Source organism: Epinephelus lanceolatus, chromosome 4, assembly GCF_041903045.1.
Source record: "Epinephelus lanceolatus isolate andai-2023 chromosome 4, ASM4190304v1, whole genome shotgun sequence".
Lineage (NCBI taxonomy): Eukaryota > Metazoa > Chordata > Actinopteri > Perciformes > Serranidae > Epinephelus > Epinephelus lanceolatus.
The window spans coordinates 20,808,782-20,861,517 of record NC_135737.1 but is presented as its reverse complement, the minus strand read 5'-3'; the positions used below and the strand labels follow the sequence as shown (position 1 = coordinate 20,861,517).

The following is a 52,736-nucleotide window of genomic DNA, read 5'->3' as shown; positions in this document are numbered from 1 at the left end:
TAATTGTCAGGTTATACTTAATCATATTGTATAGTATTCATAGTTAGAGACCTTGTGAGTCTGTTGAAGGTTACATAAGAGTAAAGTTCATAGCCAGTCCAATTTTTTCCCCATCTGGCTTTCTTGAGAGCATGGACATGATAAGTAGCATATTTCGTGATATTCTGCCAATTGAATTGTTTCATATTATCGTCACTGTATTGGCTATTTATTTCCTATGTACAAGTGGACATTTTTGGCTGGATGGTGGCACGAGTGAAGGGGTCATGAAAAACATGGCCTAACAGGCTATTTCATTCTCATTCAATAGCAAATTGTCTTTAAGCAATGTCCGTACATTTTGGTTTATAAATATATTTTTTAATTTTCTTTTTTTTTTTTTTTTTTACCTTGTATTGGCAAAAAAGAGGGACAGGCGATTTAGCAATTGGGACTAAGCATAGAATATATAGCCTATGCCAAATTTCAAAACACACCAAATTAGTAGGCCTACTGATCAATAATCAGCAGCATCTTAGGCCCAGAAACATATGAAAAAGCATCGACTGAAACTCCATGATAATTTGGGCACTTTGGTATAGGCTCCTTTTGTATAGCATATACGTTGTCTTTTGCTGTAGTTTAACTTCTTCCAGTGTGAGCATGAGCTTGCAAAGCCATGCTTTCAAATTAGCTTCCTCAACACTGCTGTCATGCATGTTGTATGCTCTAACTGTGCTTGTGTAAGTATATGCTATTTTAAGCTTTTGTGATTGAACCAATATTGGAAAAAAAGGAGCAAATATTCACTGGCAGTTAAGATACCAGTTTATTCACACTATCTCAGCATATGGCCCATAACAACACGATTCGAAACAAACACACACACACATTCAGAGGATGATACTTTCATGGTCCACACCAAGGAGTTAACCTCTACAAATGCATGTATTCTACTTTTAGCTACTAAGCAGCTTCTGTGGGGATCCTCAGCAGCAGGCTTGTTGTTGGAAGGTCAAAGTGCGTGTCAAGGACATCTATTGTGCTTTTCCTGAAGATTTAAACCAGATTCATCACCGACATCCCAAACTCCATAAGCATAGCTGATCATCTTAAGACAGGGATATATTAAAATTATTACTGAATTGTTTTTAATTTCTGTAACGTTTATGATAATTGAAAACATAAATCCTGGCTTCCTCAAAACTGGATTTCCGAGTGTGACTGTGTGCACAGATGGTACTTACATCATACTTATGGAGTCCTTCATCAGCAAACTGGGAGTTTGCATTTTTTCCTCTTCAGGCAGTGCATGATAGTCAGCTTTTGTTTACTAATTTATTCTCTGAATTTGGTGTGCATGATGTAACGGTGTAAAGAAGAAACCCCTGCAGCCTCTTCCTCTAGTTCACCCCCCCCCCCCTTTAACCGTCACTATCTGCATGGTAACTCAGCTTGTACAATAACCTGCCTGTTCCAAAGCCAACAAATGGCAAAGTTCTACTAAAGTTGGCTCTTAAAGGGCTTTCGGATTTGCTTAGATGTGAGTGGAGGAGGGTGAAATACTTTGACATGCTTCCTCTTCAGAGGGTGCCACATGTGTGTTGCACAACTTGGAGCTTCTACATGAGAAGAGGAGATCCTTGAGGTGACAGTAGGCTTAAGTGCCCATTTTGAGCTCATAATAGCCCTGATCAACTGAAACAGAAAGCAAATAGGGATGGCCATATAAGGCATATACTGCAAACCACTGAGTTGACACTTTATCCTACAAATCTGTATACTATAACATGCAGCCAATCTAATTTTAATGTTAAATAAAGTTATCTAATAACAATAATTATGATGTTGATGGTGACCTTTAAATAAACTGCATGTAAAAGAAGATTTTTTTGTCTGTCATAGGACACATTACTAATCTACCAGCAATGTAATTACATCATCTTCTCTCCTTTCTCTTTTCACCTGTTCTTATTTCCAAAGCCCTCCTCAAGGCCACAGTGTTTTCTGAATATAAAAACCTCTGCATTTTCACTGAAATCGCTGATGGTTTTTTGTTGTTGTTGAATTATGTTTTTGTGTTCTGCAGTAGCACAGGGTACAGAGGATACACAGAGCCATGCTGGTAAAGTTACTGAACGAGATAAAGCCAATGATCGATCATTCGTTACACTTTATATTTGGAGTTGAGGACAGTAGCCATGGCAATGTTTGTGAATGTTGTGATGTTAAAGAAGGCATTTAAGCTCAGTTCCACTGCATGAGTGTTAAACAAAGGGACCCACTAACTTACAGATGATGCTCTGTCAGGAACCTGTTCGCTGAATGAGCAGATGTACAAGCTGCATGCTCAGTTTTGACTGAGGTCCTTGAGGAGGCTCTTCATTTTTCTTCTCTTGCCTCCATCTCTGTACCTTCTGGATAATTTGAACTGGGTAATTGGAAAAGAAGCTGAATCATTGTAGTGATGAGAAAGAGAAGGATGAACTTCAGGATGGATGGATGATGAAAGAGAAATGCAGCTTTTCAGAGGTGGATTTGAGCTCACACATCACATACTTTATTATTTGTTATCACGTTAATTCATATTTGCATATACTGTAGAAAGAAAACTTTTTTTTTTCCTTTCTGTAGGATACTGTAATCTACAGGTAGTGCATATAAAGAATATGTTAGGGTCTTGTTTTCCTTGGCTTGTGCTTAAATCTTAAGCAGTAACACACAGTAATATAATTTCCAGTATTAACCTCCTGAGACCCTGTGTCTTCACATGAGGACATCTCATTTTGGGTTTACCTAACCTTTTACATCATTCACCTTAACTTAGACCTGTGGCATAGTTCGTGGACACTTTCTTTGTGCCATCTAGTGGCCCTTACGGAGTGCTGAGAAGGTTTCCGTAGGTGAACATGCGAAAAGACAATTTGCACCATACACTAATCCATGTAAAAACAAGATGGCAGCCATCTCTGAAAAGTCAGTCTGCAGCTGATCCCAATACAAAAGTGGACAAAACTCTATCATATTCTATGGTTGAAACTTGTTTATTTATGATTACTAATGTTTGTAGTTTGATATGGAATGTAAATGTGTCTAATTTTAGTAACAGTAACAAGATAAGACACTGTCAATTAGGAAGCCTACTCAGTCAATTATCATTGACAATGATTAGTTTTTTAATAGTTATGGGGTCCTACTGATCCCAAATAGCTAGGAGAAATTAAAAATGCAGACCCCAAAAAAGTTCGGGTCTCGGGAGGTTCATTCATGCAAATTAATGTAGAAAATAATGTATCCCACAAATACAATGTTCACATGATCATGGCTAAGCTTTTATTTTGAAGAGAAACCTCTCCGGAAACCCTGAAGACACGCCCCTGTCATGACGCCAGCGCGAATACGGAAGTAAACTGCCTGCCTTTCCCACATGGTGAAAATGGCTGCGTTAGGGGAAAAACAACAGGGCCACAGACCCGGCGTTTATAAACAGAAAAATAAAGGACACAAACATGGCAAGCACCGGACGAAAGGTGAAATTGAGAGAGAAAACAAAGGTAAGCTGTGTTCGGTCTGAAAGTGTTGACGTAACAGCTGCTGTTAGCTCGTGGCTGCGGTCACGGCTCTGCAAACACACGTGTTGAGATTTCTAGGGAATTTGGGGGTAGCATCAATTCAGGAGAAAATATGGTACATATAAATGAACTCTATACATTTCATTGTAAGAAACTGCTTGAAATCGCTCGCGTCTCGCTTTGGGTTTGTAACTAACCTGATGGTCTGGACTACATCTTTATCCAGTTGACCTATGACCATTTAAAGCATGGTGGAGCCAATCAGAGCTCCCAGATATCCCAGGAGTAGAGGAGTTGTCATACAACCTGGGCGACTTTGTTGTCTTTCTTTTTGTTATTCTCAATGTTTGAGTTTTTAATACATCACAACATTACATGCATTAATTTTATCACCACATAATTAAATAAAAATTGCACTACAGCTTAGACTATAAATACAATGCCATTCAGTAAATGAACTACCATTAAAGTGTACAGGAGCCCATCATACAACAACACACAGATATTAAATTGAGAAGCTAATGCAAAATTAGGAATAGTCAACTGTTTTTGGCATGGAGGGGTTTGTTATTTACATGCATCTATTCTTTCCACATACTTGTGTACATAATAGTCCTGTCTGTTCTTAACCTTGTTTGTCTACCTTGTTGTCATGGTTCCTAGCTGTTATGTCTATTTCTGTATAGGTACATGGCAGCAATGCAAAATAGCAGAGTAAACTTCCTTGTATGTGTTAGAGCTGCAGCTATTTAGCTAGTTTAATTGATAAGTTGTCAGCTATTAAATTAATCAACATCTAATTCTGAAATTGATTCATTGCTTTGAGTAATTTTTTGAAGAAAAAAGTAAAAAAAAAATCTGATTCCAGTTTCTTAATTTGAATGTCCCCTGGTTTCTTTACTCTGCTGTGAGAGTAAACTAAATTTAATTGGATTGTGGACAAAACAAGACATTTGAGGACATCATCTTGGGCTTTGGGAAACACTGATCCACATTTTTCATCATTTTCTGACATTTTATTAACCAATCAAACGATTAATTGAGAAAATAATCAACAGATTAATCAACACTAACAAAAATTTTAGCTGCAGCCCCAGTATGCGTACACTCAAGGTGATTCTGATTGAGTTACACACTGGACATAGAAACATTTTAAATTGTCAGACAAACTGCTGGTTCAACTTCATATCCCATCCACAGAATCTGATCCAATGTTCATGTGTCTAAATCTCCAGTATTTATAATAGACTTGTTTGTCACCTAAATATGAACTATCCCTTCGCAGGCTCAGTTAAGTTGAGAGAGGTGTTTGTCAAACTTTGTGCTAATTTTTGAGACAGTAAATTGTGGTGTAGTTGCGTTAATGTCAATGTTATAGTTGCAAAGATGAAACAAAGCATGGCAAAATGTTCCATCAGATCAACACTTAAGTAAGAATTTAAGAAAAAAAAATAACACGATAAGCCTCACAAAGTCAAGGCAGTCCCTGCTGCGCGGCTGCTGTGTTGGATTGTGCTGAACTTGATAGGTGTTTTAAATATATTGTTCTCTGGCAGCACAGATATTGTAGACATCAATCATAACCTCAATAGCCTTCAGAAAGCTATGTGAATATCCTGTTCACACAACGACTACATATTAACTGCAGATTTATTGACAGCTAATAGTTATAGCCCATGTTTTACCTAAAGGACGAGTTTATAATAAACGTTTACTGTTTGTAATAGTGAGTGATTGACACAAGCAGAATGCATGCAACCCAAAACCTCTGTTTACTTGCATGCAGTAACAAGTTACTGCAGGGTGGTGCATGATGCAGGATAACAAGAGGCAGGAAGTTCTTTTTAAGTAGCAAGGTTGTGTTTTGTTTTTACTGTGAAAAGCTGAGACATCCTTTGGGGCTTTGTTTTTCATAAAGTGCAAATACGATGAGATATGCACACAAAAGCATCCAAATCAGCCTTTGAAAGTTTGCACCTACATATATATTGCATGATCTTGTGTTGACGTGTTCCTCAGGGAGAGTGTCAGTGACAGCCCTCACCAAAAAACAGAGGAAAGAGCAGAAGAGGATGGACAGACGGCACAAAGCCAGCCAGCTACGCAGGAATAAGAAAGACATGGTAACTTTAAAAAAAAAAAAAAAAAATCACACATGGATTAGTATTCTTTGTATTTGTGCAGAGTTGAAATGTTTCTTCTCTTCAGGTCCTGACAGAAAAGCGACGTCTCGGCACGAGGGACGGTCCTCCTCATTTGGTTGCCGTGGTGTCCCTCCATGCTGGAGTGGACGCTGGTGCCATTACCAAACTGCTGCGTGGGGAGGATGCTGGGGGTGTTGTACATCAGGAGCGGTGCATCAGTGGCATCAGTGACAGTTTTGGGCTGATTCTGCCTCGTTTTAAACAAAGGTTCACCTTTCTAAGTCACAGTACGGGTAAGCAATGAGTGATATGGAATGGTTGCTGCAAAAAACTCAACTGTAGTGAAGTTAATTTGCAGTTAATTGTTGCATTGTACTATTTTGTCTGTATTTGGGCATTGTGTTGCCCCATTCTGAAGCATCTCTGATGGTTTCTTTGGACAGCTGACATGCACTCCCTGCTGGATGTGGCAAAGATTGCAGATAGCCTTGTGTTTGTGCTGGACTCCACTGAGGGTTGGGACAGCTATGGAGACTACTGTCTGTCCTGCCTCTTTGCCCAGGGCCTCCCCAGCCATGGTGGGTATAAACCTGAACACAGTGCTAGAGCTTTTAGACTCCTCCCTTGACACTGGGATGGACTTGTTGCAAAAAACTGTATGCTTAATTTCAGATGTTTATGGTGTACATTTTCTAAGCGCTTATCTCTCTGTCCCTAACTTCACCCCACGCAGCGCTGGTGTGTCAGGGTGTGTCCGATCTTCCTGTGAAGAAGAGGGTCGAGTCCCGGAGAGCTCTGTCAAAGATCACAGAGATCCGTTTCCCCGACACCCGTCTCTTCCCTCTGGATTCAGAGCAGGATGCCACTCTTCTTCTCAGACACCTGGGCACTCAGAGACAGAGAAAGCTCGGCTTCCGCTCCAGACGTTCCCATCTTTTGGCTCAGCATGTCACTTTTACACCTAACAGCCCTGCTGAGGGGACAGGTGGTGGACCAACTGGTCTGGGCACCCTGTGTGTCTCCGGATACGTGCGTGGCCGTCCTCTGCAAGTTGACAGACTGGTGCACATCAGTGGACATGGAGACTTTCAGATCAGTCAGATTGATGCTCCATCAGACCCTCTTCCCCTCAACTTAACAACAGCCAGACCAGCAAAGCCTGGCAAGGGTGATGTTGACATGCAGGTAGGTGAAGAGACTTGAAACATCTCAGGAAATAATGTCAGCCAGTATTTTTGGCAATGTCATGCTTCTGTTTCATAATAGAGTGCACTATTTACAATGCGGCATTAACTACGACAACATTTAAAGCTGTCGTGATATTTATTGTAATAAATAACCCAAGCAAGCAAGGTACTTGAGCAAATTCAATTGTCAGATTTTCATATTGTTGTTTAATGAATGAACAGAGAGGCTGACGGGAGGCAGCAAAACATATTCTAGCTTTTTAAAAAAAGGACCACCTGAAAAAGTAGTGTATGCTATGTTTAGATTATTTTACTGCTTACCCTTGGCATCAGGCAGCTCTTTTGGATAGGGAACTGAAGCTGTTATCTATGCTTCAAAGACACCAGAATCCATTGACAGAAACTGTAATGTTACCTCACAGCACATGGTTTATTCGCTACCTCAGTTGTTTAGTCAGTTTGTTATTGTGTGACTTTCAGTACCAAACTCATTTAGCGTCTACAGCAGTATGTGGGTTTGTATGTAGCAACAACATAGTGCAGAAATCTGCATCACGTCACATGGGAATTTTTCTTTTTAGAAGAGCTTGGGGAAATATCATTTTGAGGCTAAAACAGACGTACTTCAACCAAAGTTTGAATTTTCAGGTTGGAAAACATCAGGGGGGTATTCCAGAAAGAGAGGCAACTGAAACTCTGAGTCAATCACCATGGTAACAGACTCTGTGAACATAACCTGCTCGCTGGCAGGTTTTCTTCAATAAACCCTGAGTTTTTCTCTGTCTCCTCCCTCTTACACGCTGTTTCATTTCCTCATTCATTCAGTCTTTGTCAAAGCTTGTATCGAAGCGCATTAATCAGTGGAGATTTACCGTCTGTCACAGTCTAAATCCTGCTGGATATTAGTTTGTTACTCAGGACTGTCTTAAGTTACTGAATTTATGCACATCAATCATTTCTTTGGACATCGGTTTTTGTCTTAACATTCAAATATTACACAGCGAGAATTCATCCTCAGCTCAGAATCAAACCTCTGTCCTTTCTATATTTATTATTTTTTGTAACACTGTGCACAAGGATCAGACTGTCAGTCTGTTAGAGCAGCTCCCAAATGTTTATTGCACATAATGTGTAGGTCTAATTATTTAAATTTTAAAAATCGGTATGAAGCTTTAGACACGTAGTATCAATGACTAATGATCTCTATCACTGATGTCATTGGTCGCACTGATGGAACATAATTCCTATAGCCTAATATTGGGGATTATATGTTAATATTTCTGAGTGAGCAATGGTGCAGCATTTCAGTGTCTTTAAATTTACTACATTTGTAGCTGAAATAAAGTCACTGAATGCTGTTGAGTCAAGATACAAATAGATGTGCAACATTTTAAAATCCTATTGTATTTTAACCTCAACGTCTTTAAGTGCAAACCACCAAACACATTTTTACTGGGTCACACTGTGAGTTTACAGTCATGTCTTTATGTCTTTGATCTATAGCCTAGCTTATATGTTTTAAATCTTCCTATTTTTCAGTTGCTGTCTCCTGTGTTTTTCCCCATCAGATTAAATCTGAACAAATATATAATTGTATATAATTAATATAATGTAATGTAGGCCTATCTACAGCCTGATACACAGTCAGATTCCACCACTTTATCATCATTGAGGACATGTAAGTCTGATAAATGATGAATAAACGGACAACACTGAATAAAACTTTTTTATTAACTTTATGATTAACTTATTTACTCTTCTTTTAAAGATAAACGTGCACCGTCTGCTACACATGCATTAATATTTCTACATCCACTGGATTAAAATGGAGGCGCTGTCTTTTATTTACCTGTTGCCATGGTGAATCGTGGAGTCGGAGCTCCATTGATGATGGCTTTTTATTGTCGGTTTAACTCAGAGTGAACATACTCAGAGTTGACTGAACTAACTCAGATCAGCTGTTCTGGAACCGGATACTCAGAGTTTCCCATCTCAGAGTAATTCAACTCAGAGTTCAGGGATAGACTCAGAGTTTGTTGAACCTCCTACCTGGAATACCCCTCAGGGACGCTACTGGAAAGCTGCAGAGTGAAGTGTAACCGGTGGCCCCTAGTGTTGTCTGTGTTACGTTGATATGAAGAGGCCCAGACCACAGATATCTTTGGAGGCGATCTCTATTTAGTCCTGACAGCTGACAGCAAGAAACAAATCCTCCATCAATTACAACCATATAACTTGAGCCCCTACACAAATGAAGTGATACAGGAATATGTTAGTATATTATAAAATATGTGTAGACTGAAAAATGAACTAATAAACATAGCTTAACTGCGCTAAAACAAGGAAGTTACTACAAGAGCAATGTCTCTTACTCTTCCATGGAGTACAACAGCAAAAGGGGTGAGGAAAGGCAGGAGCCATCCCTTTATGGGCGGGGTACCCCCAAAGGTGAACATATGGGTACAGACGGAGTATAAAACGTTCCACATATTGACTAAGGAGGCCAAGCATGTCGGGTAGTTACAACTGAACCAAATTTTGTGTAATTATAATACTTAATATTACAAATGTACATTTGACTTCGTTGCATTTATTACTGCTGTATAATTGGCCCTGATCCTGATATAAAAACCTACAAAATAAATAAACAATGGAGCCGCCCTTTACCCTTAACATTTCCCATGTACCTCGGTCATCTGTGTTTCCTGCAGGATGGAGGTGAAGAGGAGGCTCCAGTGCGGGTCCTCATGAAAGCAGACCCGTCCCGCAGGGAGAGCCTGCAGGCAGAGGCCGAGGTGGACCCCATGGATGGAGAGCAGACATGGCCAACAGAAAGCGAGCTGCAGGAAGCTGAAGGTGCAGAAATAGAATGTACACATAATAATATTTAGTAAGATGATGATAAGATATCGTTCAGTGTAGGGGTTGAGGCTTCATTTCTGTCAGAGCATGAGATGCTTTTCTTGATTAAAATCTAGATCTATTTTAAAATTGTCTGTAAACATTAAACCTGCCACAGTAAGACAGGACTCTAAATGTTCCTGTGACATTTCTCTCTGTTGTTTAGAGGCCAGGAAGAACAAACGTGTGATGAAAGTCCCCAAAGGAACATCCGACTACCAGGCCTCGTGGATCGTTGATGAATACGAGGAGGAGAACGGAGAGATGGATGAAGAAAGCAGCGATGAGGATGACGATGACGACGACATGTTGGACGAGGCCATGGATGGAGAGGATGAGGACAATAACTCTCAGGTACATGTTCAAAGTGCTTTTGATCATTTGAAGGCTTTATAACCAGAGTGGAGAGAGACGAGTGGATATGAAAGGCAGAGATGTGACAAAGGTTCATGGTCACACTTGAACTGTGGATGTGAAGTCAATGCTCGGTATCTTAACCTCTAAGCCACGGGGCCCTTCACAGGTACACTCATGACAAAAGGAAGCTTAATGCTTGTCATCGTCATATATCTCAATAGGTAGAATAATTCAAGAGGCAGCATGTTTGCATAGAGGGTCAAGGGAAAGACTCCTGAGCTCACATACGCTTGAACAAAGCAAGATGAAATTTTTGTGTTCAATTCAGGGCATCAGCTACCTTAAAATTTATGTTTATTGCTTTGTCAATACATTTAAAGTCAAAAATAAGTAAATTCACAAATGCATCGATTCACAAATAATGTGAATAATCGCTTATGTAAATGTTTGTTTATAACATGTCAGTGTAGCACGGACAAACTAAAGTTAACGCGTGCTTATTCATCTTCACAAAAGACAGCAGTTGCAAGCTTGTTTTAATTTATTGTCTAAATAATCACATTTGCGAGGTGAACATGAAGTATATTGTGAATACTTACCAACACCATCACCCAGAGAGGAACACTAAAACAAGAGGAGCAGCGATCAGCCTGTAAACCGGCTGACCATCACACGCTGCAGCATTAACCAAATAAAACACTCTCTGCTCAGTCTGTTTTGCCTTAAAAAACCCTGTGCCTGGCCTGCCCAGTGTCTTGGCTTTCACCGGCGCTAACGGAGAGAGAGGCTGCTGCTCTGCTGGCATAACGTAAATAACAACACAGCGGCTGCAATGGAGCACTATCCCATATATATCCCATATATTTGTATATCCCACAGTGGACAAGTGTGAGCATCTGCAGATGGATACAATCCTGCTAGCACCCCAAGGTTTAAAAGTGAGGGTATGGGGGTAGGTTGAAGGGGAAAGGGGTCTCGACGAGCCACACTGTATGCAAGTAAAATAATCTGTTCATTTAATTATGGATCACCAAAAATACAGTATGCTATATTTAAAAAGAAAGAGAAAAATGTGTGTGTGTTCAAATCCAACATTTTGATGCATTGTGATGCATCGATAAACATTTTATTATTGAATTGTAATCAAAAAATCGAATCATGAGGTGCTTGGAGATTCCCACCCCTAGTTAGCTGCGCTATTTTAATAGGATGAGGTACGGGGAATGAAAAGCGAACTATTTCGAAAATTACGATTTCTCACTTAAATAAGTTCTAGTTGGTGGATCAGATACACGCAGAGAGCTCACACCACTACTCCACCAGTTTCTCCTCTTTTTCCACAATGCAAGGGAACTCGGAGTCCCTTCCATGTTCACTGTTTCCCCAGTTTGCTGCTTCGTATTTGGTGCTGGAGAGAGCACAGCTTTTCTTCTGTATTTGCATGAGCCAAGACTATAACCGTACAAAAATATTAAACATGTAATTTCGTCTGAACGTCAAGATGAGACAACAACTGACTTAAGACAGCTCGAACTGAGTTTTATGACCACCTTACACCAAACGATTGAGATCACAGTATTGCACACAAACTGAGGTAAACCTCTCATGATTTCATTCCGACACTGGAAATTTGTCTGCAACACTGAAATCGCTTGAAAAGTAATTTGGTACAAGGTCTGCATTGGTTTGTTCAGCTGTTTCTTGTTGCCATAGCAACAGTGTGGCTGCAGTCAGACAGTCAGTGTTACGGAGGATGATGAGGACAGTAATCTGCGGTGTGTCAGCGCTTCCGGGGCGGGAGCGGTGCATACGTGACCCACGGTCAGTGCACCTTGTAGCGGGGAGGCACTGTTTGTTTTCTCAGTGTCTGTCTCTGGCCTGTAGTGCCAGGCTGCTCACCACAACAATAGTGTTTGGAGCAGGAGTCCCGAGAGAAGCCTCCTGTCTTCCTGTCCTGTGAACAGAACTTCCTGTCTGGACGGAGGGAGAGGTCGACCATTTATTTATTTCCAGCTCTGCTTGAAAAGAGGTCGGGGAAACTCTCCTTATGCAATGGGTTCATTACGATTTGTGATTGTTATTAGCATGTGTTTGATGTCAAGGTGAACGCACAGGAATACGTATTTCGGAGACGGTAACAATAGGGAAAAGGGTACTTCAAATGATAATGATTATTATTATTGCAGCGGGGATGTTGGAAAGGTTGTGAATCAGCCCCATGCTGAGTGCTTCCCCCTCATGTGTCTGGCTCTGCATGTCATCTGCCAGCTGAGGGAGCACTCTTAAGCGTGTCCTCTTTGATGAATCATTTCCTCATACAAATATATTGCCCAAGGAGTTCAATTTCTAGATAGTGTAAGAGTGAATGTCTGGAAACACTGTAGACAGTCATTTGTAGACGCACTGGGAACAGCACAGCATTTGAATATATGCAAACCAGGAGTTCCCATAGTTTGAATTCTGGCAGCTCCTTATCACATTCACACATACAGACTGTTGTTATTGTGGCTGGCGTGGTCTTGTTTATGTTTGGCTCCAATACAGTTTCTATACTTAGAATCTCTTTGACTGCACTTGTGTTCCCAACATGTGCGTCTGGTCATTGTTTGTAAAAAATGAGGCTGCAGTTTGGAAAAAGGGGAGGCAGAAAGCTGCACTGATGAATTAGAAAAAGGTGTGTATGTATGAAAGTAGCTTTGTGAAACAACATGATACTTAAACAGAACAGCAAGACAAACCTGTTTGTCATTTGATATTGTATGTTCAAAAAGATTGAACACTGCAGTCTGTGAGGTCACAGCTCATAGTTTGAACGTGGCAAGCCACCAGCTGTGTTGGTAAAGTAAAGGGTCAGTTCAACTGGTTTACAAAAATGAAATCTCTGGTGATTCAAATACTTTTATATTTTCCAGGTTTTGAGATACATATAACAACTCTGAGATGGCTGCCTCCTCTTTGATACGAGAGGTTGTGACCATGCTATCTGATCTAAAACACCCTTTTCTGGCAATTTTAATTGATAGCACGTAGTCGGGGGCTGACTCAAAGGGTGTTGTTTTAACCCCTTGTAACCTGGAGCGACATCACTTTTCTTGTGCTGCTTATAGAGGCCTTTTGCAAGTATTGTAAATAACTTTTTAAAACCCTGAGCACACTGTTGGGATTTCTTTCAGAAACATGGAACATGGTAAGAAATGTCCCACAAATTACAAAAAAAAGTCATTTAGAAAATTATAAAAAATAAATAAGGACAAAAGAAAAATTTAGGGGAAAATTGTGTTTATAATTATTGTTATTACATTTAAATTTGTGTAACAGAATTATTATATTTTTAAGCGCTCTTTCCTTGTTTTGTTTTTAACTTTATTTTTTTTTGTTTCTTGCTTGTATTTTGGGTCGTTTCCTCTTAAATTGCTCATTGCTTTCTTCCCATGTTTTTAAAAGACATCAAGCCAATTAGCTCAGGTTTCAAAGGGTTAAATCAGGAACTACAATGTATCTCACAGTGTCACAAATTGAATAATTTTGACCTAGCAACTTTTTAACTTTGGTAATGGTCACATCTGTTGTTCCAACACTGACACCAGTATTGGAATTGCCTCCAATACTGCCATAAATGCTGGATTGAGTATTGGTGAGTCTGTGAGTCAAGACATCGATCCGTTGCTATGTCATTTAATAATAACCTTTTAAGTATTTTACACCCAAATAAAACAGCACTTTCCCCAGAAATCAAATATTTGTTTTTTGCTGTTCTAACAGAAACTTACAGAGGAAAAATTGTCAGTAATTTGGCAATGTCCTACACTGGAAAGTCCCAGCTATAAAAGGCAACATGTACAGTATGCTTTACTGACTTTAGTTTCCAGTGTTGGCACTAGTGTTGCTTGCTACTAAATTGTGGCTGTTTTTTTTAAGACTGACAGTCATTAAACAAAGGGTTTAACTTGAGCCATGCCATACAACAATGATAGCAATCATTTCCCATCCATTCAGGGTTAGTTGTTAACTTCCGTTATTTTTTCTTTATTTTTTGACGCAATGGTATCTGGTTCTCTGTATTGGCCAATACGTAAGATCAGGTATCGGAATTGTTATCGGGAAGGAAAAAATGGTATTGGAACAACTCTAGTAACATGTGGGGGGACAGGGAAGATATTGCAGGTAATTAGAGTAATTGTACTGTATGCTGTCTGCTCAGGAGCCGGGTTCAGGCTGTGCCTCAGAAGAAGAGGAGGAAGAGGAGGAAGAAGAAGAGGTGTGCTCCACAGAACAAACTGGAGCAGATCAACGCTACGATGAGCACATTGATGAGGCTGCAGAAGAAGAAGGCCTTAAACGCTATCGTGAGGCTCGGGCCAATGAGATGTTTCCTGATGAAGTGGACACACCCCTCGACATGGCAGCTAGAATCAGGTCAGTTCTGGGTCTGTCGTGTTGAGTGAATATGCAGGCGTTGTGAATTTGAGACAAAATTTCTTTATACAGTCTGATCATTGCCACATTCTGTTGCTGTCCTGTGTGTTCAGGTTCCAGCGCTACAGAGGCCTGAAGAGTTTCCGCTCCTCGCCCTGGGACCCCATGGAGAACTTGCCCCTCAACTACTCACGCATTTTCCAGTTCCAGAGCTTTGAACGCACTCGCCGCCGCATACTGGCAGAGGCTGCAGCAGAGGAAGAGGGAGCCATGGTAAAGAAAGAGACAAAAAAAAGAGTGTCTGTCTTCATTTGTCTGTGCACTTTTGTTAGTTGTTAGATTTGTGGCTTCACTGACTCTGCTGCCCTTCCTGTTTCAGGTGGGCTGGTACGTTACGCTGCACATAATCGATGTGCCTTTCTCCGTGATGGAGAGTGTCCAGTCGGGCAGACCTCTGATTATGGTGTCTCTTATGCCCCATGAACAGAAGGTAAGAGCAGTGTTTTTGACACCCGAAAGCTTTTCTGTCTGAATGTATAACCAGTTTGACACAGAGTCACACTGACAGGGCGCTATTATTGTTATTGACTTCTCTGACCTCATTGTTTTTTCCCTCTGTGCGCAGATGTCAGTGATGCACCTCTTGGTGAGGAGACACCCCAGCAATACAGAGCCCATCAAGTCCAAAGAGGAGCTGGTGTTCCACTGCGGATTTCGGAGATTCAGAGCATCTCCGATCTTCTCTCAGCACACTTCAGGTAGAGCACTTGTTAATGAAGCATCCTCCTGTTTTAAACTTAATCTCTTCTTAATAAACAACCAGTAACAAAGTCTAACATTTAATTGCAATGATTGCAGATTTGATGGAACATCAAATCCCCAAAAAGCTGATGAATATAATTTGGTATTCTATGAGTTTAGTGATGCCCTTATCCAAAGCAGTGTACAGTCACTAAGCAGACAGTAGGTCCAGTGTCTTGCTTGATTTTCTGGTTATAGACCAGCGTCCTGATACAAAGCCAATCAGTCATCGTTCGATAGCAAAACATATTTGCTGCTACTTCTATTCAAAAATATATTGGCTGAATGATTGTAGATGTAGGTGGTCCGAAAGTGATTTAGCTGCTGGATATACAGTAGTGAATGAATTATTGAGTGCTGGACCCTGCTCTGCTCTTCTTTAGCTGACAAGCATAAGATGGAACGCTTCCTGAGGCCAGATGCCCCCACCGTGGTGTCGGTGTACGCTCCCATTACCTTCCCCCCTGCGGGAGTCCTGCTCTTCAAACAAAGGAATGACGGTGAGAGGAAAAGTTCTGTGTATACTTGAAAATAAGTAGATTTCATTTGTGGTCTGGCTGCCTTGATTTTAAACTTTTGACCATCTGTTTGTGTTTGTCTGTTTTATTCGATAATCCACTTCAGCTAATTCTGTGCTGCATTGTGTTCTTGTTATTGTGTCTCTCTAGGAATCCAGGACCTGGTTGCTACAGGCAGTCTGCTCAGCTGTGACCCTCAGCGCATCATGCTGAAGAGGATTGTACTGAGCGGACACCCATTCAAAATTAACCGGCGCTCTGCGGTTGTCCGTTACATGTTCTTCAACAGGGGTAAGAGGATGTCGACATATTTTTATTACTGTCACTACAGAATGATGTTTGACGTCTCTGTGATTTTAAGCCTCTTCTTTGGTTTCGTTCTGCGACAGATGACATCATGTGGTTCAAGCCAGTGGAGCTGCGAACAAAGTGGGGTCGGAGAGGCCACATCAAGGAGGCTTTAGGTGAGAAAATTAAAAAACAAATCTCAGTGTCGACAGCCTCTTGAAGCAATATCTGTTATCTGTAAAATTCTGACTGCTGTGTTTCATTTTTTCAGGAACACACGGTCACATGAAGTGTGTATTTGATAATCAGCTGCGCTCACAAGACACTGTCCTGATGAATTTGTACAAGAGAGTGTATCCTCGCTGGACATATGACCCCCATGTGCCCTCGTCTTTACCCTGGGTCAAGAGAGAGATCACCATGGAGATGCATGACTCAGACATGGAGTAGTGGAGGAACAACACAATAAGGATGCAGGACATGTAATAACAGAAATACTCTACTTCTGTGTGATCACATCACATTTCAAAAAATGTATTAAATATAATTATTTTGATTCAAAGCATCTCCCTTGTAATTGTTGTTTATTGTTAACCATCTTGTTCCATTTTGCTATCAAGCCTTGAACCAGCTGCTGTGTCTCATTTTGGCCACTAGATGGCAGCGATGAATAAGTATTCACGAGGCTTCTTGACTACTTTGAGAAGCAACTTAGTTCAAAATGGGTCAAAAATGAGTAACTGCCACTGAACAAATAGCTGTGTGTGTGTTGAGTACTTTATTATGATTAAATGAGGGCCGTTACCGCAGCAACTGGCAGGTCACTAATAGTTTTTACATTAGTCATGTATCCAGCCCATTACACTGGCAACTCTTTGAAGTCATGCAGATGTGGCTGTACGCCTGCAGCCACACTGCAATGCACTAAGTGGGACAAAATCATTATATAGATAATATTTGTGACATCTGAGGAACTGTAATTGTGGAAAAAACGAACTCCCAAGTTGCACTTTTAAGCAAAAATCCATGTCAGTAATATCTATGAATGACTTGTGGCCTTAGAGATTTTGACAAATAGCAGCTGTCAGGTTCATTTATTTAAACAATGTTTTATCTCAAACATGCCTCAGTGGACTTTACAAAAAACAGGCTACCAAGATATAATCAATCACCAGTCTTGGAATGAATTTAATGCCGTGTAAAACAACATCAAGCACTAAATACAAGACTTTTAATGAACTTTTTCAATTACATGGCAACACAAACATTACATCAGTGTGTGTGCGGGACAGCAGCTTTAAAAACTACTTGTGTGATTCATTGATAGAATTTACAAGTGTGCTTAAACTTGTATGAAAATCTAAAAGTATTTATAGTACTTTGCTCACAAACAGCATTACACACCCTGCTCGCTCTCTCTCTCTCCATGGTGGTCTGGCCCTGACCTGAAGCCTCCTCTTCTGCCCTCGTCAACACACACATACACAGACTGGGATCGTGACCTGTTGTTTTCAAACTGAAGCTGAAATGCTTTGTGTCCTTCCCTGCCCCGTGCTCTCTTGCTTAGGAAAACACCGATTTATGAATTGCAGCATTTATCATAAAACTAAGCTCTTGCATGCTTGCAGCAACATGATTCATCCTTGGGCTGTGTTGGGACTGCACCGCAGAGGCATGCCAATATGTCTGGGAAACCAGAAGGTGAAGACTTTGGGATGGAGAGGAGAACATGATCCCAGAAAACGAAGGGGAACAAAAGTTCACTGTGTGCAAAAAGCTGCAGAAAAAAGATAATACAATCGAGAAAGACTAATGGCTCTATTGCCCATGGGGGGCATGCTCGAAGCTCTGGACAGTTTTGTGGTAACACTCAATTTATTTCTTACTTTACTTGCTTTTTTTGTATGAAGGCAAGGGCACAGCAACAGTGATGTGTTGAACACATCTTGTTAAGGCTGAGGGGAGGGGTGCTCTGCTGGCCAACAGTTCATGGTGAGGGGAGGGGGAATTCAATACCCCCTTGATGGAGAATGCTCTTAAAGTAACACATGTACAAAAATGGTCCTGGGTTAGATGCGCACACTACATTTTTCCCTGACACTATCAATTTGAAACAGATAAACATTTAGCTGTTTGGGGACCAACTGCGACGTGGTAAGGCTGAATCCAGCCCATAAGTGAAGTGTGTGTTTGGCACAGGCCACTGTCAGAAGACATGAACGCTGGTGACTTAGTGCTGTTTGGATCAGGAATGTCTTGTGGTTCCCAGTTCACTGCCACCACACTTAGTTGGCTCCCACTGAAGATATAATGGGTGAGAGATTTTTCCGTTGGATGTGGATAAAGAAACGGAAGGAGAGAGATGGGGCAGTGAGGGAGTGAGAGATAAGGGAAGAGCCAGTTGATGTTCAGCATGAATAAAACCAGAAGTGGTGGGAGGAAGCAGTCAAAGGAATGCAAAAAAAGGGGGATGCATAGAATTTGGAAATTAAAATAAAAAGTTAGTGGGTGAGAGAGAAAGAGAGAGAGAGAGAGAGTGAAATGGAGGAGTGTGAGAGTCGAAGGCGGTGTGGGCGAGGGAGTAGGAGAGCGAGAGTGGCTGGCGTTTATGGATTGCAGATGTGGCGCTATGGGGTTTTGGCAGGGGCCATGCGCGCCTGAATCCTGCACCGGCTGGGTGGCACCGGGGTGAGAGGGAGGTCACTGCACCGCAGCACACAGCCCATAAAACACTGAGAGTAGTGGGGGAGAGGAGACAGAGAATAGGCCTCAAATACACACTGGGCCCAGGACTGCAGGGCAGTGGGGGTGAGCAGATCACACTTTGGGTTCGAGCACGCACAGGCATACCAAAACACCCCGCATATGTTGAGTCAGGCTACCAATAAAGCCATAGGTTAATGCATAAGAGTCAGAGTGAAGTGGAGAGCTGATAAGCTTATCTCAAATTTAAAAAGGATGAGCCCTCCCCCGAGCATGAAAAATCACACCATCCTTTCTGTTTAAAAGAAATTTTCCACCTCTGCACGCATTAATGCTGAATTTATTACAAGTGCTTTTGACAAGATTACAAAAGAGAAGCGAGCCAGCCACGTGGAGAGCAAAAGTTTTCATCTAGTGTCTGCTCTCGTAGGTTCATCCACCCACTTACCCTACAAATTCTGCCATTTCTCTTTCCATCCTCATCAATCCACATCTTCATTGAGACGTAACAGTAGACTGGCGAATAAAGTTAGCAGAAATGCTCTTGGCAAACTGACAGATTTCCTCCTTCTTCACCTCTCTTTCTGTCCCATTTGATGCCCAGCAAAGCAGCAATATGCAGTCCACTGTTCAGTGTTTGATTGTTGACAGAGTTGAAAGTGTTACCGTTTACATCTACACAAGGAGGTGACCCTTATCCACAGAGTTCACCATGCTACATGTTTCTCCAGTAGCCCAGAACAGATAAACCCAACACTGGGTCTAGATAGGGTCATTTAAATTTTCATGTCAGCCACCTTAGTAAGAAGCACCTCTGCAATGAGCCAAACAGAGTCTGAAAACCACTGATTTTTTAACATAAAACTGCTTTATTCAGTGTTTTTTTTATCTTAAGTTATCAAAGGACAAAGATGAGCACACATTAGCAAGTGCTGGGGTAGCAGCCCATCTCCGAAGTGCCAAACAGTGTCACAGACACTCTGATTTGTAACTGCTTTATTCAATGTTTTTCCCGGTTTTAATCACCAGTTTCGTTTGTTTTGGAGAGGAAGTGACCTCTGCAGGTAATTCAGCTCCCAGTAAAAACCTCCTGAACAATGAACACTGAAGAAATTCTAACCGTGAGAAGTTTCAGTTGGTTGCAATTTGCAATCTCCACCACTAGATGCCACTAAAATCCCCGCAAAAACCCTACAATTGTAAAAGTCTCTCCCACAAGTGACGAGAGTGTAAAAATTGCAGCAGTTTCTACTCTCCTAACCTGTCGGAAGCAACACTGACATGAGGCTTTTTTCATTTCACAGTTTCTGCATCCTCAATTCCTTTCCTTGCCTTCTCTCCTCCAAACTTAGTGCCTCCCCAGAGGAGGTGGCAAACAAGAGATACAAGGAGAAAGGAGTCAAGGTAACAATTGGTTAAATTGAGACATGCACGCTTCTGAGTCATAATTTTAATGCAATGCCAATCAAGTATGATGTGTGGCACAGCTGCATCACCAGCTGTGTGTCAAGCCTCTTTTATTTTGACACAAGGGCCAAAAAGGCCTCTGCAAAGGGTGCACCTGTACATTCTCACTCATAGCTCCTCCTGCAAGCCTCTTTTCTAAAAATACATTTTAGAAATGGAGACATCCTTCAAGATGGTGCACTGAGATCGATTTATGGATTTCAGGCTGGAGGATGGAGTAATCAGGAGTCAAGGGGGCACAAAATAGATTGATGACTAAAGACTTTATCCACATGTGCACATCTAAACCTCTGCTGTGATGAGTTTCCTGTCCCATAGGTGGCACATATCGGCATGTACTCATAGAGGTAGTACTTGTCTGACAACAACTAAACAGCTCCCCTTGTGGAGATTCTGTAATCTGTAGGAGTGAGTTTGTTAGTGGGTCACGAGTCAGTTCCATGTGATACTCTGCATAAAAAGTCAGATACAATTCTCTTATTGTATTTAGGTGACTAAACATTAACTGATAAAAAATAGAAATACTTCAGTAAATTGGTATTATCTCAAAAAATACAGTTAAAATCCTACACACTGCTCCTTTAAGTATGGAACTAAGAAAGTACTGATTTTGTTGCAACATAAAACCAAATGACAGCACCAGTATCAAATCATAATAAAACCAACTTAAACAGGCTCAAGCACTTTTGGAAATACCAGGCTTTGTACCATTTTTCCTGTAAAAACCTTTGAGGAACATCCCATACACTCTCCTGTTTATGTAGGTGCTGCCTGACAATACTTTTGTATTAGGTCAGCTCTGTTTTTCTCTTTCTTTTGTGATATCCTTCCTTCCCTCTCTTGTTCCCCTTTTTCTCCCCCTTAGCCTGGTCCTGACTCCCTGGTTCCTGGGGCCTGGCCAAGGCGTGTGTCCCTGGAGGAGCCAGAGAGGAGATGGAGAGAGGGGGCAGCAAGGGGGTGAAGAGACCGACTCCAAAACCACAGCTGCAGCAGCCTCTCCTTCCTCCTCTCTTCTCCTCACTCCTCCTCTAATGCCTTCCCTCCTTGCCTGGCACCCTCCCCAGCTCTGCCATTAATCAGAGCGGATGGGTATTTTGCTGCATGTGTTTTCGTGTGTGACAGAGAGAGATGCTGACTGTGTGAGTGGCTAACTGAGTGTTTATGCGTATCTCCGTGTGTGCTGATAGAGGGCTGGATGGGTCGGCAGTGATGGTATGGAGACCAGGATCTCACACAAAGCTGCAGAGTTCACCCAGAGAACAAAAGCGGGAGGGAGGGAGGTTGACAGACATAAAGCCTGGTGAGCAGATTGGGACTGCCAGTGACTAAGAGGACGAGGTAGACAGATGATCTGCAGAAGTTTTTCAGCATCTCAGGATGAGACCAAGACGTCTAAAGATGGCCAAAACCTTATTTTTAACTTACTGAAATTCTGACATTTCTGGAGGAAAGTGCTGCAACAGCACCTGCACACAAATGTAAATACAGCACAATAGGGAAAGTTCATGACCTGACGTGTTAACAAATTACATCAAGGTTTCCTTCAAGGTGTACGCTGCCTCTCTACTCGCCCCCCTTTAGCCCCTGATTATCCAGGTGGGAGTGAAATCTAAAAAAAAGTAGATAAAAATTTCCAACCTGCTCTGCTCTCACCCCCCAACGGGCCTCCCAGAGTGCTTTTCTGCTGACATCACTGCACAGAGACCTGGCAAGCCAATCTCTCCCCTGCTCTACCATTCCCCTCTCCCTGCTTCCTGCCCTGATGATGTCACACACCATATGGTTTTCAGCAGTATCAAGCCGGAAAAGAGATTTAGTCAGTGGAGAGGAGAAGGAGAGAAAAGGAGGAGGGCTGGAACGGGGCGCAGGTCGGACACAGAAAACAAAAGGTTCGCTCTTCCCCTTGTGTGTGCTGTGAGGGGAAGGTGGAGAGGGAGAGGAGGGGAGGAGGGAGGTGAGGGGGCGAGATGGGGAATGGCTGCACTGTGTGAGGCTAATGAGGAGAGACCAGGGAGCAGAGACCATGCATCGGACAGCCATGTGCTGCACAGACGCCCGTTGGACTGGCCTACGCAGTGATACACACATTGAAACAGAGTCATACCCACAATGTAGGCAGGACGTAGCTAACAAGGCCATGCTGGTAAATAAGGCTGATGTGTGCGCTGCTTGACCCTCTGTGATTCAATTTCAATAAAATGTTTCATAAGGTAAAGAGTTATTTTGTTGTTTCATGTTCATATTAGTGCAGGTATTTAAGCTGTGACAAGCCGCCAAAAAACTTATAATCAACATTTTTATATCAACACTGTACCATAATAACTACTTGTAAGTGAAAGGGCTTGCTGGTAGTAATAAACTGACAGAGAATTATAACCCAACTCTGCAGTTCCTCAGTTTTACGAAGAATTTTAGTACCTTTCAGCTCATTTTTTTTGCTTTTCTGGCTGCAGCTTTACTGTTTTGATTCAGTCTTACTGCTCTCACCAGCATCACTTTTGGACACAACAAGAAGAAATAAAAACAACAACACCTACTCAGCACCTACTCACCTACTTAACAGTAGAGAGACAAAGTTGATGACTAGCTTCTGGACATAGTGGAGCATTGAGCTGCTAAAGAGACAGATATTTGCCTGATGGTGGAGGCCAAACCATCGCTAAAAGAAGAGTGAATATTGGACTCACAGTCAACAGGGGGCCAGAAACACAACTTGCAAACTAAATCAACTAAAAAACATGATGATATGTGTGTAAGATAATATGTCTATTAGTCAAGTTCATTCTTGACCTTGGAAACAACTGTTGATTCAACAAGGTTCATTTAGTAGCTGTTGTAGGCTTTAGGTTGTGTGTTATCACACAGTCTTCCTCCATTCTTAATTTCCTTGTTTTCCCTAAAGTGCTCAGAAAAATAGACCACTGGGTAAACTCCATCAGCTAAAGAAGGTTCTGTGACACAATCAAAGGCTCCAAAACAGCCACTAATTGGACCATGACAGATTGTTTGTCAGCTTCTTACACTCTTTATTTATATGTATTGTAGCCCAAAGAGTGAGTCCTTATGCCTCTGTTCTGACAGGTCAAACTATTTATTTCACTTCTGTCTTAGATATGACACTATTTGCAGAGGCGAGGACTTAAGCTACAAGGCTTGGACTCAAGTCAGATATGAGTCACAAATCTGATGACTCTAAGGCCCGAACATACTCGGGCGGAATGTACGCGGTAATGTAGTGTGTTTCACGGACATTTTTACAGGAAACTACAACGCGGAAGTGCACTCGACTATGGAAGCCCGAATGACTGCGGACATTCCTCGCGGAGTCCGCTCGGCTTATAGTACGCGCGAGTATGTTCGGGCCTTTAGACTCAACATGGCAAAATCAAAAAAAGACTTGCAACTTGACTTAAGGCCCGAACATACTCGGGCGTACTATAAGTGGAAAATCCAACGTTCCGCCAGAGTATGTTCGGGCCTTTAGACTTTAACACCAATGACTCATGTCTGCACTTGACTTTAAAATACTTGATAGCTTCCCCCCAAGCCCAAAGATTACATGGTATATTTAAAAAGTGTACAATAAATCAATTTATTTTCCTTCATTTTCTGAATCAACTAACGTTAATGTGAATCTTTTTATTTACTCTAGACAAAGAAAATGCAACAACATACAATAGGACTTTAAAGGAAGAATAACCTTAGAAAGAATGTCTTACAAATTTGTGAAGAAACAGTGATAGACATTTTTTTATGAGATGATTTAAATACAACAAAGACGGGACAAAATATATATAAATCATTCAGTTGCGAAGGGCCACTGGTTAGTGCTGTATGCTATGAAAACGCGATGTCAGCACTATTTTCTTTTAACCAGTATGTTCAGTTGCACTTCTTATAACAAGATTGCTTTAACTAATAATGCAAATACATTTAATATATTATTATTCTGTTGTTAAAATTGTATTACATTTGGTGAAGGGGGCATTATGACTTGTTTATGACTCATAACTTTAGCACTTGGGACTTGGGACAAAGACCTAAGACTTGCAAAACAGTGACTTGATGTGACCTCTACTATTTTGCATTCAATATCATCAAAATTAAACATGTTGCACAACTTCAAACTACAATGCTGTGCTCCTCAGTTGTTTTCAGCTATCTTACATTCATATCAGTAGACTCTACCCGTAGTTCTAAATGTTGGTTTAAAGGAATAGTTCAATATTTTAAAAAAATATGCTTACACATTTTTTTGCTGAGCTAGATAGAAGATTGATACCACTCAGAGAGGTAGTGATGTTCTCATCTAACTGTTGGCCTGCATACACTGGAACTGTAAACAACCTCATATACCACCCTGATGAGAGTAAGATATATACCCAAACTATTTGGGGAATAAAACATGGTATGAGATGAGCATTCTCAAAACCATAAACTATTTTGCATTCATACATGTTTTTCTCTATAAAAAAGAAAAGAAAATTCTGATCTGGCTCTAATCATGGCATGATAATTGTCCGTCACCAGCAGATGGGCGAACTAGAATAGCGAACGAACGCACACAACAGCTCTGCTCATTCAAATAACATGCCTTGCACGCCTGTGCTCTAAAGCTGTCGCAAAACTGCTCATTACAATGAATTAAGAGAGGTCTGTGTGTAAATGTTGAGCCTACCGTTCAATTTTTGGTGGTGAAGGGAATCCGAAGCTGGAGGGGGGTGTGTCTGGTATGGTGGGGCGGCCACAGAGAGCATCTGGAGATATGTGTGGCGATGTCCACTGGAAGGAAAGTAAGAGAGGAGAGAGATGATTGATGAGAGTGAAAGGAAGAGGAGAGAGCAGGAGGCCTTGTGTGAGCGGTTGAGAAAAGTGTGGGGCATTACACTGATGGTCTGTTTCGAGGTGTTAGGATTACTTTTGAACTGTCCTGTCTATTGTCCAGCCTCACTCTATCTCTGTGCTGGTAGACAGAGATGGAGCAATATTAAAGCGATTGCAATATACGTCACTCAAAACTTAAATTGGAATGAGGTGGTGTGGGCCTTAGAGACACGGTGACCCTGCAGCGTATCTGCTCACAGATGTCTGAAAAAGTCAGCCACAGTCAGTCAGAGTATTCACCTCCTCATCATGTTTCCATGTCCAGCCCACAAAATCCCCGCAAGATATATATCACATGTAAAACCTGCAATGCTCACACTTGGAGAAATGGTGGGAAAGGTGTGTGATTTAGAGGGTGACAGCAGACTGTTAAGGGATTTAAGCTGTCCAGCCTGCCTTATCTGCAGCTCTGGTTCCTTCACTGAGTATTGGTCTTTGGGGAAGCAGACATGCAAGGTCTTTGGGATGGGCTCCCTGGGCTGTGCTTGGCGCTCGGCTCTCACAGCTTTAATTGAATCATTGCTTACAACCAGCAATTTGGAGGCTTTTTCAGTTCATTAAGAGTTCAGCGTTTCAGGTTTGCTGCGCTGCAGATTACGGTATGTTAAATTGTGTTTTGACAGGCTGAAGTTGAATGTCCAGCGCAGGCCTCTGGAGGCTGATTGATTAGTGAGATAAAGTTTGTCTGGGAAGACAACAGCTGTACCCAGAGAAACACAAAGGAACTGAAGTCTCTCCTTCTCTCAAATATAGTAATATATACAATTTAAAATACGATTTACATGCCACTTTATTTGCCTTTAAGGGGACAGTACACCCCCAAAAATCAAAAATAAGTTTTTACGCTATCCTAGTCTAGATGGTTTTGGTAAGAGTTGCGGAATCTTGGCGATACTGGCTGTAGAGATGTCTGCCCTCTCTTGAACATAATGGAACTAGATGGCATTTGGCTTGTGGTGCTCAAAGTGCCAAAAAATACATTTGAAAAACTCAACAGCAATGTCTAATTCTAGAAATCATGACCTGGTTACTCAAGATAATCAGCAGACCTTATGAGCAGTGTCATGTAGGAACTATTTTCTTTGTACCAAACTACATCCGCCAACTGTATTTCTGTGCGGAAGGAAGTGTGCATCTCACCTTGTACTGTCACGAGAACGAGCCTCTTGTCCATGAGTAGATGCACGCTTCCTTCTGCATGGTGATTCAGTTGACAAGTGTAGTTTGGTAGAGAGAAAATAGTTCCTTCATGAAACTGCTCACAACAAGGTCTGTGGATTATCTTGAGTCACAGGATCACGATTTCTAGAGAGACATTGCTGTTGAGTTTTTTTTAAAGTAGTTTTTGGCACCTTAACAACCACAAGCCGAGTGCCATTTTGTTCTCTTATATTGGAGAGAGGGCAGACATCTCTATGACCAGTATCTCCAACACTCGGCAACTCACACCAAAACAACCTAGACTGATAAATAGCACTACAGGTATGAGGAAAAATATGGATTTTGGGAACACTTTGTGAACAGCTCTGTCCTTCTGTTCCTTCTATACAATGCCTATCTATCCTTGCCATGTGCTAGTTTATCAATATGTCTGCTCCTTAAGAGCAAAACGAGCTCCCATTCTTGGCTGTAAACCCTCCTTTTGTGTTGTTACCAAGGTCCAAGCAACATGTGGCAAGCTTGTTATTTATTGGTTATGATGCTCTTGTAAACTATTCACAATCTATGCTGTGACCCTCGACCTCCATGTAGTCAGAGAGCTGCGTGACGCAGTTTGACTTTTGTAAAACCTGAGTCAAGGCATGTTGTTGCACTTAACTTTTTGCCTGTTATTTACTGATTATAAGGCTATTGTAGACACGTTGTTACTGCCAATAACACTTAAAAAACACCCACAGGCTTCACTGATTAGTTGGATTGTTGTTGTGTAATGAGCTTTTGGTGACAGAAATGTCTGCATCATATATCTTGAATGAAATTATCCAGATAAAATATTTCTTCATTTTCAAATAGTTTTAGTTATCCTGAAACAGGAAATGTGCAATATATCAATATCTAGAGCCAATAATCAGATAAATACAAGTAGCACAGAAGTGCAGTTTACACGGGGCTGTTCAACAACACCACCACCCATAATGAGTGTTTTTATTGTTATTGTTTGTAACGGCGCATAACTCAAGAACTGAGAAATCAAGCTACGTAAATGACAAAGCCTACCTGGCATGCAGCATGTGACATCACTACGTGTTTCCTTCAGTGGAAATAAACTATTTTGGACCATGAATCGAAACCTGCTGTCACATCCTTGATAGAACATCTCTATTCTCCTGCACAGCTCTGCCTACCTCTGTCTGGGAGGTTATCAACAGTTCATCAAGGGAACATGGAAGTGAGAGACAATACCTTCCTCCACTCCAACAGGCTCACAGGGTGGCTCGGATCACATCAATGAAACGCCAGCACCTTGAACATCGGATAATTTCAAGAGGAAGAGACCCTGCATGCTTTATGAGATTGTCAGCTGCTGTTGTGATCAAAATAAACATGAATAGGGCTCAGGCTGGTTGGTGTTTCGCTGGGTCACATGGCCCGTCTATTGACAACCTTAGTAAAATAAGTAGTTTCATGTTTTTTTCAAACACCTCAGGTTGACTGCTGAAAGGCTTGAAGGGATAACAAGTCAGACCTGTCTCACATAATCAGTCTAAATACAGTAGGTTAAACACGTGTCAGTAGGACTGGTCAATATATTGATATTATATCAATATCATGACATGAGACTAGATGTCGCCATAATATTGTGTGTTGTCTTTTCCTGGTTTTAGAAGCTGCATTACAGTAAATTGATGTCATTTCCTGAACATACCAGACTGTTCTAGCTGCTCTATTATTTGCCTCTACCCACGTAGTCATTATATCCACATTAGTGATGATCATTTATCAAAATTCTCACTGCGTAAATGTTTCCTGAAAGCACCAAAAGTCAGCCCTACAATATCATCACAATAACAATATGAGGTATATTGTTAAAAATATCATGATATTTGATTTTCTCCATATCAGCCAGCTCCGTGTGTTCTCCATCACTTTTATCATATAAATTGAAATAATCCAATAATAATTGTTTGGGGGATGGTTGGAGAGCAACTTATTTTTGGGACAGATCCTACAACACTGCAAGACCTTCTCACTGTAGCCTAATGACTGTACTTGAGGTACATATAATTTAACATTTTATGCTACTTCATACAACCACTCCACTACAGGTCAGAGTATTGGTGTAGATTTTGGAGAGGATGCAGAGGACACGCCCCCCTTTATACTAAGAACATTTGCATTTGTCTCCCATAACAACAACATTAAAGTACAGTAGAAGAGGCCTTTTATTTTTACTAAATTGAGGACGTTTACACCATAAAATTAAAGCAGAAAAGGTACAAACTGTTGCATAAAAATTCACCAAAAATGTAGGAAGTGTTTGATGCTTGCGAAGGACCCCCAAACCCCCATTTCATATCTGTCACCCCTAGTGTTGAAACTATGTCCTTGTGTCAAAGGCAGGGGCAATTTCGACCAAAAATAATAAATAAAAACAAAAATCTATGTGCTGCAAAACATATTTGAGGCGTTTAATGAAGATGAAACAGCCTATTAAGTCTAAATTAGCCTGTACTAATCGTCTAAATGAGCATTCATTGATGTTTTACCACAAGGTAGCCACTCTGCAGAGCACTATTCATGATTATTTGGTACTTTAACTTTGCACAGCTGGCAGCGAAAGCAAACAAATCTGTCCATGCATCACTAAATTCTCTATTACATTCCAAGACTTTTACATTTTTGGATTGGGCATCCATAGCTAACCAGCTAGGAAGACTTAAGGCTAGTCACTGCTATCGAGGCTCGGCAAAATTTCAAGGAAAAGGTGCCAGGCAGTAGGTGTATTATGCATATTTTAGTTGTTGAAATATTTTCTTAAAAATAGTACAGAGGCTTTACATTTTTACAATCGGAGAATGTCAGATTTTTTGAGGCCTATAACATTGACCTATAAAATTTAAATCATTCATTTCCATACAGTTTTTTGTCAAAGCCACAGGGAGCCACTGGAGAGGGGCCAAAGAGCCACTTGTGGCTCTCGAGCCGCAGGTCTATGGGAACTATTGTGCTACACTACATTAATCTGACAGCTACAGTTACTTTGATATGACAATTCTACACACAAAACAAAACATATGATCAGATGCATTATAATAAACTGAACTGTTATGCAGTGCAGTAGTTAAAAACCACAACATTAAACACAGTTTACATGTAAATACATCGATAATAATGATCAAGTGATATATTATAACACTGGCAGGAGTAAAAGCACCAACAATAAAGGTACTTTTAAAGCACATTTTGTTGCTTTTGTACTTTTTAAATGCAGGACTTTTACTTATAATTGAGTATCTTACATTGTGCTGCTACTTTTATTTAATATCTGAATACTTCCTCCCCCATTTTAAATATAAAAGGTATTCATCACTAAAGGATAACTCACCTGCACTCATTTTAATTTGCCATAAGTTGGTCAACCTTTTCATGCTGACATTAAATCAACATGAGTCTGCTGTCCTGCATAAACACGTCATCAACAATGACTCAAAAAGGCCGCTTCTTTTTTTTTGTTTTTATATAGTACTGACAAAACAGGTCATAGCTATCCTACTTTTTAATCTCCCATTAAATCACTGCACAGCATAGCCTCCTGGATAACGCCAATGGGACACACTGCCGCCGACTGCACCATTGGGTGTCGCTGTGCGCGTAAAGTCTCCGCCGGCAGGTCTGGTCCGACCGGACCCCGACACAGTCTGAAGTGTCAGATACTCTTGTTAACACGTGAGATATTCAGTGTATAGAAGAGTGTGAAAGCGGGGGAAACCGGGAGACAGAGGGCTGCAAAATTACGCGGAAGAGGGTTTGTGAGAGTGAGCCGGACTCGGAGGAATCTGCGGAGGTCCTAATGAGGGAATGCCGAAAAGGAGAGCAGACATACGGCCAGAGCACCAGACATGAGTCCGAGGTAAGACTGTGATACGGCAGAGAGGCAGGGATGGCATCCATGCTGACGTGTGACACGGTGACACAATGAGCAGCTCCTTAGTGACCTGCTGTGATGACTTTATCCAAGTTTTTAATTAACTTTGCGGGTTTTCGTTTTGAGCCGATGGTCCTGATGGAGCCTGAGACGCAGACAAAGCTTCAGCATCTGGATCATAATGGGCACGTCCGGCCTAAAGCTGATCTGAGACACTTATAATATCCTGTTAATTTTTACTATTGTTAATCTTCATGCATGCATGCATAATTAAATCATCCAAGAAGCCAGATGTGTTCAGGGGAGGATTTTTTAAACACGCGATGGCGTAAAGTGGTGATTTATTAAAGCCACGTAAAAGAAAATCTTTTAATGATTCATTTTGATACTGGATAAGATGACTGTACAGGTTCACTACAGAAATATTTGTAAAAATATTTGAGAAAAAAAAAGACAAAACAGTGCCCACAGTGGGCTTCATGTTATGGCACACAGCTGTGTTTTTATTATCCATCATAAAAAAGGAAACATGTCTTCATGTCCTTGTGCTGCCAGTTTTCAGTGGACTTTATCAGCCCTCTAATTAGACTGTCAGTGGTGCTGTCCACTTTAATATACAGGTTAGGTCCATTTATTAAAATCACAGCAGGTGTTTTACCTGAGAGGGAGAGAGAGAGAGAGAGAGAGAGAGAGAGAGAGAGAGTGTGTGTGTGTGTGTGTGTGTGTGTGTGTGTGAGAGAGAGAGAGAGAGAGAGAGAGAGATGTGTTTTAAAGTGGTTCATTAAACCTCCTTTTAGTTTCCACTTAGCTAATTGTGTTCTTTAAGTGAAGCCAGGGGGGCCATTAAGCCTCCAAATCTTCTCAGAGGAGGTCTGAGGGAGGCTGAGAGACACCTTCATTTAAACAGTTTCATTGATTTTACTTTATTAAAACTGCACCACTACAGAATACTAATAGATGTAGATTTATTTTCCAAATGACACAAAAAAGCAAACAGGACTTGAGATTGATTTGGTTCTAATGTTGGCTTCAGGGACAAGATCAAATTTTAAATGGTGCTGTTTTAAGGAGGGGGAGTAATTCCTTGAAGGTCGTTGACATGAGAAGCTTTAACAGCTCTTGATGTAAGCAGTTATTTTCATCTCTCCAAAGTTTTAAGTAGAGCTGCCTGGTCATAAATATGCAACATATATACGTGCGTATACAATGGCTGCCTGTCTCTTTAAGACGATGTGTTGAGAAGTTCAAGTTGGGGTCACTTGAAGTTCCTGCCCTCGATTTTACCTTTTAGTTTTATTATAGACTGACATCACACGGGGCGCTAAAACACTTAAGGCGCATAGAGGCTCCATTATCATCCCGGTGCGCGTTATTGCTCCGACTCAAAAATAGCTAAGGAAATTACTAGAAAAAAAAATAGGAGGAAACTGATGCTGGTCTAAGCACGTATTTTTTTATAGGAGGGGATGAGAAAGAGGGGAGAGGAGGGGCAGAGACACAGAGAGAAAGAGGGAGGAAAGTGGGTGGGAGGACGGACCTAAAGGAGCGACAAGAAATTCATATCAATTAATAATCATAAAAAAAGAGCTGGCAGACGCGCTCGGAAAACTGGCATGGTTTTTTGGAGGCTGGCAGTTCAAAGCTGAAACGTCAGATATGACTCCTGGAGACTGCTGAGATGATCATTAAGGGAGACTTAGATCGGATGGCAGAAGACATCGGGCATGCAGGTAAGAGCTGATGTGCTGCTGCACGCGCACAGGCACCCAAACAAGAACAGGGGTTAGGGTGACATTTGGCTTTTTTATTATTCAGTAAAATGTGCAGTGCATGCTGTCAGGGAGGAAATGTGCTTTTTTAAAATCGAATTATTGAAATGTTAGTGTTTTATATCAGGCGACGTCTTACCTTGTTTGTATTCCACTTTGACCAAACTAGTCCGCTTGTTCTGTTTTACGCATTTAATTTGAGTCGGTTGAAATTAGTATTATTATTATTCTCAAATAATTAATTAAACACAGAGCACTCAGATAATTTCTAAAATCATTTAGGATCAGGAAAAATCTGCGAAATGATGTAAAAGTTTCGAGATTAAAAGTTTGTGTCACTGCTAAAAATTCAAATTTTGATATCTTTTTAAAGATCTTTCAGTTTATATATTTTTAAAATATTTTCTTTGAACTCAAATTTAATGCAAAACTTAAAGAGGACATCGACCTCTGTTAAAAGGGAATGTCAGCTTCTTCAGTAATCCTGTAATAAATTTAATAAGGAAGCAACAGGTCTCTATTGGACATTATAAAACAGGCCTATCACTGTGCGTAAAAGTGTTCCTCCTCAGTTCAAGCGGACACATTAAAGAATATTATGAGGATATTTTGGGTGGATTTTTTTAATGCGTACATTTCTGGTTTCCCTTTATAAAAACCCGATATTTTATATACGACGTATGAAAGAGAAGCTTCTCAGTGTTGTTGACAGCTGCGAAGAAGAAACAGCTGTCTGATGCACCTTAAAGTACAATGAGCTGAAAACAGGTCTGCCTCTGGAGGTGATTTAAGGCTCTTTCGGCGGAGATAAAGGTTTAAAGGATGAGGCGCTGCAGCTCACAGAGATGGATCCACTCGTGATTCGGTTTAACGGTACAATATGTGAAAAGTAAAACAGATTAGAGACGCAGAGAGGACGCGTCCTCTCGGCGACACACACACAGTCAGCAGACAACTTAATGCATCGCTTGCAAAACGGGACGGCGGAGTACCCAGATGTTAGGCACAGCTTAAAACCTTGCTCCTCGGTAAACCATGCACATAGTAGGTTTTATTTAATTTACACATAAATGTGTCGATAATCAGTGCTTTGGAGAAGAAATCAGAAATAAGAGATGTAAATTATTCAATCTGCTGCAAAGCCTGCATGATTTAAATGTCTGTGAACGCACCTCGTTTAATACTTAATTTGATTATTAGTGGTCTGCTGTTTAAATAAACTCATTAAGAAGCTGTTTTGCTTCCGACAGTATTTTATAAATGTGAGATGATTTTTAGATGCGCGATTACAGCAAACACACAGGAAACCGACCCTGACTCTTCATCATGTTTCTGATCTGACAATAACTCAACTTGCTCATCATGAGGGCTCAGTTTTTCCAACTTGTGTGTGAAGCTCGGCCTGTTATTTAATGCACATATGTGTGCCTCTGGTGACTCACAAAAATGACAAAAAATAAATGAGTTGGATTACAGTAATATAAAACTACAATAAAATATCTGCTTGCAAATTTACACTGACATTGTTGCTGCAGCATTGCCTCGTAAATTGAACATGGGGTTGCATATGAGCATGGTCAAACGGGTTCTAAAATAAACAAGAGGACGTGAGCATGGGCAGCAAATTGAATTGAAAGAAAATAAAATGTCAACACAATGTTTTAAGCAGATGTCTGGAGTGTTTATGTGACTGAAGCTGCATGGAGAGGTAGGAGGTTTACTCTCCCGCTTCACCCCCCTAACCACAAAAGTGACAAAACAGACAAAACACAGGGAGAATGAATATTAATCTAATGCAAATAACTGAATGCCATCGCCGTAAACTACATCAGCATCATCTAAGTTTCCTTAGCATGTTGACGGGTCATTAAAAACAATGCTGTAAGATGGAAACAGTCGTGTATCCCAGTAGGACTCAAGTAACCTTCTTTCTATGTACAACGTAGAAAAATGATTTAATTCAGCCTGTTTAACACAACACACTAACAAAAAGAGCTGTAGTTCAGGCTTTGGATGTGTTAACAAGATTTTTTTTTATGTTGCAGGCTTGCTCTGAGCTCTGACAAATATCACTGCAATCATAGATGGCTTCCTCACAGGATGCTGTAAGCTTACACATGCCCTCCAGATCAAGGGTTTTAGAAAACACGTTTAATTGTGATCTCTCACTTTTTGTCAGCACATCACACGGTGAGCTCAGATATTTTTAAAAGGCAAGCTGTAACCTCTCAAAGGCTTATTCTGATGGCAGCGACAGAAAAGAGGCTGTTATTGTCTTGATGGGAAACCCACAGCCACCCTGACTTTTGTTACCACAAGACCAAAAATAATGCACATTGCACAGCACACTGCAGGTGCGGTTTGCTTTGCACATGAGATTTTTTCTTCTTGTATCACAAAAGATTTTATAAAAATTTGCAAGAATATGTTAAATGTGGATTTAAATGTCCTCTACGCTCTGTAAAAAAATCTGTCTATAAATCAGGATATAAAGCAGGTTTTATTTTCCGCTATGCTTTGTGATGCAGTTGAACTGTATCACATAATACGGCGCTGCAGACCACATACTGATGAGAATGTACACCGATTGTGTGTGTATGAGTACACAACGTGTCACCAAGCTCCGCAAACGAGTAACAGTAAACACCCCCTTAATGCAGCAGAGACTGCAAAAGTTCAGCACGCTGTGGAAAGTACTTGGCCAATTCCTCATATCACCCTCATTTCTAAACACGTTTGATCTGACCGACGTTGTAATTTATAGTAAAATATGACCGTTGAGTAATCAAAGCCAGACAGAAACCAGAAGTGGAAACACTTTAGATGACAACTGGGGACATGATGGAGCGTAAACCCACCTTAACCTGTCTTGCTCACCTTTTATTCATAGCCTTTTTGTTTTTTTTTAGATCCCCATGACCAGATAATAAGAAAAAAATAGCCTACAGGTCATATGTGTAGATATGAGGACAGGACCTTTTGAGATAATAAATAAAGATTCTTTTTATCAAAACATAATTTCCTGTCATACGAATGACCATTCACCGTGTGATCACCAGCTGGACGTCATACTTATTTGGGCTTTTTCATTTCATCAGCGGTGACATTTCCTTCTGATGTTGAAAGGCCTGACGCTGAACACGCATTTACAACAATACACTGGAGTGACCTCAGGTTTTAGGAGTACACTGTTTTATTAGTGCGAGAGACCAAAACAGTCACATGACTTTCTGCTCAGAATTCCTCTAACTCATTTGTCAGGGTTTATTTTACTTAAATTCATACTTCCCTATTCTCGTGCTGAGCTTGTACAGTGAATGAAATAAACAAGAAGTGAATGAGCTGGTGTCAGGAAGACCATGATCAGACGGATGACATGATATTTATTTAGCAGCTTGTTTCCCATCAGTGAGACTAAGCCCTTAGGGACAGTTTGAGACGTTTAATCTCATATGTAAACTATCCTCAGATGCCACTGATTGAACAATACATGGTGTTTCATGCATGCAGCTGATATGGCTTATTTTAGGCTTGACAGAACAATTAGTGTTGATATTTGAGTGTGTGTGAATGTGTGAGTGCGTACGCGTGTGTGTGTGTGTGTGTGTGTGTGCGTGCGCGCATTAGATCCCTGGAGCTCATCTCAACATAAAGTATTGAACCATGTTATGTTGATTTACATCATGTACGCTCAGTGTTCCTTATATGACTGGGCAGAAAGGGAAGCCGAAAGACCTATCTTTTTTTGGATGTGTCCGTTGTCCCCCCACAGGTTTATACCTGCTGTTTATCACACTTGTGAAACATTCATCCCTGGCTTTGTTTAAAAGTCTGCACAGCACTTCTGGAATACTTTATCAGGAAGCCAGTGGTTACAAAACATATATCTGCTCTTCTTTGAATTTGGTTCTTTCTGTCTTTATGCTCAGTGCAGGGGAAGTGAATGCGTAGACTTGAATTTCTGATAATGAGAAAACCATTGCAACCGCTCACCTTTAGCAAAAGTTCACTTCTAGTAAGTGGCCTTCATGTGCACTTCCCACACATAACTTCTGCACTCAGCCTGTTCCATCAAGTTAAATCTATGAATTAAACATGATTATGTAAACTGTAACTTTTATAAGGAGTTTGCAAAAAATGCCATTTAATTTAAGACTAGTGTGTTTTAAAATAAAATGTTAATAAATTAATTTATATCAGTACTCATAAATTTGTGTATAGTCATAGGCTTACTTAAATGTCCGTAATACTCCTAAAATGTCCTTTAAAGACTATTTACTCTTGTGTTGGCAATCAAGCCTTTTGGCACTTGAACATCTTAAATATATTTTAATATAGTCTGATGTTTAAATCATAATTTTTCATTGACTCCCTCTGTAAAATGCATCAATAATAATTCTTGTGGTGCAGAAAATGACACATTAATGGTGTTTTTTTTTTGTGTGTCAAAGTGCTGACTGCTGCATGATGTTTTACAGATATCTGTTGTTGCAGGTGGCGGACTGAAGACGATGCTGGGTGCCATGGAAGTTCCAAGTCATGCTAGGGATCTCCTCCTGCAGCTCAACAGCCAACGGACCAAAGGCTTCCTGTGTGATGTTATCATTGTGGTGCAGAACGCCCTCTTCAGAGCTCACAAGAACATTCTGGCTGCCAGCAGCCTCTACTTGAAATCGTTGGTGGTCCATGACAATCTCATCAACCTCGACCACGAGATGGTGAGTCCAGGGGTCTTCAGGGTCATTCTGGACTACATCTATACCGGCCGCCTTAGTGAGGGGGACCCCACTTCTCCCACTGAACCCAATCTAGGGGCTGTCTTGGCAGCAGCCAGCTACCTTCAGCTACTTGACTTAGTTGCTTTGTGCAAAAAGAAGCTGAAAAGAAATGGCAAGTACCCTCCCCGCCCAGGTCCTGCATTTCTGCCGTACCCAAAGATGGGGCCCAACAGTATGGGTTTAGGGAGTGGTGGCAGGTATAGGATTTCTACTCCTGTCATTCAGTCCTGCCCTCCAGGAGGAATTTTGAATAGCCATGCACCCCGGGCATCACCACTAGATGAGCTAGTTCCCCATCGACTAGCCATCCATGCTGGAGAGCTGTATGCTCCCACCTCCACCCAGGGCTCTCAGGTGTTCCCGTCCCTGCAGTCAGCTCTGCCTGCCCAGCTTGGGCGCCCAGGCCACTCTGAGAGGAACTGCTCCCCCAGCTATGGCCTTGACCTCTCCAAGAAAAGCCCCAACTCCCAGTCTCAGCACACACCCTCTCAGTCCCATCTGGCCAACAATCACAATGATGAGGAGCGAGACGGCACTCTGAGTGGACGCAACAGTCCCATGCAGGGGGCGAATGGAAGGGCCTTCCCCTCAGACAAAATGGAGACGAATGACCAGGCAAGCTCCCTCACTCCTCCACCTTTCCCCCATCTCAACCAGCCCCTTGGCCCACACCTCCCCCACCTTCATCGCTCGGGCTCCCAGGGCAGAGATCGCTACCCGTGCCCCCCCAGCCCTGACACCCCCACGGAAGGTGGAGAGGCAGGCAGAGATATGGGCAACATCTACCGCTGGGTGAAACATGAGCCACTGTCATACACAGCTGAAGATGAAGATGAAGATGAGGATGAGGAGGAAGGGGGTGAAAATGGTGAGCAGCATCATAACCACAAGGCCGGGGAGGAGAGTGAAGGAGCAGACGATAAGAGCGGGTCAGGTACAGAGGAGACAGGCAGCAGCGAGGGACGCCCGTCCCCTTCTGGACCAATGGGGAGGTTCCATATGCCGTATGAGCCAGAGAGCTTCGGGGACAATCTGTATGTCTGCATTCCCTGTGACAAAGGCTTCCCGAGCTCAGAGCAGCTCAATGCACATGTGGAGACACACACAGAAGAAGAGCTGTACGGCAACTCTGGTGGGGAGATGGGAAACAGCAATAACAGCAGCACCAAAAACCTGAGCAGTACTACAAATGGTTATGGGAGCCTGAACAGCAGCAACAGTTTGAACAGTCTGTCCCACCTGGAGACCAAGTCCAGCCAGGGGCTGGGTTCAGGTGGCATTGCGGAAATGATCCGACCCTACCGCTGTTCCTCCTGCGAGAAGTCCTACAAAGATCCAGCCACCTTGCGACAGCATGAAAAGACCCACTGGCTGACCCGACCTTACCCCTGCAGCATCTGTGGCAAGAAGTTCACACAGCGGGGCACCATGACGCGCCACATGCGTAGCCACCTGGGCCTCAAACCTTTTGCCTGCGACTCCTGTGGCATGCGCTTCACCCGTCAGTATCGCCTCACTGAGCACATGCGCATCCACTCGGGAGAAAAGCCCTATGAATGTCAGGTGTGCGGAGGAAAGTTCGCTCAGCAGCGCAACCTCATCAGCCACATGAAGATGCACAGCAGCGGAGGGACTGCTGGGGGCCTGACCACAGACGGGAAACTGAAGCTGGACTTTGCTGAGGGCATCTATCCTCTGAGTAAATATGCAGCAGAGCATCTGGGGCTGAAGCAGGAGAAGGCCAATGAGCTTCTTATCCAAGCCCAGCAGCAACTGGTAGCTGATGCAAAAGTCATGGAGAGCCTCTACCCGCTGTCCAAACTGGCCTCGGAGCACTTGGGCCTCTCCCATGACAAGATGGATGTCCTGGGCCAAGCCCTCCCCCCTCCCCAACAGACCCTCTCCGAAGGCCGTACCATTGACCGCTACTCACCCAGCTAAGACCACAGGACCTGTATAAATGGCAATCACCAATAGGTCTGTGTGCACACACACAACTTGCAGTATTCTAAAGCCATTCACCTCAACTCAATATCTCCTCTGCACCTCAGACACAGGCCAAGAGGAATTGGTCTGCTCATGCACACCAAAATGTGTCGACTGTAAGTGCCTTTCTATGCATGTAATGTATCATACAGTCCTCCTTTATAAAGGAGCAATGTGCTATACCATGACCAAGAGACACTCATTCAAAGAAGTACAGTATTTATGTACAGTGAATACAAACAAAAAAAAATTACAGCCATTGAGCCAAAGTGACAAATTGAAAACCAAAATGAAATTGTTTTATTTATTTTTGTATTATGGTGAAATCCAAAGAGAAACTGTTGCAAGGAAACGTTGCAATCTGACCCTAAACCTGTGTACTTTTAAATATCTGTGTACAAAAAGAAAAAGAAAAAGCACATAAGGACAAGATTCAGGGTTTCGGTCCAGACCTGAGCGGAACTTTTACCAAATGAATAAGCCAACTCTTCTGGACTTTAAAGTGATGGGAGGATTTTTTTTTCTTCTTCTTTTTTTGGGGGTACTGGACAATTTATGTATCTCACTCTCCAGCTTCTCCAAGTCATGTTCCTGCTTCCCAAGTCACAAGGAAATGACTGAACAATAAGAGCAAATGCCTCAGCATTTCGGTAAAGTCTCCTCTGTTTTATTTTCTCCACATTTTTAAAAAGTAACCCACTCCCCTGCATATTTGTGTGGATGAAGACTCATGCTATGTGACAGTAATGATAGCTTAATCAGCCTTACACTCAGCGTGTAACCCTTCTTGAGCTAAAACTTCCTTTGCATTTTGACTAACATCCCTTAGCTTTCAGTTGTTATTGAGATGCAGTAAGCACAGCCCTGTGATCTCAGAACTGGGACATGATTGCACATACCCAACTGATGACACACTAATCCCTGCTCATGATGAGCATAAGCTTCAGCTCATGGTGTAGACGCAGCATGGGCGTTGCCTCTGACATTGTGTAATATTTACAATTATGGATGCAGCCGAGCAGAAAGGCAGGGACCAGGTCACAATTAATGGCACAGAAATCTGTCATTTACTGTCAAGAGCAATTACTCCATTCACAGCAGCGTAATGATGAAACGTGAAGCCGCAGTAGTCGGACCCCCGCGTAGACGCTCCACTGTCCGACCTCTCATTTGACCTCCCTCCCCTGTAGTCTGTTGTCTGGGAGCCCTGCTACTGTTGACAGGCCAAAAGAGAGTCTCAGCCCTTTGCCTTAAAAATGCTCCACTCCACTCACCACACACATATACACAGCCCCCCCCCCCTTCCACACACACATAGCGAGCTGCTAATCTGTCTGTGATATGAACACAAGAAGGGGTTTGTGGGTCTTCCCTGGGAGCCAGCGGGTGAACAGCACAACCCAGCTGCTGTGCCTCAGTAATCCCTGTGAAATCTCACTTTCTCCTGGACAATTCCCACTGCTCGCCGGCATGATGTCCCATTTCATGCCTGCCATCTTACCCCTCTGATCCACTTATTAACATCAGCCTAGCAAATGTCTCCCGGCGTCGCCTCCCTTTCCCCGCTGGTATCAAAGGCGGAAACAAAGAATGACATTTTTCTGTGTTGGCTGACCAGCAGTTCCTCCAGCTTGAAAACAAAAGAGCACTTAAAGGTTGCGGGTTGACGGCACATTTTTGTCTTAAAAAATGTTTATTCCAAAGAACATGCTGGCCTTCTCTCTTTTTTTTTTCCTTTTCCACTTTTACTGGTCCTTCAGATTAGACATGTCTGACCACTATAGTGCCAATGCCAACCTCAGTGGGTGAATGTGAATACTAAAGCCATAAATACACTGTGATAGACGTAGTGAATCTTAAAGGCTTAAAAAACAGAGACAATGTGCCTGACTTTTGGGATTGTTTTTTTTTTCTTTAATGTAACAATAATTTAAGGGCTTCTTCTCTGTAGCATATGATCATATCAAACATGTTGTTTTCTGTCACTTAACTTTTCTTTATTTTGATTTGAACTGAAAGCAGCGCACGTGAAACTGGTGCTTACCTCAGGACTGAACCCAGCATGGGGACGCTAAGCTTTACTAAACCTTCGGATTACATCACTCACACACACACACATACACTTACACATACACACACTTTTTTATTTTCTTATTAACAGGGCAGTTGTCCTGTGTTAAACCTGTGGTTATTTCTGTTTATACATTTCTTGTTACAGTTTTATGGTGGAGAGATAACATGTGATATTAACATTTTCTTTTTGTTTGTTTTTATTTTTTACTATGCGGTATACATTTTCTATTGTTGTCCTCAAAGAGGCTTGTGTCGGTCTGACCAATTCCATTGTTGTAACATGAGGCAAAGTCATTTTGGTAGTATCTTAACTGGCTGTTTGTGAATTTCTGAACCATACTTTAGCGAGCATCATTGCATAGATCTCTGGTTTCAACCACACATAGAGGCCTAGGTGACGAGTGCAGCTCTTTGAAATGTCTCCACAAGACTTGATGTATTCACAGTATTTCCCTAAACAGACGAGCAGTGGCTGTGCAGGGCAAGTAGGAAAACTTGCCTCATATTGTTTGACCCCTTTTCTCCAGAGGTCAGTGAACTTTCAATGACGAGAGTCAGACCGAGGTCGTACACGCACACAAACACAACTTGCTTTGGATGATGCTTCAAGTTTTGGGACTCTGTTACGAAAAAGTAAGCTTACATGAAACATTACAAGCAGCGGTCCACAGGCATGTGCATATGTGTTAAAAATGTAGGAACAGGCGGATGTCAGTCGTGGGAATTTTAGTCCCTTTACTCCTTCTCGTTCACTAGCTTAAATAAAAATCTGCATCCTCCTTTTCTCTGCCTTACACCATTAAAATAACACAAAGTGTTTCCACTGTCACTCCAAATCTGTGCAGGAGGAAAGAGCAAGATAATGGCTGAACATTTCTGTCGGCTGTGCACTGTTTGAAATTTGCTTGATTGCATTAATGTGTATGACAGACAGAGGGGGAGGGCCGCGTTTCTATAGAGAGGGGAAGCGCTTGCTTGTCTGTTTGTATGTCCCCCTGCCATTTGAGCGTATGAAGGGCTGTTAATGCATGTCCTGGGAATAGGGTCGGTGTGAAGGAGAAGAGCTGAGGAGCAGGAAGTGAACTTTTGGCTGGTGTGTTGTGTGGAGCAGGATGTGCCGTGTGTTTCTGCTCAGGGGCAGATAGAGAGACGGAGAATGGGGAGGGAGAGGAGCAGGGAGAGCGCAGCAGGGTGGATGCGAGCCATTGTCTCAGTATGAAAGCCTGTTCGTACTTCTAAAACTCTCCATTCAGAAAACAAGTAGACTGTATCTTCTCTTTTCCTTCCCGTTTTTGCTCTTTGGGAATAGACCCCTGCTCAGTATCATGGCCATACGATATCATGGGCTTTCAAGGGCTGTGTTGCGAGGAAGCCATTCAGACATTTTGTTACAATTTGAGAATGTTGTGGATACATTTTTGGGCATCATTTTGGTCACAGGAATTCACTGGGATATTTTTTTCCACATTATGTCATAGTTTTAACTTTTTAAAATAAATTGGGGCAGGGCTGATCGAAGTGAAGGGCCTAGAAACTGTAATGTAAATCACAATTAAAAAAACTGGCAGTATTTTTATTGCTCTGTGGTTGATTCAATTAGTAAAATTACAAAAGTCTTGTTCCAATTTACTGGTGTAGCCACTCGCCCCATGGGGTTTCATGCCATATGTCTTTGTTAACGTTATTTATACGACACACCAACCCAGAAAACCTCTCACTGCCACCAAAGTGGTTTAGATGAAGATGTTTTGAAGGGCATTTAAAACAATTTATTAGTTACACTAATTGATGTAATGGAATTGACTGAATGCAAATTTTAACAAGTGCAGTAAGATACACCACCAGCTATGAGATGTGGATTGATCATTTGATTTTATTTTATTTTTTAGGCCTCTTCATTCCTTTCTAATGTTGTTATGGCAACCATCCCAGGCCCATAACTTTTATAACACTAACAATATAGAAGTAAAAACTGTCTGGATGAGTTCCAGTGGCCCCTTGGAGACCAAAAAAGGGTTTAGGTTTAATGTTAAAAAATGCAAAGTATGCCTTTAAGCTTTCTACCAGCGGTAGCAGGCCGAGGTCACCTATGTGACTCTGACAGACTGCACAGTCCTGATCTGCGATCGTACCGCTGTCTGACATTTATTGTATTTCGCGATGTGTGCCAAAAGGACTGAAGCACTTAGCAGACATTGCAGATGCTCAAAACAAAACTCAGCGACAAATCTTTGTAGTTTCCACGGGTTGCACTGTCGAGCTAAGCTTCTGACCAACTTTGACTTTGCCTTGTTATGAAAGCCATTATCTGTGTGGCTGATCTTGAGAGCACAGAGCAGACATGCCACTATTGTCCTGTGTACATATTTCTTTTTAGGAGGACTTGTGTTTAAATGTAAGCTAGAGCCAAATAATATCAATAATCAAGCCTTGTTTTGGCGCTGAAACCTAAAACTGACTCTTAAGTCAACCAATACAAACGTGCCTTCAATATAAGCATTGATAACTCTGCAATAACTTGTATGCGTGTGTGTGCACGCGTGTGTGTGTAGGTGTGTACATGGTGCACCTGTCCATCTATGTGTCTGAACGCCTTTCCCACAGTGTCGCAGGGTGAAGTACAAGACAGAGATTTGACACTTTCAAGAGTCTTTATTACAAGCAGCTGCTTTAGATTTATTTCCCCGAACTGCACTTTTCTGGAAAAATCATTCTATTGTGATTTTTTATTACTCTTATGATCCCCTAGAAGTCCCACAATTGCCTTTCCTCTGGCACTTCGCTTTCCTCCTCTTCCTCCCTCCAGTGCAGAGCTTGGCCACGCTCGCTCACTGCTCCTTGTTACCTCGCAGCACAACTTCCCTGCTCACCTCTCTCTGTCCCTTCTCTCTCCTTACACTCAACACAAACCGCTGACCCACAGCGCCCGCCGCCTCCCCTCCTCTCCCGTGATCCACTTACTTCCAGCTGTTTTTCATGCTGAAGAAGACAGTTGTCTAAATGTTTATGTGAAGAGCTACTTTCTTTTTCTTTAAGCCCTGATCAATTTCCAAAATGAACTTTGTGGCATGTGTTAAAATACAGCAGATGACGGGCCAAATAAAAAAAGTCTGACATCGTTATTGTATTCTGATCCTCAAGCCAAGAAACGGCTTACAAAGGGAGATTAAAGACAGCATATCGTTGTAGAGGAAATGCAGAATAATGTGAGGGGAAATGTTCAGGGGAAAATATGCTCAGAAAGATGCCAGTAAAGTAAACATGTATGAAATTGCACAATTGAGCCGGGCCTCGGCTGCACCAGCCAAGTCATGCACTGAGATGGAGAGAACCAGTAAGGGAGGAAAGAAGCAGAGAGAAAAATAGTTTGTGCTTGATAGTCATAACCTTCAGTAAATTACAAAGAAAAGCTGGTTGCTTTGGGAGTCTCTTCACCTTTTTTCCCCACTTTGTTCATTTCATTTCCCTTTTTTTTTTTAAGGAAATTATCTTGTGAGGAAATGACGTTTTTTGATTTCTCATTGTTGGTTGCTGCAGGTCATTGTCAAGGTTTTTTTTTTTTTTTAATGTTAATTTTGATGTCAGCGTGCCCTCTGAGATGTCATCCTTTTTCCAGACCTAACAATTATCACCCAATCAGCACACGACCCACAGTAGGCTCTTTGTAGTTGAATAGGGGAAGGGGGTTCTGGCTGCTCGTGTCGTCCTCCATCTGTTTAGCTTGGCTCTCTGTTTCTGCCTCTACCTTGAACACATACAAGACAGACTAAGTGGACTTTGGCTTGAATCTTTTCGTTTACAGTGTACAACCTCTGCTCCAGAAGTTTAAATGCAAAGACAAACAAAGAGCAAGGACAAAACAAGCAGGAATTTGGAAGAGCGAAAGTTGGTCAAGGAGATTCGATTGTATATCTCACACATACACACACACAGATGCGGACACACACTTACACACACACAGCTGGATGGCAGACCGCTGCTCCAGATTAGGTCAGATTTAATTAGGTTTCCCTGCTCCGTTTGGAGTGTCGCTTCTTGTAGAAAAAGCCATTATTTAAAAAAAAAAAAAAAAAAAAAAAAAGGTGATTCCACCCAACACACACTAAAACCTGTGCCAAAATGTTACAGAGCCTCAGGGTCCTCACTCACACACACATGCACTCAAAGACACACACACGCAAAAACATCTATCCTGGTTTTGGAAAACGGCTATGTGTAGAAATGATGGATTAAGATCTAATGAAGATTGCTGTGACGTTTCGAGGTGGTTGTACCCGAGTGGTTGTGGTTCACGGATAAGAAAGTTCAGCAGACTGCCACGCAGACAGTAGTAACTGCGGATAGATGAAAAAAAAAACATGACAGAATACATACATCACAAATTTACAATGGAAATGAGATTTTTCAGTGGAAGACGGGATCTTATTTCAGCAGGCATGAAGCAGACGTCCATCAATAAAACCCAGTGTTTTGTTTTGTGGTTACAAAAACAATCAAAAGCAATACATAAAACCAAACAGTATTTCTTTCTTTTTCTTTTTTTTTTTTTTTTTGCATTTTCTGCATTTTAATGTCAGTATTGATCTTACTTTGCTTTAGTGAAATGAATGTATTTATTGCATGTCAAAATGTTTTATAGTTAATTTCTGTGTAAATTTCAATTGTGGGTTTTTATAATAATTTCATTTAATTATGGTGTCTTGATACAATCATGTTGATAAGGCTTTTATTTTTTTTAAAAGCCAATGTGAAAAATGTCATGTTTGTTTTGTTTGTTACTATACTCCAAATCAACTTGGCAATAAAGTGAATTGCATAACGGATGTATGTCAAATTATTTAATTTATTGATTTATTTTTCATGTCTTTATCAAATACAAATAATTAGACATAATAATACATAAATACACATTTCTATTTGACAAACATTCCTTTAAACTATTTTTTCACATATGATTAAATTGTTGAAAAAATGTATATAGCAGTATCGCAATATTACACAGAGGCTGAGTACCATTTTTTTTTTAATTATAATTTATTATTACTGCAAATACAAGTTCAACTTTTGGTAGCCTACTAGAATAATAAAATCAATTGCTTTATTAGTCTACTAAATACATTTTGCTTTTTATCTTATTACATAAAGCAGAAGTTGACAAAGTTTTCCATTAGGGACATAATTTGCGATTAAAAGAAGTTAATAAATCACAAAATATCGCAATCTATGTTATGTAATATGTTATCACAATACTCAGCGTATCGCAAAATGTTAAAAAAACGCAATAACGTTGTATTGTGTGAAAGTGATAATATCGTATCGTGCAGCCTCTGGTGATTTCCAACCCTATTAAATTGATATTTTCACCACATTTACCCGCTTTTTAAATCTTCCACATCAAACCGTAAGTATTAGACCAGTGTAGCAACCATTTGTGTTTTTGAGACATTTATTGTGCATGATATGGATTTCACATTAAAAAGAAAAATATGAGACAAAAGACCACGATCAAGACCATTTCACAGCGATGACGACCGCAAAAACGAGCGACTTCTGTTCATTTTCCTATAATACACTCGCCTTTGACTCCATATTCTCCCATATGGAGACATGTGAGTGCCTCATTTAAGACAGAGAATTTCAAATGAATCTCATACATCACACACAGTCCACATGCAACAATGAACAGATCCATTACTCTGTCAGCAGGAGCAAAACCAGCCAGGCAGGCACACACACACTCTCACACACACACACACACACACACATCCTTTTCCACTGTGTGAAAATCACCTTATTATCATCAGCACATAAGAAATCATAGTGCCTTCCAGATGTTTGATATGAATCAAGCAACTTGCCACAAATTACGTCTTGACATTAAACAAATTAGCATTTCTTCTCTCAGGTGCTGTAAATCATCAACATTCATGAACTAGAGGTGCTTCCTGAGAGATCATATTCACCAGGTGTAATGAAAGACATCATCCGCTTTATGCTGCTTGAACAGTAGGTGAAAATAAAAGGAACAGCGTGATATTCATCACATGTCTCAGTTCATTCTGGTTCCTAAACCTGGAGCGGCACGGTTTTCTCTGAGTTAAAGGAAAATTCCAGTTTATTACAAAGTGGGCTTTATTATCATAGTTGTGGCCTTCACACTGTATCTATTATCAACACTCAAAGTCCACTTACAAACTTTTTCCAGAGCTTTCAAGCTAGCAAGCGTTTCCAAGGTCAGGAATTAACTTGTCATGATCTTTTCTATCGGTTATGAGAACATTGTGCTCACTGAATTTATTGCTGAGATCTAGGAACATCGCAGCATCACTCCAATGAAGTTCTACGAGGCAAGAAACACACCACGATCAAGTACTCTGTAAAGACGCCAAAAGTTTAGGCGGATCTAAACCACCTCATTTAGAGATAGGGGGACGAAAAAAGCGTTTAAAAATTGCATGGGCAGCGTTGTGGGGGGCGTATTGCTACAAGTAGTGACATAATGGCCACGATCCAGGAAGTCCAGTTTGAGTAAAAGATGAATGCGTTGAAAGGCTTATCCGATGCCAAAATATTCCACAGCTGTTTATAATTTCAGACAATTTTTCACAACTCTGGGTATTTATCACAGCAGCAACTATTTAACCTTCCATTGCGACAATTGCGAGGTAAACAGTACATGTATGATGTTCATGTTACAAGTACACAGCCAGGAATGTTTGCATGCACATATTTGATTGGCTAATGCAGCGGATGTTGTGTTGCGCTGTGACAAATGCTGAGGCTATTCAACTTTTTTGCTACACGGCCTCTTTTGCGTTGGCACCTCGGCTGCATTTATGTACTGGCCTCATCTTACCAAAATGGAAGGAGTCTCTGTCTGTATGCATGTATAGCCTCTTTCCCATTGGACATAACACCCACAAACACCCACTAACATCTGGCATTTGTATTTAATGGGAAAGGTTATGGTCGGCATTCACTCCCCAGACAAATGACCCTGCAGTAGTCTCAAGTATTTATCCGCTCCAGCTACAATTGGTAGTGATGGAAACCGAACCCCCGGGTGGAGGCACTAATTTTAGCCCTTTTTTCTGCATGACGCAATGATACTCACCACAAAATACAGTGCATCTCAGTCCAAAATGCACTTGAACATCATTCGAAATTATGTCAATATCAAGCTTGAGAAAGAGACTGAATAAGAAATATAGCAATAGAAAGAGACAGAAAGAGGTTAAAAAAAATAAATAACCACCGTAACATTTTCAGTGACCTTCATGCTGCTCTCTACACTTTGTTAACCTGTGTTCTGCATCATCCATGTTGTTGAATGTGACAGACCAGAGAAAATAAGAAACAGAAAGGCGTACTTGTCCACTGTAGAGCCAGCTCTGGTAATGGAAAGGGCATCTATCGCTTATTTTTAATGGGCTTTTCTGCATTTAAAACCTGCATATGTGCACTAATTTTGGTGGAAAATGGATGTTTGTCCTTTGATATTTTTTCGACAACAATTCATTAGGGGTGTTCCATATCGTACTGTTCACGATAATACTGGCATACTTTTTAATATGATATGAAAAATTCCTATAGCGATACTAGCGATATTTTGACAGTTTGACTGTACTAAGAACGTTTACATGCAGCTTGAGAAAGTCGAATTATTGGCTTAGTCCAACTGAAACCGGACTTTTAAATTCATGTAAACAGCTTAGTCCGACTGAAATTGGACTATCCATAGCTCAACTAACACACCTAGATAATTGTTAAACTATTGCTGCATGTATCCACTTAGTACGACTGGAGTCAGACTTGGTGTTCTGCACATGCACCACTATTTCTTTAGCGGGCTTTCACCCAGAAGAAGGAGATGACGTAGCAGCAGTGCAGTAATCCCGGAAAAACAAACACCATGGCGACAAGAAGCAGAAGATGCACTTCTGGACGGACAAGGAAACTACATTCATGCTCCGACAGCTAAAGGAGCTAAACATTTTGAGGTTTATGGATAGCAGGAAAATGCGAAACGCGGATTTGTTTAAAAAAGTTCTGAACAAGAACCGGCACTAGTTCAATACACACTATAATAAAAAGGACACAGCGCCGCCTATCGAGGTGGAGTCAGATGTACTTGGTCAGAAATTCAATTTTCTCTTCTGCATGTATACTCAGACAAGACGAGAGGTCCCACTTGACTGATTAGCCGAGTTATGAGCTTAGCTCGACTACTGTGTGCATATAAACGTACTGACTATTACTCACAGCAACAACAAGCATGGCTCAAAGCAAGACTATTAGCGACTCTGCGGTGGTTCCAAAAAGAGGTGCAGCTTCAGTAGTGTGGAATAAACTATGGCGTCCTGAATGTTTTATGAACAGCCCCAGACTTCTCAGACTTTTTAGCGGGGGTTACCGCTCAGAGGGAACTCATTCAGCGGCTCCTCTGGCAGCAGTACAGCGTCTCTCCTTCTCCCCTGCCGTGCGCACATGGATCTCTGTGTCGTCTAGTGCTTTCATCAAAAATCTTAAGTAACGTAAACCTATGTGACGCTTGTGGCTTGACAAAAAACTACATATATGTGAATAGTTATGGTATCATAACAGCCTGTCACAGGTTACAGCGTGATGATTAGAGCAGAAATGGCAGAGCATAAAGGTCCAGGTGGAAAAAAAAAACACTTAAGTCACTCAGGATTTTGCTAAAAGAAGGAAATCTCCTGTTGATTTCTATATATAGATCCCAGGGTATGTTTTTTGTATTTGGAGCTGTTTAAATGTGTAATTTTTGTTAGATTTTATTTTGTTGTACTATTAATATTGTACACAGAATATGAGTCTCACTCTGAGTTACTGTTGATGTTCACAAACTGAAGAAATTAGGATCATTTTTGTTTAGTTTTTACTTAATATTTGAAGGCAAACTGTAAAACTGTTTCACTTATTTTGTTTCAATTCTCTGTTTTTAAATTAACAAAACTTTTTTTATTTGTTTGTTTTTTGTACAAATTTGTCATATTGTCAAGAAAATCATTTTCGCAAAAATACCCTGAAATGTTGTGATGTTAGTTTAGGGCCATATCACCCACTGCTACTGTTCAACCAATTGAATTCACACTTGAAGGGTGTATTACTGAGGGACCTAATGGAAGTGCGTGTTGAATACAAGCTCTTAAAATCTATTGAACATATATGTTGGTAGTACATTATGTACACACTGTGTAGCATATTGAGAGGGCATGCCTATTATCTGTTACACCGCCGAACAGCATGCTGGGTACAGCTTGCTCCCCATTCTTTGTTACACAGATGAAGAAAGATAGACCGGAAATGTTACATTATAGCAAACTCAAACATTTCCAAATAAATGCTTTAGTTCCCAGAAACAGGCGGGCTTTGCCTTTATTGAGGCCAAAATATGTTCAAGTGAGCTTTTGCACCCAGGTGATGCTCATACTCTACATGTAACTATGGCATGGCAGGTTTCAGGACTCAAGGAAGTTAAGTGATGGTGTGAAGATGTTCTCGAGAAAGCTGAAAGCAGCAATACCAGAGGTCAAACAATCAGCCTGTTCTGAGCAGTTACATTTTGAGCTGGCACTGCACAGTTCAAATGAATGAGGGGGCTGTGTTTTTTCACACTGAGATGAAGCAGGTCTGAACACAGCCTCAAACTGAAAGTTGTTAATGTTGGAAACAACCCTCTATCACATGAGAAAACTGCACTAGTTACAGTAGTTAGTAAATACAGTAGGTCAAACAAGAACATCAATCTGTAAACTGTGATGGGTGCTTACACCAATTTTATTTGTTCTTTCTCATAAATAGGCTTCACTTCTCTGGAAGTTTGTTTAAAACCTGTTTAAATGTGTGATTGTTCATGATTTTTCCCTGTCTGACTTTGTAGCAATGCATTAAGTACAACTTGACCACGACTAATAAAACTGATGGCTAAATTAAGAAAATGAGACCTACTGCTCATACTGAGAGACCAAGAGACCTTTTGGCAGCAGGTCCGCCTACACCCTGCTCTCTGCCACTCTGAGGCATCACATGTTAAATGGCAAAGGTCTGAGGTGTCTGGTGTTGGGCACTGGGTGCCCGGCTCAGTATTTTTTTTGGGGGGGGGGGGGGGGGGGGCGGGGGGATAGGGGGCGCACAGGACAGGTGCTAGCTCAGAATGTAGACTTTTCTGTGGGGACTAAAATGTTCTGCTTGTCCTACTGTAGGCCCCCACCCCCTTCCAAGTCAGATGAAAATGTTCATGGGTATGAATGCAAACGTGACAGATGTCAGTCTATGTTTGCTCAGGGATGGATCACTGAAGTTTTCAGGATGTGAGCAATGTATGGGACTGGGATCTTTTCCACCCTGAAAACAGTCATAGATGAGATGGATAATCAGCTGGTTTCCAGTGGACTGGATGTTTGCATAACCTGGTGCATCAGATGTTGAGTATATGGGACATGAGAAGGGCAAAGGTGTTGACTGCAGAGTCATTAAAACTCTGAGGGACTCTGATGTCTGTACATGCTGACACCCTGCAGTGACTCCGCTGTCAGCACTAAGGAAAAAGATCAGGAAGTGTGTGTTCATATCTGTCTGTATGTGAAACTGTGACTGAAATGACAAATGCATCAACGTCAAGTACAGAACGCATAGAAAAAGATCTCTAGAGGCTCCTGATGCAACTTTCAATATTATGCCATCATTTTTTTAAAAAAAAAAAAAGTTGGGATGTGAAATGATTCATCTTTAAAATTATGATTGATCTGTGGATTCCAGTAGTTAATCGTGAATTTCATTTCATAAGAGTTTTGAGGTCCATATTAACAAGGTAAAGCAGTTCTTAGCAGAGTGTCTTGATTGGGCGTCACATTAACCCAAGGTTTGATGCGTTTTTAATAAAATGATGTGCCATATTCACATCTGACAAATAATTATGAAATAGAAAGAAAACAGCTCTGTCCAACTGCAGGCCACAGAACAATAAAGCACACAAATGATGAAATATATCACCAAAACAAACAGCACTGACTGGACAAACAAATAGCTCACAGCTCAGTTCAGTTCAAGAAAATCAGCACACAAACTAGTGTGAGTTCAGTCCACTGAGTCAAGTTTTTTGTTTTCCTGATAACCCTTCACAGTTCAGTCCCAGGCCAGTTTTTACCCGCCCAAAGAAAATACAACTGAAAATTTTGTTACGGATTTTAGCGCAGATCCCAACAAACCAAATAAGGAAATCAAAATACAAAATAGAGTCTATATTCACAGTTCAATGACAGGAAATTATTTGCAATATATACACTTTGTATTCACAGCACCGCTGACCAGTCAGTTGCTCAATTAGTCAGTCAGGTCTGCAGCGTCAGACTTAAGTCTTTCAAGACTGCAACTTATGGAGAAACTCTGGACTGACACTAGCTTGCTTTCCACGAGTGGACTAAAGAACACAGACTTACATTGTGTTCTGATGCTGGACATAAAGCTGGTGTACTCAGCGGCAGCAGCGGCTCAGAGAGACACCTATAGTTTTTTTTTTCCTGCAGGTGCATATAACTTTTGATTGGTCAACTGACTCATCTGGGAGTTTTTAAAGTGAAACGGGCCATTAAAAAAGTGCGTTGGTGTCTCATTTTCAATCACTGCAGCAGCAGGAAGTAAAGAGCTCATGCGTCGAAAGAGCAAAAACAGCCGCACACGATAAATGCGATTAAAAAAATAATGTGTTATGACTGGACTTTAATCGCATCACGGTTAACGCGTTAATGCTGACAACCCTAAAAGAACTGCCAAAAAAGTCACAAACTTTAATATTTAAAAGAAT

The 52,736-nt window shown here is 41.3% G+C and overlaps 2 protein-coding genes across 5 annotated transcripts; both read left to right on the top strand.

The window, feature by feature from the left end:
* The first annotated feature begins 3,374 nt into the window (after positions 1-3,374).
* Positions 3,375-16,725, top strand: tsr1 (TSR1 ribosome maturation factor). Its single transcript, XM_033632334.2, has 15 exons — positions 3,375-3,533; positions 5,571-5,674; positions 5,760-5,988; positions 6,139-6,273; positions 6,429-6,880; positions 9,594-9,738; positions 9,950-10,137; positions 14,342-14,556; positions 14,670-14,829; positions 14,936-15,046; positions 15,182-15,314; positions 15,741-15,857; positions 16,026-16,166; positions 16,265-16,339; positions 16,435-16,725. The coding sequence occupies exons 1-15, from the start codon at positions 3,407-3,409 to the stop codon at positions 16,611-16,613; spliced, it is 2,511 nt and encodes an 836-aa protein (XP_033488225.2). The 5' UTR covers positions 3,375-3,406; the 3' UTR covers positions 16,614-16,725.
* A 13,328-nt stretch (positions 16,726-30,053) lies between these two features.
* Positions 30,054-45,732, top strand: hic1 (hypermethylated in cancer 1). Of its 4 annotated transcripts, none has more exons than XM_033631437.2 (2): positions 30,054-30,288; positions 36,567-45,732. In XM_033631437.2, exon 2 carries the CDS (start codon positions 36,584-36,586, stop codon positions 38,789-38,791), a length of 2,208 nt encoding a protein of 735 aa, XP_033487328.2. In that variant the 5' UTR covers positions 30,054-30,288; positions 36,567-36,583; the 3' UTR covers positions 38,792-45,732. The 4 variants fall into 4 exon arrangements, with proteins under 4 accessions (XP_033487328.2, XP_033487325.2, XP_033487326.2 ...); XM_033631434.2 differs by having other exon boundaries at positions 36,551-45,732; XM_033631435.2 differs by lacking the exon at positions 30,054-30,288 and adding an exon at positions 31,825-32,033.
* Positions 45,733-52,736: the final 7,004 nt, after the last annotated feature.

Bases quoted from the DNA above. Each gene is read 5' to 3' on its own strand.
- hic1 (XM_033631434.2), top strand. From the start codon at position 30,229: ATGAGGGAATGCCGAAAAGGAGAGCAGACATACGGCCAGAGCACCAGA. The intron at 30,289-36,550 runs GTAAGACTGTGA...GATGTTTTACAG, and splicing joins GCACCAGACATGAGTCCGAG to ATATCTGTTGTTGCAGGTGG.
- tsr1 (XM_033632334.2), top strand. From the start codon at position 3,407: ATGGTGAAAATGGCTGCGTTAGGGGAAAAACAACAGGGCCACAGACCC. The intron at 3,534-5,570 runs GTAAGCTGTGTT...CGTGTTCCTCAG, and splicing joins AATTGAGAGAGAAAACAAAG to GGAGAGTGTCAGTGACAGCC. The intron at 6,274-6,428 runs GTGGGTATAAAC...CACCCCACGCAG, and splicing joins CCAGGGCCTCCCCAGCCATG to CGCTGGTGTGTCAGGGTGTG.